The sequence below is a fragment of the Channa argus genome, chromosome 1 (assembly GCF_033026475.1).
Source record: "Channa argus isolate prfri chromosome 1, Channa argus male v1.0, whole genome shotgun sequence".
In the NCBI taxonomy this organism is placed as follows: domain Eukaryota; kingdom Metazoa; phylum Chordata; class Actinopteri; order Anabantiformes; family Channidae; genus Channa; species Channa argus.
Genome location: NC_090197.1, coordinates 27,144,460 through 27,216,548, shown reverse-complemented (window position 1 = coordinate 27,216,548; position 72,089 = coordinate 27,144,460). Strand labels below are relative to the sequence as shown.

The following is a 72,089-nucleotide window of genomic DNA, read 5'->3' as shown; positions in this document are numbered from 1 at the left end:
CCCTGCTCTCACTACAAATAACAATGTCATCTGCAAACATCATAGTCCAGGGAGATTCTTGTCTAACCTCATCTGTCAGTCTGTCCATCACCAGAGCAAACAAGAAGGGGCTCAAAGCCGATCCTTGATGCAGACCCACCTCCACCTTAAACTCCTCTGTCACACCTACAGCACACCTCACCACTGTCTTACAGCTCTCATACATGTCCTGCACCACTCTAACATACTTCTCTGCCACTCCAGACGTCCTCATACAATACCACAGCTCCTCTCTCGGCACCCTTTCATACGCTTTTTCTAAATCTACGAAGACACAATGCAACTCCCTATGACCCTCTCTGTACTTCTCCATCAGCGTCCTCAAAGCAAATACTGCATCTGTTGTACTCTTTCTAGGCATGAAACCATATTGCTGCTCACAAATGTGCACCTCTGCCCTTAGCCGAGCTTCCACTACTCTTTCCCACAACTTCATTGTGTGACTCATCATTTTTATTCCTCTGTAGTTGCCACAGCTCTGCACATCTCCCTTGTTCTTAAAAATTGGTACCAGTACACTTTTCCTCCAGTCCTCTGGCATCCTCTCACTCTCCAAGATCTTGTTAAACAAACTAGTCAAAAACTCTACTGCAACCTCTCCTAGACACTTCCATACCTCCACAGGTATGTCATCAGGACCAACTGCCTTTCCGCTCTTCATCCTCTTCAATGTCCTCCTCACTTCACTCTTACTAATCTTTGCTACTTCCTGCTCCACACCAGTCACCTCTTCTACTCTTCGTTCCCTTTCATTTTCCTCGTTCATCAACTCTTCAAAGTACTCCTTCCATCTTCCCATCACACTACTGGCACCTGTCAATACATTTCCATCCTTATCTTTAATCACCCTAACCTGCTGCACATCCTTTCCATCTCTATCTCTTTGTCTGGCCAACCTGTACAAATCCACCTCTCCCTCTTTAGTGTCCAACCTAGCATACAAGTCCTCATATGCTCTTTGTTTGGCCTTTGCCACCTCTATCTTCACCTTACGCTGTATCTCCCTGTACTCCTGTCTACTCTCTTCAGTCCTCTCAGTGTCCCACTTCTTCTTAGCTAACCTCTTTCTCTGTATACACTCCTGAACTTCCTCGTTCCACCACCAAGTCTCCTTGTCCGCTTTCCTCTTTCCAGATGACACACCGAGTACCCTCCTACCTGTCTCCCTGATCAAATTAGCTGTAGTAGTCCAGTCATCTGGAAGCACCTCCAAACCACCCAGAGTCTGTCTCAGCTCCTCCCTGAAAACTAAACGACATTCTTCCTTTTTCAACTTCCACCACTTCGTCCTCTGCTCTGCCTTAGTCCTCCTTATCTTCCTCACCACCAGCATCATTTTACACACCACCATCCTGTGTTGTCTGGCTACACTCTCCCCTACCAATGCTTTACAGTCACTGATCTCTTTCAGATTACAACGTCTACACAAGATGTAGTCTACCTGAGTGCTTCTCCCTCCGCTCTTGTACGTCACCCTATGTTCCTGCCTCTTCTGAAAGAAAGTGTTTACTACAGCCATTTCCATCCTCTTTGCAAAGTCAACCACCATCTGACCTTCTGCGTTCCTGTCCTGAACACCAAACCTGCCCATAACAGTCTCATCACCTCTGTTCCCTTCACCTACATGCCCATTGAAATCTGCACCAATGACAACTCTCTCACCTCTGGGGATGCTCTGCATCACTTCATCTAACTCACTCCAGAATTTCTCCTTCTCTTCTAACTCACATCGTACCTGTGGGGCATAACCACTCACAACATTGAACATCACCCCTTCAACTTCCAGCTTCAGACTCATCAACCTGTCTGATACTCTTTTCACCTCTAGAACATTCCTCACAAAATCCTCTTTCAATATAACTCCTACTCCATTTCTCTTCCTATCTGACCCATGGTAAAACAACTTAAACCCTGCTCCTAAGCTTCTAGCCTTGCTACCTTTCCACCTGGTCTCCTGGACACACAGTATGTCCACCTTCCTTCTCTGCATCATGTCGATCAACTCCCTAGCCTTCCCTGTCATAGTACCAACATTCAAAGTCCCTACTGTCAGTCCTACATTCTTAGCTTTCCTCTTCTCTCTCTGCCTACGAACACACCTTCCTCCTCTTCTTCTTCGTCTTCGACCAACAGTAGTCCAATTTCCACCGGTACCCTGTAGGTCAACAGCACCGGTGGCGGTCGTTGTTAACCCGGGCCCTGACCGATCCGGTATGGAAGTCTTTGTCACGATTCGCATGTTTGATTTGGCATGTGTTTTACGTCGGATGCCCTTCCTGCCACAACCCTCTGCATTTATCCAGACTTGGGACTGGCACAAGAAGACACTGGCTTGTGCCCCCTTGCGGTTGCATTCTGACTATCAGCACAGTAAGCGTTGAATATGCCTCCTGTGCCTTACCAGTCAAAACATATTGTAACATTACTACACGGTCAGCCTCTGGCCAACCTGTCACTTGGCAACTCGTTTAAAAAGGGAGAAAAAGTGATTCTTGCTCATTAAACTTTGGTACCAAACGTAAGTCACCAACAACATTAAACTTTTTCAAACCATGTGAGGCCAAGACCTCCTGATCCTTTGAACACTCTGTGTCAACATTACCCACAAATGTATGCTGCTCCAACTCTTAAGTTTTCCTTTTCAAAAGCTTGCTTTAGCCTTTCCTTTTCTATACCTAATTTATCTCTTTTCATTTCCAGCACCTTTGTTGCTATAAGTTACTACAGGAGAACCTACAGGCTCCATTGTACTTTCACCTGAATTCTGCAATTTAACAGGCAAAATACCCTTTTTTACTAAAGTAGCCTTCAACACACCCTTAATTTCAGCTTTCAATTCCTTTTCTCCAACATCAACATTATAATGCTCAACAAGCTTTAAAAGTTGCTATTTTTCACAACTATTCAACAGTTCCTCAAAAAGGGACTGAACAAAACTTGAAACATTTTACATCACAGTGTGGATTCCAAAAATAAATAAATAAATAAATAAATAATAAAAATAAATTAGAGGCTTCTCGCTAACTACCTACCCATGCAACTAATTGACTAATGATGTACTTTATGATAGAGATGGAGTATTAACACAAATGGATGGTATAGTAGTGACGAGCCCCCATTTTGTCACAGCCTGGCTCAAGAGTATGTGACAAAGAAGGGAGGCTACACAAGGTTCTCAAATAATTTAATGTTTTTAATTGAGTGATTAAAGATTAAAATTCTGTTTGTGAGCAAGTCAGTGTTATATGCAGTTATGCATGGGAAGTGTAAGAGTGTGTCTAAATGTAGACAAGACAAAAAGAGGACTCAGCGGAGAGGCTCAGGGGAAGCCTGTGAGCAGAACATTAAGGCCTCTGTTATAGGAATCTCAACCCAATTAACACATTTGTATTGCATGCCTAAAACTCTGCTCCACCCACTGACTTCCTGGAACACAAGGAAAACACAGCCAACCAAACATGGACAACAAACAAGACAGAACAGTCTTTAGACTCTATGCTGGCACCACTGACCTTAAAGTATTAAAGGTCACATTTTCTGAATTTCTCTGTCACATCTGCACATTGAAAATGGCTTGATAAAGTGATCTTTCTGTGACCAATAAGGATAAGTGTGCTTGCAGTAAGTAGAGAGATATTGTAATATAGGTATGTCAAAGGGATGTTTAATGGCATTTATGTACATGTACTACCCAAACTAGAACTAAAAGATGCAAGTTCAAAATCAGGGAAGGTGTCCTATAAGGTTTTATGAGGTTTAAAGTTTAAAAGAAAGTTTACAGATTAATTAACAGTTTATTTATAAATAGTTAAATTGTATATGCAGTTGCTTTTTAAGTTAACCACCTACCAAGAACTAGTCCTTACGTTTGTTATAAAATATTCCACCACCAGATGTCAGTAAAATACTACTAAAGGTGTGCACCATACTTGATCAGAATATAGCTCAAATGACGCACTCATATTAAGATTTATTTTATAACTTAACACATGCAACTAATTTTGCTTCAATTCTATTACTGAGAGGGTTGACAGCTTTTAAGAGGGTGCGACAATAATCTGTATCCTTTTTTCAAGAACTAAATTTATAGCTTGTGTAAAACTCACAATTCTCTAAGAGACAAAACGGTCCTTAGTGGAGAGAAGTGAGCCATTGCAAATTAATTTCTGTCATGAGAAATGGATACAGAAAACACATAAACTGTAAATATGCTAAGCTTAAGCAACTTATATTGGTGTGAAACTTTGATATTCTGCATTATTCGGTTATTTTACCACATTTTTAGCAACTATGGATGGATCAAGAAGCCATGGATTCTGTTATGACTATTAGGTCTAATTATTTCATCGGTTAAACTGTTGTCCTGTAGATGTTATATATTTGCCTTTATCATCAGAGCCCCTGGATATGATCGGATGTTGGCAAGTAAAACAGGCAACATGGTTTTTGTTTTTTCATTTGATCAGCACTTTATGTAATCTTGTCTCTGCCTTCCAACAAATGTCCAACTACTAAGAAAAAGTCTTACCAGTTGCTGCGCAAAGTTAAACAGGTGACTTGCAGCACCCTCGGAAACATTAAATCTGCCAAAACAATTTTTATCGAGGTTACTCAAACACCAAAGATAATCTACACACCATTGTATGTTTCTAAGGTGTATTGCTCCAAGACCATAACATAAATGATGTCTACTGTAAACTGCTAATGTTCTTCTAACAGAAAATCAATGCTTTAGTCAACTAAAGCTAATTTGGCTTTAAAAAAGCTTTCAGAAAGAGGTCTTCAAATACTAAAGTCTTTAATGGTAAATGCTCTTTACTTATATATGCTTCTCATTCATCCATTCGCACTCACAATCACACACACACTCATACACCTTTGGGGGAGTTGCTATGCAGCTGGCCTGCCCTCACTGGAAGCAAATAAGTTGGGGTTTAGTGTCTCACTCATTTGCTGGACTTGGGTCAGCAAATGAGCCAGCTGATTGCTAATGTATCTCAATTACGTTGATGATGTCCAAGGGCTATATATATGTAGCCCTTTTTTGTAAAAGCTGTAGTTTTGGGGGGGAAAAGCTTGCTATTGTTCACCAAGTTTTTGATTATTTAAAACAAGACACAAATATCAAAAACATCAAAAATAAACATCATAGTTTACAATGACCATAGTTTCATTTCTAAATTCTGGTGAATCCTACAGTTGAATACTGTTGAATACTGTTGCTACTTTCATTTCATGATTCTTTTTTACAACATATAAACATGGCATGTAAGTAAGGACAATGCAAGATAATTGTAGTCACCCTTATGAAAGCTGAACACACTCGAAACACAACTACTACCATCAAGGACATAAAGGACAGGAGGAACTGAAAATGGCATTTGACATAAATTTAAATTCTTGGAATAATGGACAGGTATTGCATTTCCAAATCTCAGGAGTAAACTTGGTGAATACGATGTTAACATAAGCAGAAGAGAGAATGACCAAAACCACAGTATTAGGACCCAAGTTTTAACACCCCTGATTTATTCTTTTACTTCATTTCCCATTTGCAAAAACTTGACTACATTTTACTGCAGATTCTCTAACATGGAATGTCTTTACCAGCATAAAGAAAGAAGGCATTCTACTTTAGCAAAGTTACTTCTCAAAGTTTTTATTGAAAAGTCTCTAATCTCTGGTTGTCCGTTACTTTATTGTCTGTATTCAACACCCTTCAATGAGCCAAATGGAAACTTGAGTTTCTATCTCAGCTACTTGAAGCTAAAGCCGGCAGTCATTCTAATTGTGATGAGGAAGCAATTGATGTGCAGCAGCTGCATCCTGTGACCAACACTCTGCTCAGCTATTTGTCTCTGTCAGCTCCGCCTCAGCCTGCCCACCCTCTACATCGCCCTGAAATGCATTGGCATTCTCGACCGTGACTGGAGACCAGTGAGCCCTTTGTTGCCACACATGGCATGAGGCAATACTATGGCCCTTTTGGTCAAGCCCAGTTTGACTCCTATTCCTTTCCTCGGATGTGAAGTGACACTTAAGATGGCAGCTGGTTGGGCAGCAGCCACTGCAAACCTGCTGCTACTGCATCACGGTCATGCCTGAGGGCCCACAGTAACATCTGCCTTCACAATCGTCTATGGAGCTCAGCCAGCCGAACATATTCATGCTACCGGACGCCAGCATCACTCAGCTGGGCAATCATCCTCTTCCTCTCTCTTGTCTTTATCTCTTGCCACTCCTCTCCGCAACTCGATGGTAAGCTATTAGGAAGAGGCTACCCTATAATTTTCTCTCCCAGCAATGAATGGGCACCAAAAGGTATGTTTGAAAAATTGGCAACTTGACCTCCTGATTATACTCTATCAATAAGAGATGATGTGGTGCTGAAAAGAGGAAGAAGAGCAGGTGTTTGGTTGAGAAGTAAGAAATGTTCTATTTCTCTCCTTTTTGTAATGGCCAGCAGGCCCCGGCTGTGTTCACCTAACACTTGTGAATGGTTATTATTCAGGGACAACTCAGCAGCTCATTTCTGTCTGCGTTTTACTGATGTTAAGTGAAATTTTTGTAACTTTGGAGAAACTTTTGAATCAAACAGATTAAAATAATAAACTCAAGAAACTCAATGACTTGCAGGGTTAGTGCAGACATGTAGCTTTGAGAACCACTGCCCCTCTGGTTTGTAAATGATTGAGCTACAACTTTTAATTTTTTCAAATGTGAATTTTCCACTTTTCCGCTTTTACGTTCTTTTTGGTCTTTATAAACTTGCTTATTATATTCATATTAGTGTGTGTTAGAAAGAGGTTGAGAAAGAAGTCATTTCTCTGGGCTTCCCTTTGACCATCCAGCCAATACTATCACCAAAGAAACAAGCTCATGCTAGTGTGATGCTAGTGCTAGTGCTAGTGCATGGATCATTGGCATGTTCCAGGCCCATGCAAGGCCCTTGTTCTGGTTATAGTTACACCACTTTTCACATTATATGATTACACTGAAAGTAGCATGTAGACTGTATCAATTTTCAACACTATTATTAAATTTCCTTAAAACAATAATGGAATTATGCTGAACATGCAAAAATACTTCACATACACAGACATTTTTAAAAGTCTTATGTATGGGGACACATGTAGTCACATACCACTTTGTAGGCTGGTGGGCTGTTGAGAATGAAAACCAACCCAATCTAGTAATTATATGGGTAAATGGATAAACTAGGTTTGGTTTCGTACAGCATTCCTGAAGTTTACAGAAAGACAGTGAGAGTGTGAGACTGTGTTCATAACTGTGACAATCTAACAAAACCTCTCATTTAAAGTTTGGCCTAGTGTCAACGAATGTAGGCAAATGTGACAAAGAGTAGAATAAGAACAGATGACTAAATGGTTCTGCACTTATCGAGCACTTTTGTACCTATTGGTACTCAAAGTGCTTATAGAAGCAGTGTTCTCAATCACCCATTCGCACTCACAATCAGAGGGAAGCCCAGCCAAAGTAGAAAATTCACATAGTGTAACTGTAATGTTTTGAAAAATGACGGTAAAAATTTGCCTGCTTTTTATTTTCACAGTAACCTTCTGTGTTCTGCTGCTGCAAACTGGCCCACAGCTCTGACTGTGGTGGACATTAACAAAGAGAGCATAGCTTACGTGAAAATGGACACATTGTGTTCATTTCTGGTGTGTGGTCATTGTGGTGGATGGTGCTCACTGTACCACTAGAAAGGTGCTAAAGTGGTAAACTGGGGCAGTTGTACCTCATCTGGTAGAGCAATCATTCACAACCACAGGGGCAGTGGTTCAGTTCCTGGTTTCCTGAGGCTACATGTCTGCACTAACCCAGCAAGTTATCGAACCCCACAATTTGCTCCACATTTTTCAAACAGATTAAAATAATAAATTATTATTATCTGTTTGATTCAAATGTTTCTCCAGAGTTACAAAGATTCCCTTAACAAAATAATAACATATTTATTAATATATATGTATATATAATATTCCCATGTACACATACTGTACGTAGGAATATTATTATAAAATTATAATAATCTGGTTCTAGACTCAAAAGACACTGTAAATGCATATCATAAACCTTGATAGAAAAAAGTAAGCAAGTTTACTAGATTTTTACAAAAAGGTGAAGTTAACTATCTGGGGTACAGCAAATGGTAAATGGTCTGCTCTTATATAACACTGTTCTACCTTGGGTTAGTGTTAGGTACCCAAAGCACTTTACACTACTTCTCATTCAACCATTCGCACTTACAATCACCCACACACTCACACGCCAATGGAGGAGCTGCTATGCAGCTGGCCTGCACTCACCTGGAGCAATTGACTTGGGATTCACTGTCTTGTTCAAGGACACTTCTACATGTGACAGGAGAAGCCAGGGATCAAACCAACAACCCTGGGATGACCGCTCTACCTCCTGCACCACAGTATACATTACTGAAGGGATCACTGGCTTTGCTAATATCTTTGACCTAAACTTAAATTTACTCTGACCAAAACCATTGAAACACATTGTCACATTTATTATTTTTCATGTTGTTGGTTTGCATCTCATTAAAGGCATCTTCCTCTCAGCACACTTTAAAATATCAGCTCAACTAATATTTTTATATATGTTATATTTTGAAGCTAAATTGATTTAGATTACTATGTTTTATTTTTAAAACTTATAAACACTTGTTTTTATGTTTTCAGTGGCTGATGAAATAAAGTTTTAAAGAAATAAAACAAGCAGTCTTCCTAGCATGCGTTCTTTGAGACGCACTTTTGCAGTTTAAAGAAGACATTCATGATGGAAATTGTTGACGATGATAAAGGGTGGTGCCTACCCTCAGCATTAATTTAATGCTGTTTGTGGGACAATGATAGAGTCTTTGTACTAACTTTTGTAATAAATTGCAAAGTAATACTACTTAGAAAAAATGATCATAAGAACTACAGGTTTAGATTTTAGAAATCTTACTTAGAATTTATTATTTTAGTTTACAAGTTATATTAACTTTCAATTGAGTAGCAACTTAAATTTGGCTTGGTTAAGTTTGTTTTGTAAAACTGAGGCGACCAATTTCCAAACTTTTTTCAAGTGAACATATTCAGATTTACAGTAAATATTAAGTGTGTCTTCAACTAGGTCAACAATAGCAAACAGGTCTGGTCTTTTCTTTGTTCTCCACTGACAGATGTTTCTGCCAGTTGGAGAAACAATTAGCTAATCTGAGTTTTGTTGAGGAAATAAAATCATTATTTGCGACATCCTTGAAGTCGACTGAGATCACTAGTACTAAAAAAGGAAAAATTTTAAAAACAGTGACGCTTACAGCCACAATAAAATCTTGGTACTGACTGAATCACTTATCATTTCAGATAATAAGACTAACAAAACATGCACAAGTGAATGCAGCTGAAGTCCATCCATCCATCCATTATCTGTCACCACTCATCCTATGTGGGTTGTAGGAGGCCTGGAGACTATCTCAGCTGTCATCAGGCGAGAGGCAGGGTCCACCCTGGACAGATCACCAGTCTATTGCAGGGCCACAGAGACATACAGAGACAGACAACCTATAACCTAACTATACATACAACCTAACTATATATATATATATATATATATATATATATATATATAGGGTGTGTGTGTTTGTGTTTGTGTGTGTGTGTGTGTGTGTGTGTGTGTGTGTGTATATGTATATATATGTGTATATATATGTATATATATGTATATATATACATATATATACATATACACACACACACACACACACACAAACACACCCACCCTATATATATATATATATATATGTGTGTGTGTGTGTGTGTGTGTGTGTGTGTTTATATGTATATATATATGGTTCCATGTTTCATTATTTCATCAGTGTTGTATAATTTGGAATGTGCAAAGTTGTAAAAATATTACTCAGTGACCTTTTTTCATTATGTTTTCTTGTTCATATGGTCTTGGCAATGTCTCACATTAAAGTATATGCCCAAAAAATGTGATACAATGGTACCCATTTGAGTGTTTAATTAACAAAAAACCCTATAATCTATATAAATTAGCAGATGCAGTGAAGGGCTGGTAGGTGGATAAACAAAATCAAAGTCAAAGTCTCAAAACTATTGTAATAGTTATGCTAGTTATGCTAAACAGTGATGCTAGATGATTTTGTGGCCCAAATCTTGGCCTAGAACACAGAGGATTCAAGTTTACATTTTTTTTTAAAGTTTGCAAAAAATGTATTATGCATTTTTGATCCATAAGGAGGGAGTGTTGAGTTAATAATGAATTGTAACCCCTCACTGTATACCAGATTTTGTTTCATTACAGACATAAAAGAAGTCAACCAGCCCCTCATGATTTATCTCTGCCCGCTTTGCCATTGCATGCCATGTTGGGCCTATGAAGGCTATCTCAGCCATTTGAAGCAAGATCCCATCAGCTCTGTTGTCTGAGTTATGGTGGCAATGCCATACCACTGCAATGTTGTAGCAATGAGACTGCTGGGGATTTATTAAAGCACAGCCCCGTGTATTTTCTTTTCTGCTCACCTCCCCACCCCTTCTGCTCTCTGACAAAAAGGATCCTATATATCTAACCCCAACCAAGAAACACATACTCAGCGTCCGAGCAGTCTTCAGTCACCTTGTCCTGCCTTTGCTGGCTTGGCAAGCAATCACACACACCACACACACGTTTGCTTTCATCTCATGTGCGGACTTTACACTTGTTTTAACCTTGACTATAACAGTACTTACCTATCCCTTACCTTAACCTTAACCTAAACCTTAACCTCAAACGAAGTCATCACAGCAAAATTCGGAATTTCACAGCAAAGTCACAGCAAAGTCTGCAGTATCTGTAAACAGACCAACAAGACATGTGTACTTCAAAAATACATACACAATTTTCTGTGGAATTTGGAATTTACAATTAGACAGCTCCACTGTGTGACAAAATAACTACACTGAAGAGCTTGAAGAAATGGAAATGGCTTAGATGTCATCAAAACAAATATTTTCTGGCAATTTCTTTGCAGTAATTAGATTGATTAAACTTTTATTTTTTGCATACTGTACTATTAAAAAGAGCAGAGCTTAAAGGTGGTCTTTTGAGGCAATCTTGAGACCCTGTTTTAGTGCCAAGCCTTGTGTCAGAATCGGTCCTTAATGTCTCTAATATGTAGTTGATATACTTAAATAGTACATATCCTTGATTTGCATTTAGTAGCTATCAGTGTGCAAGCAATGTGTGTTGTTCTTGAAATATTTTAGTTTAAATATTTTGGCACCTGTGCTTACTGGTGGTGAGGATCAGAACTTCATAACACAAATTACATGTAATGTGAGGATGCACCAAATCCAGTATAGGTCAATTCCTACGAATCCCTTGTGCCAATTCATACAATTTAAAACGGCAGGAATTGTAGACTCCAGAAAAGTAAGTAACAACAGTAAATAGCTTTGCCAGATAAATCAGGGGAAAATGCAATAAATAGTCGATTAAACGATGTGAAATGGAAAAAGGTCCTGCACGCTGTCTTGCCTGGATTTTAATGTTTATTAATTCACAGTCATTCAGTCTCTTCATCAGGTGTATGAAGAAGACATAATAAAAATAATGTATTTTAAATACCATAATTCCATCCTAATATATTGCAGTCCAGGCGATACAGTGTGCAGAGTTTTAAAATTGTATATTCAAATGGTTTCCTTCAAATCACCTTACTCAAGTCGTGAAAACAATAAACATTTGGGGAATTGTGTGGTGTTTGTTCAGGTTTGAAGCTCTTTGGTTTGGAGCTAGATAAATGAAGGGAGTGCGTGGAGTTGTTTGCAACGAAGTTCTGAATACCAACTCGCACATACCTATCAAACGCACATCCCGGCAACTAACGTGAAACCCATATCTTTAAAAGAAAAGCAAAGCAAAGAGAAAAGGTTTCTGCATCCTGGTTCGTCCCGGATCAATTTCCTCACGTTTATTAGTCTTTACCTGCCTTTTTTCTCCCTCGTAACCTCGTCCCTCCCCCACAGAGTGAGAGTCTCCCTGGTTGTGTTGTAGGCGCACGTTATAAAGCGGACAGCCCCGTTCCCTTCAGATCAGAGCGCTCCGACCGTTGCGCGCGCCAGTTGAAAGACAACCAGGATCTGAACCTGCTTACAGCTATGACCCTGACGCTCAATGCAATTGGATTAACTCTTAAGTAACTGTTGAGTTACCCTGACCTTTCTCGATCTCCCTCCCACCTGCAGCAGAATCAGTATAATAGGCTATTTCGTCCTCCCAGTTTTCAACTCCAAGCTCTGGTCTGCGGTCATGGGGTGCCTTGTGTCCTTTTCCCCTGGGCTGCTGAGGGGCTTGACCGTGCTGTGAGGCGGATACCAGCTGGATTTATGTTCGGCAAAGCCGCCACTACCAGCCGAGGGAAATTAGTGGACGTTTGAGCTCCGGGAGGATGCAGGTGACGTGTTGGTGCGCCGTGTTTCTCCTGATGCATGCACTTTGCCTGGTAAGTTCAGCTCGCTCTCTAAGCCCGCTAAGCTTTACTTGTAGCTGAACTTTCTCTCCAGCTCATTTTATTCTGACAGAAAGTTCGCTCATCATAAGTAAATAACAGTTATGGGCTTCATAAAATGTGAGGTACGTAACAGAGAAATTCAAACTTCATCTAGTCACCTTTTTGTAAAGAAGTTAAAAAAGGTGTCTTGCCCAGGTGGGCTTTTCTGTTAGTACAATGCTGACAGCATCATGCTTATAAGAAATCTTCAGAAAGGCGTTGTGTAATGAGTATATTTTATTTATTACAAATATATGTTTGTAAAATATATATTTGTATATATAAATTGTATGTATATAAAAAATATTTCTTGTTTAAATACTAAGCAGATGCCAGCAGCGATCTGTAGCCTGGAGAGGCAGTACAATTATCTCAAGGGGGCGCCAACCGACCAAAACTCAATAGGGACTGTCGGACAGTTACAGTACACACGCAGGTAGACAGTTGCGTGAAGGCGTGAGACGAGTCACAGCACAATGGGACATATTTTTATTGTTTAATTAATCAGGAACGACGAAATAAGTTTTAGTAAATGTACTTAGTAAATGTACTTTTCCGATGCAGTTACTTGTATGCAATGTCATCCATTAAAATAAAGTTTATCACCACGATTAACTTCTGCTTCATTATATATAACTTGATCATGTATTGGTTGTATTAAGTAACTATTTAATTCCAGCAGTTCTATACAAGTGTAGTTTTCAAGACAGAATAACTTTTCTGTGCCCTTACTCTCAGCTGTATTATACACACACACAACAAGACGAAGACGGATCTTTCCGTCTGACACAGATTAGTAAAAAAAGGAGAGATACAAAGAAAATTGATTATTTTAAACCTTTTAAATTATCCCTCTTTTTGTCAAAACCTGCCTGAAAACAGAGTAAGCCCAAATCCTGGTCTTTTGTAATTTTAGTTGTAGATGAACATTCATTAAATTCTATACTTTATTTGCCTTTTTAAAACGATAGATATTTTATTATTCTTTCCTATTTTCCAGAATCACCTTATAGATTTTCTAGCCCATTGCCAACAGGTGTAATCATTTTAAAGTTACTGTACACTTGAATATAAAAAAATGAATATAAGTGCTAATGCCATTGTATCAATTAGAGTTAATATATACACTGATATTTGATTTTTTATTTATTTAAGCTTTTATTAGATCTTTGTAGTTTATAGTTAGTGTGTATAAAAAAAACAAAGACAAAGTAAATCACAAACTTGGTGAATGTTGAGCTCTCCAGGGTACTGAAACCATACACACATACGAACACACACACACACAGAGACGCACATATTTTATATATATATATATATATATATATATATATATATATATAATATGTGTGTCATATATTCTTCTTGAAATATTTCCTCAGATATCCCTGTGCTCTTTTTGATTTTATTTATGAACCTAGATTGCATTAATAAATTTAGAATTCAACTGTGATATTATTGTATATAACCCGTTTTATTAACGGAAAGGTGTGTTTTTTTAAATACGGCACACTGGTGAGAAAAATCCAATCGCCTCTCACAACAAATCCTGTTCGTCGCATTGCTTGCACTGAATTGCGTAGCTGAAAAAAAGCACACACAAAGCCATCCTGCCAAGAGTAAACCGAGCTTATTGTGCAGCCCGTTAACAGTAAGCCTTATCTACAGCAGCGGGGATTAGAGCTGAACTTTGATGGTTTTATTTCGTGTTAAAGGCTCTTGTCTCTTCTTAAGCTTCTTGTCTGAGAGCCGTGCCTTGACCCGATAACAGCACGGTGCAGGTGGACTGCTATACAGCAGGCAGTATAAGACAGAGCCAGACCAATTTCTATGGGTTCAGTATTTAATTAAAATGCTTTTATTATTCCTGGACAGCAAATTTCCCTTCTGCATTATCATGATTTTTGTCAAAACATTACTTTAATATTGTACACGCTGTTTTGTTCATTTCGATTCTGTTTTAAACTCCAGACATCTTTGTAGCCCTGTAATCTCTAATACTAGGCTATAGTATTTTTTTCAGGTTCATTTTATTTTGCAGTAGCATGCTTTAAATGATTTTCCTCACCTAACTATCTCAGCAAATGTTCTACAAATTATACTTGTGATAATAACAATGTTTTGTCGTGGTTTTGACAATACTACATAGTAACAATAATTTATATAACAACAATGATGGTGTCAGGAATGTTAGACTAGACAAAGCCTTTTAAAGAGTGATTATCTATGGTTAAAAGTATTTGTTGTTGTACATATATATTCTCATTTTCTTATTTGCGCCTTATCCATAGTTGTATGAGGTTATACAGTACAACCAGTGAAATTGCATTTCTTTTAACTGTTTTTTCTGCTCCAACATTATTATTTTATTAAACAAATTTCCACCATCACCTGCAGCAGTGACTAATGTTATAATAACACAGATTTCATCTCATCAGTGTGGTCTATTTCAAAGCTACTGTCAGATATTTTGACTACAGCAGGAATTTAGGAATTTGAGCCTTGTTGACACTGCTAATATAATTTTTAGAAATAGGAGATTTGCTTCTCTCTTGGGTCTCAGTGTAGCATCATGACATAAAACCAGGCGGTGGTGGCTCAATGGCTGCTGCCTCCCACCAAAAAATACCATGCCCAAGCTCCCTCCTTCTTTCTATCTCCCCTGGGAGTAACAGATGCAGTGGTCCCACTGGCAGCAGTTGTAGCAGTCACATTAAAGTGCGATTATCAAACAGTGCAAATGGGGCCTGCAGTGTCAAGCAGTCTGCACTGTGGGAAGGAAAGAAAGCCCCACTGAGATACTACAGCACAGCTCACACAGTGTAAACCCCCTTACCCCTGATCTCCTCCTCAAGCCCCATCTCACTACACCCCTCCTAAGTCCACAGACCTGTAAATTAGCTCATGATATAAAAAAGCAATATGTTTTTACCGAGCTGTTTGAAGCTGAAATCAAGAGCAGGTCAGTATTAATTCAATTATATGACTGCATGCTGTGCAACTCAAAACACACACATACACACACACACGACTACATGCATTTGGACAAGCTCATTGTATGGGCATGAAATAGGAATCCTGGTGAGTATAAAGTTATGTTTTTTTAGCATAAATGTTGACTAAGTGAACATTTCTCTTAGCTGCTCTTTGTTGGTCAATCTTTGTGCTACTTATCTTTAAGCTGCGTGGAGGTGTCACATTAGAGCTATTCAAACCCTGCTCCTGGAGAGAGCCAAGTACAAAAGAGCTCAGACAATAGCAAAATTCCATAGCTACCATCTCACTAGTCTGAGCTCAGTCCAGTTACACAACTCTTGTTAACCATTAAGTCTTTGTGGTGATATAGATGATTTGTTTCCAGGAAAATGAAGATTAGATCAATGCAAACATATCTTATATAGACATAGTATTAACTTGAACTGACTTGCAAAATCAGTAAAAGTGTCCAATAATATCTTAAAGAGCTCACGGTAACACACAAGCCATAGGTTTGTCTGAAATACTTTTTCTCTTTTTTCCCATTGTTTCATTCTTGTTTGATCCTGAGTATGATATCTACAGATACAAGGAATTAAGAAAGTGAAAAAATGAGTCATCAAGTCAGGAGGCTACCTGCCTGTCCTTTGAATCACCTGTGTAGTATAAAAAATAGTGCTTTCCTAGTGTTATTTTATTAAATAGGTAATAGAATAAAATCCTCGTATATGAGAAGCTGGAACCTGATGTGTGGAATTGTTGCTAGGAAAACAACTAAGAGCATGACAATATTTCATTAATTGACTGACCAATTACGTAATTGTCTGGATGTCCGTGTAGAACTAACAAAGAAATTCAGTTTTTAGATTATGCATGGCCAAATTTCTTTATTTTCAAAAAAATCTGAAAATGTGTCTGAAATTGAATTTTAATTCAAAGTGAGCTTGCTGCTGCTGAGCTTTGACCTTTCTTGTCGCTGTGTGTCCAACTGCAGATTGAGATTACACACAGCCAAACTTTTAAGACAATGAAGAAACCAACTAAGAGAGAGCATTTAAAAAATGTAAAAGTGTGTCTGAAATTGAAATATAATTGAAAGTGAGGTTGCTTGTATGCAGCTGAGGTTTGACCTCCAGGGTTACTGTATGTCTAGCCCAGCAGATTGATGGTTTACAACTTTGAAATTGACATGTCAAGGTGACTCAGTCCTGTTGTGGCACCTTATACTAAATGAACTCTAACCTCTGTCTGTGAGTCTTGAGCTGTGTGATTGAAGCTTAGCCTCCCCAGACAGGTGCATGTTCCCATAAACAGCCCAAACATTTGACCTTGGTGTTTGGCATTAAAGTCAATAATAATATCACCTATTTTAATGTTTAAAATCTCCCCTTCTTTCTCTTCTGCATGCATCTTCACAGGGATGACTCTTTAAATCCAGAGGGGGGTAAATTAAGGAAATCTGCCTCAAAGTTGGCTCTTTAAAGGAGGTACTGTTAATTAAGAAGAATGTCCCTTAAATATAACTGCCAAGATTGACTTTAGAGTCTGAGTAAGTGTGTGTGTGTTTGTGTGCGTGTGTGTGTGTTTAGGGCAGTGGGCGTCTTGTGATTAATGACCACAGCCTCGTCTCTCTCCTTCATGCGCTGTTCCAGATTCTCAATTGCATTCACAGTTCATAGGTCAGAGCTGAAGCTGAATGTTGGAGGGCATTGTTGTCAGAAAATTCAGCCCTACTTGTGCCCCAGGTTTTATCCTGAGGGAAGCTTCAGTCCCCTCAAGTCCTTCTTTGCATAGAGTAATCCTTTTTTGTTGAAGCATGTAGCACTTTGCAGCACTATAAAGCCACCCTGGGAGAGAAAAGACAGGAAACAACTATATAACCTAATTCAACCTTCCTTATATCTACAGGTAGTTATGTCTGTAGTGTTTTCAGCTCGTCACATCTAAATTGATATAGCTGACCTCTCCACCTCTGGTATTTGCATTTGCATTAGCTACAGTAATTCAACAATCTTTAAGTGACTTATCTGGTATTATGACCATTCACGACAATATCGAATTTCCTGCACCTGTGTCTGCTCTGGTATAGTGTATTGTATATGACATATATTTTAAGTCATTTTTGTCATTTTTTGATTGTTATTTAACACCACAACGGCTTTTAAAAAAAATAATCATCTTTGCAAGCAAAGTACACATGTGAACTCAAAAACGTAATATTTAAGGCATTTTCAAATATGTTCATAGGAAGCTTTGTCAAACTTCAAGCACATAATTAATACATTGATTAAAAGACTGTAAAGGAAGTGAAATTATCTGTAATCAGAATATCTGTAACAACAATGGTCTTTCTATTGTTGGGTTTGTTTGTCTAAATATAAATTATCTGACCAAACAAATTATCTTCCTCTCCACTGTTGCCTAGGGCTTGCTCAGGGGGAATTTGTTGGGTTCTCTCTATACATCTTTTTAGTCTTGACTCTATTCTGTAAAGTGCCTTGAGATGACTTTGTTGTGAATTGGCGCTATAGACATAAAGTTGAATTGAATTAACTTGAAAATTCAGACTATATTAGTAGTACGATGCTGTATGTACCATTATACAATATGCAATATTAATTGTTAATATTAATGTGGTATGTTTTTTATGGTTGATAGATTAGTTTGCTTTTTAACCTTTCTAACCTTACCAGTGAAACAATGCAAGCTGCGGTGCTGCACCCCACAGGGAGGCAGTGGGAGAAGGTAATGGAAATAGTGGTAATGCAAAAGGAAAGGAGGTGGTGAGGAGTTCAGTGATGCTTCCCTCTGCTGCATTGGCAGTGATGGATCTGCCATTGAAGCCCACATCAGCTGCACAGGCCAATAGTCACAGCGCCTGCTGATGGGAATTACCAGCCATGTCCGTTATCTTCTCCTTTAGATCCTCCCATCCTGTTATGTTACAGTGACTAGCCATGTGGGCACTGTCACCACACTCCAGAGACATGTGAATGACTTAGAAAAAATCAATGAGCGATGAACAATCTCCAACCCAGAGTTTTAACTCACACAAAAGTTAACAATATTGGACAAAGAAATTAGTACATTGAAATATAAAAATTTACTCATGTAAAAGCTGCAGTCAAAAACCCAACATTGCCCCTGTATAGCTGCTTGTGACTCATTTTACTATTAACTCCTCTGAAGGCAGTTTGAGAAGGTTTTCTTAATTCAAAGTCAGTTTCCTGAGAAAAACATTATGCTTGCTGGGCTGACACTTATGTTAGGTTTAGTGATATTAGACACATTATCTCTCCAATAACCTGTCAAAATGTATTTGTAAATCTAAAAACAAAAGTAAACTAGAAATTAAATAGTCTTGTTCTCCAAATGTCACCTATTTGGAGAGCGACCATAAGAGCATTTTCAGATTTTTCTAATTATAGTCTTTGTCGTTAAGCTATCCACAAACTAGACATATGATCTTAATTGGAATGTTTTCTAATCACCCATCGCCATAATATACACTTCAAAATTTGGGTTAATTTAGTTTTTTCTTTGTTTTTTAACAAATTGACTGAAGCAGTTTGTAAACAGTTGTCCGAGTTAAACTCTCTGTCGACCACATTTCCTCCCTGATTTACTCCATAAGACGAGTGAAGCTCTGTATCATTACAGTGAACTTTTACTTCCATGAAAGAACAGATGAGCATTTTAATTTGCATGGCCACTAGAGGTCCTTGCAGAAACATAGAAAGTTTTAGGATTTTGAACAAATGTCTCATCTTTTCTAATTCACACTAACCAAAAAAAATGTTATCTGATATAAGATTAAAATATGGGAGCAGGGATGAGGAGCAAAGTGTGGCTGCTCTGCGCTGTGACAGGAGCAGCACTTGAAAGCAGTGGCACTTACACAGACACAGACACTGAGGTCGCCTCATTGATGAAACCGCAGCATACAGGAGAGAGATAGAAACTAAAGTATGGATACTGTTATCAATCAATATTATTACCAACATAGAATATAGAGCTGGTATATTTTGCCTTAATCTACCAAATATTTTTTTTTACAATGAACCATTATGTGATTTGATGATGCTGGGTTTAATGGGAACTCCAGGGGGTTAAGATGTGTTTTGTGGTATTCTTGCCTCATTCTTGTAGATGGTAGCAGAGATAGAGAGAGCAGTGAACATCAGAAGATGTCAGCATAAAGGATGCTTAAGAATTAAGAACATTTAATTCTTAATTAATAAAGAAATACATTTTATTAGTCTGTCTGACTGATAACTGAAGAAAGCTAATATTGGAATTCTAAGGTCACAAGGAATTGAGTTTTCATTCTACAGTACAGGTCAGACTAGGGCCACAGGTGGGACTTCTGATGCAAATATGTGTGAAAGAACAACAGAAGGATTCCAATATTCCAAGATTTATTAGCAGCATTTTAATCCAGCAAAACTAATGACAAAAAGCAGAAATGAGTGAGGCTGAAGAAGTTGCTACTACATGTTAACAGATTGGTAATTATGTGTGATTTTTAATAAACTAAGGGCACCACAGAAAGTCACTGGTTCAAAGCTCAGAGAGAAGTTTGCAGGTTCTTCATGTGTTTGCATGGCTTTCCTCCTGTCTAAAGGCATGCATGTTAAGTTAATTGGTCACTTTCTGTTGTCCATAGTTGTAAATGGTTGTCTGTCTTTGGAAACCTTTGGCAACTTGTAGTGAATGTGGTATAAATACAAATTCCTCCATTAATTTAGGTTCAGTTATAATAACTCCTTGCCTTACTGGTAAAGGGCTCAGCAGTGTGAGTGACTCTAAGTATGAATGCAAACTGAGTCTTAGCATTTCATTTACACTTTACAGATTCTGAGCTGAATGCCACTGTTTCTAACAGAGGGTAGTGTTCAGCATCTACACATATGGAGCTGCAACCTGCAGCACGCAGTCTCTCATACACCTTCAGTGTAGTTTGTAGCTAGAGTGAGTTTGTCTATTCATTAATTGCTATGGACAATAGGTGTATGTTAAACCTGCCTGTTTTTTATTTTATGTAGATTTGATTTTTAATTAAAGGAACATATGTGACTTTGATGTAGTTGAAATTAATTATTAATTTTCACTTATTAGTTTATTAGGTACACTGGGTCAGCACCATCAGTATGTGTCTTCTCCTATGCTGACAAGAGTATTTAAACTTGGAAAATGTCCCAGACCTTACTGTCCCTTTTTTCTATCTGGCACAAGGGCTGCTATAATTATGCAATAGAATGATCAGAGTCCTTATCAATTCCCCAGTACCGCAAATGACAGGGCATCATTATTTAGAACAGCCATAGAGATTGTGGCCATATTGATTTTCACCATTTTTTTGGTTTGGATCGTTTGCAGGCACAGGGGAGGGCAGAAAAAAACTGACACAAGGGGTTTGTGTCTGCATCTGACAGCTGTCAGTCAATTGTCAGCAAAATGAGAGTAATCCCTCAGAGAGTGAAGGAAGAGAAGAGGAAGGATGGTGCATTCTATGCTTCCTTTATCTCTCTTTCTCATTTACTGGCTCATTCTGTCTGCTTGTCTGGTTATCACACTCTCTCTGGCTCTCTATTCTCCACACTCTCTCCACAGATTAACTTGAACTCTTCTTATCTGGCTGACCCTCGACTTCAAACACTCACATCCTTTCAGGGAATCAGATGTACTCTTCCTTATTGTTTGCTATTTTCTGCATTATTTTCCTTTTCTTATCATTCCAGTGTCATCAATTCATGTTTTTCTACCTTAGGCAGAAAAAAATTAATCCCATGCAGGGTGTTGTTAAAATTTTCAGTGTAAACATGCTCACTTGCATATTCCAGTTTACTGCCAGCCTACTTTGTTAAAACAGACTGAATTTAGATCGGTGCTGCATTGACTAAAGCTGTATGAATGTTGCAGGTGATAGAGACACCACAGCAGACAAGGGGACATTAGCTACAGGGGGGACATTACTTTTACTAAGTCAGCTAATGCTCAATCACCATAACCTTTAAAGCAGGACACCGCTCTCTATTTGCCTGCTTACACAAAGCCTGTTTGGTTTATTTATCACTCTTTTCTCATTATAACAGTGTGTCCTGCAGTACAGGACAGAAATTCAACTGATATGTATGTAAAATTCCATTAGGCACAATAATTCAACTCAACAATGTGTAATAAATAATTTTTATTAATTTGCAACTGGTTAGAGGTTAGTGATCAAAGCTCTATTAAAAGATAAAATAAGGATCTTGAGTTTAGATGTTATTGTAGCTATTATTTCTAAGACATTAATAAATGTTCTCACCCACTTACTGGTTAGATGTTCTGTTATTACATCCAACAAATACCAAAATGACCAAAATTAGATTAGATTCACAAAAAAACCCAAAACAACCGAATATATGTTTATAATCGAAAGCTATTAAAAATGTAATTCTCAAAGCCTAACAAAAAGGCTTGTGAGTTACAATAGAAAAACATACTGACACAAACTCCAAGCTGTGAAAAAAAAAAATTCTCAGATCTGTGTTTTGAAGCAATGAGGCCTTTTATTGATTGTTGATTCCACTTCAGAAGTAAATTTGTGATGAAGAGAGTGATGTTGACAAAATGTGATCAAATCTCCCCTGTTTTAAGGTACCGTAGGTTACAGAACATAAAACCAACGGCTTTTGGTTTGTCGGTTCAGGGGTCAACATGGCGGAACACGTTACCCACGTTGATTTGACATGTGTTTTTACGCCAGATACCCTCCCTGTCGCAACCTTCCAATTTATGTCTGGGGTCGGGACCGGCACCAGGGTTTGTCCTAGGTGGCTGGGCGGGGCCACACCTGTTGAGGTGGGATTCAAGCTCACAGCCTTCTGCATCCCAACACAATGCTCTACCACTGAACCACCAGGCCCCCTTAGGTTACAGAATAGTCTGTAAGGTTAACTTTTAAAAATCTTTTCTGTGGCTCAGGTATGTTTACCTCACCTCACATTCTGTGTATGCACAAACATTTATCAAATCAGTTTCTACTGATGGGAGGCGATCTGTGCAGTTAGTGAGTTGTCTTAGTACTAATTCATCATATTGTTTGATGGATGTGCTTGGTTATCTGAATGTTGGGCTCACGGTGTAGGGAAAGTATGGCACATCTGTCAGGTCTCAAACCCAATGACTTGAAATATTACTGCTTAGAACACAGAGAACACAGAACCCAGCCCTCACCATGAAGATGAACATTATATGTCTATATGACACATGTGCCTAGAAGAAGTGCAGACCATTTACCAAAAGTTACAAAATCTCACAAAATCTTACAATATCTCATGAAATGTGAACACTTTTCTGATAGGACTATGATGTTTTCTCCTTGACTTGGATTTTTGCTTGCCTAGTACCTCACTTTGTAAGTCACCTTGGATAAAAGCGCCTGCTAAATGACTAAATGTAAATGTAAATATACAAAAATGTTTGTTAGTGTCATTCTATTCTTTTTATTAATTCTCAAATGAGATATAAAGTGCAGTAATATTAACATTCCATAACTGAATGACAATATCAAGACCAGTTTGATATTTTAGCTGCTGATTTTTGACATAAATATGGATGAATAAATTCTAAGGGACAGCAAGAACAGTGGTTGTAGACACTGTTCAAAGATGTTTTTCTAATTGTAATAATTACAACATACACTTAGAGGTGTAAAAGTGTAATGATGAGTAATGAATAACTGCTGCCAGATATTCCCATACAGTAAAATTACTTTTTGAGTAATGAGCCCCAGATTTAATGAAGTTGGGTGCATCATAGGAGCTGTAGAATCTCTCCTGTAGTTGCACATTCCTCAATACAAGCCTAGTTTGACTCAGCTAAAATTCAAAATCTATTTGGCTCTAAGTCTCAATTTAATGGTTCACCCAGTAAAGCCATTCTAAAAAATGCTGTGGAGTTAATTCAATATGTTTAGTCTTGCAAATTTCTAGCAGTCAGCGTAAACAGAACGTTTAGTCTCTAGTAAGAGCAGAGGAGAGGATGGGACAAGAAACACTGTACTGCAGGGTGAGCAGCCACATACAAAGCTTTTCTTGTCATCATGCTATGACTGACAGACCATGAGCATTAAGAGGAAAGCAGGAAGTCCTGACCATGTTCAACCCCTTGACAACATTTTAACAAGCCCTGCCTGCTGTTGTCATTCAGTAATTATTTCCTATTAAGTCAGCGGAAATACTTTTACTAATATAGAATAGTCCCCACCACCACAATTAGCTTCCTAATATGGGTGGGGAAAGTGATTCTAAAAATATTAATACCACCAATAGAAAGTTATGTTTTAAGTATCAAATAACAGCATCACTAGGTTGATACCTCAGTAAGTATTTGTAGAGGTTCTTTACCTAGTAATGCACAAAAACAGACTTCCTGCCCTTGTTCATGCTACAAAGTCTGGGAACACTTGATTCTTGAACATCTTGAAACACTTCAGAACTGTTATATACTATTACCACAAATATCAATCCACCAACCCCTTGTGCTATGCTATGACAAATACAATCTTCAAGCTGATGTCAACATGCTGCAGGAGTCACTGTCATTAGGCACTGAAGTAATCAGAAATCAAATATGACATCTTCAGCTAAGAATGTCTTAATTATGACCCTCACATTGTTATTTATTTTGCATCATATTTTTTTTAACCCATCTATGTATCACTTTTGTTGCTTTATAGTTTAAGGTAGCTTGAAAACAACTCCAATCTAGCTCCTGACTTAATGTGTATTCACGTTATATTAAGTTGTTAATTTAATTAACTCTGAGTGCTGGGCAGTGTGTGATGTTGGATTTTTAAATAAGAGAACTTAAAAATTTCAGACAGTGAAAGAGGCATGTGTGCAAGAGAACTGAAAGAGAGCTGCAATATGCTTTTTACTGCAGTATGTTTCAGAATATATATGGGAAGAAAAGGGAGAGAAAAGGATAAACGAATTAAGGACAAGCACAAGATTTACATGAGAGAGAGACATAAACCCTAAAAGATATTGTTCAAGTCTTCTTGACATTTTAATCTAAATCAACTAAACAGCTAGTTTAGACTATTAAAAGGCAACTTGCTCTCTATGGCTTTAGTGTAGTGTAAATGTACGTTGATGCTTTTAAAATCCTCTCTGACTTCCCTATATTACAATATTTCTCTGCTCTAGCTGAAAACATCCTCCAGATGACATCACCTGGAGGAGTTTTTCATCATTAGCAGTTCAGATCATGTCACCTGGAGGAGCTCTTGAAAAGCAGATTGACTATAACATAGCATAAACTGAACTTAAGTTTCCTCCAAGTGATGTCATCTGTGGGCATTTTTCAAGCAGAAGTAGAGAGATATTTTAATAGATCAAAGTCAATGGGAAGTTTCATGGCATTTATGGAATACCCAAACTCAAACCAAAACAAGCAAGTTAAAAATCAGTGAAGGCGTCCTTTATTGCCATTGTTCCTACAGTAGGCTAGTCTATCTGTAAAATGGCTAGATAGTTTCAGTACAGATCAGATGAAAAACACAATTCTGTTTATTCTAGTATGGAGTAGCTGAGGTAAGATAGGTTTTAGTTTTTCAATAACAGCCCCAGAATAGGAAAAAATATGCCTTATGTTCTTTATGTTGTAAGTGTTCCGAATGTATAATGAAATGAAGTCATAAATAATGAAACGTTATTTGCTTGTACATGATAGCACATTAGTTGCATTCACTAGCCAAAAAGTCTCTGTGATCCTGCCCAGGTGTTTCTCTGCATCTGATAAAAAACACCCCTATTTTCTAATTGTCCATTTCTGACAATATTGGACTCCAGTAAACTCTCCATGGGTATGAGCAGTTCTCAAATACTAGTAAAGCATACACTGTAAGGCTAATGCAGCTGTTCAAGTCACATCAAACAATTTTCTCAAATGCAGATTCAAATGCAGGAGACTCACTCTGACTGTATATTGTACCTCATCCAAGCAGGATGGACTGTGCATGAGGCAGGAAATATGATGTGATGTGATTTAGTTCAACACTAGAAAATTACATAAGTTCCCAAATAAGGACAGCAGTTTCCAGCAATGTCTTACTTGGAATCAAACAGAGTACAGCTTTATACTGGCATAACAAGCATGTATTATGCATAATATGTGAACTTTTTTTTTTTCTAGGAGGGAGAGGATTCATTTTAGAGCAGACTCAAGTACAGTAAATTGTCAGTGGTAGGTAAATTATGTCACAGCAGCCTAATAGCAGCTACCAGAGCAGATTTAGTCATTTTTGTCCTCACCTGCCTAGTAGTAACTTTTTACCTTGTTGCAGTGATAGATCACTGTTTTGTGTTTTTACTTTTAAAATGAAGCAATTCCTATCTAGTAAAAAGTGAAATATATAGCCATTAATGTGAACTCATCAAGTGACTCTTATGGGTTGTTCTACTTATATTATTTTAGAATTGTATTATGGGATCCCCTTCTGAGGAGACAGATAACTGCCACTATTTGCCTACACCAGACAAATTTTAGACCTGAGAAGAAAAGCATAGACTATACTAGTTATAAACTACTAAAAGCTTAGATTCAGTTTGACAAAGATACTATTCAGGGACTGATGAAGTTATTGTGGGCATCAGCTGAACTTTGAAGTGCATTTTGCACAGATGGATAGTTGTGTTTTTTGTCCCAGACCTTTTACAATTCTACAATTTTCCTAAACAACTATAAAGAATACTTTATACTGATACCCTCCATTGTCAATGAAAAATTCTGATTTAATTTCATAGTCAATTTGCTAGATGTAGCACTGTGTTAAATTTGGTTCTCTTTCATATGTGCACTGAATTTTTATTTAGCATATTGGGTTTTCAAGCTCAAACTCAGATGACAGAGCTTTCAGAGAAACCTGTTTTCCAGTTATAAATAACTTTAAAAATAACATAATATTGATGTAAAATTTACAGTAACTACAATGTGGCCTATATGCAATAATGCAAGACATCTTGCAGGTGGGGACACAAAAAGTAAAATAGAAAATTGAGTGTTATATTAGAGAAAAAATTATCAGCTATATGTACCATCTATCATGAAACTGAATCACTTCTGTAGATTTGTTTTTCAGCAGGTACCAGAGCAGTTTTGCTACTGGACTGTAGGGAACCTGTGAGTCATTCGTTCAAATATCAATGATTGCTTTTCGAAGCAGGACCCAAGAATAGGTGGTTGAGAAACGTAAATATTTTTCTAAGGAGTTTTATTCTGATCCTCAAGTTGACAACACGTGTAAATGTAGTGTTATATATACTATTGAGAACACTCAAGTACACTGCAGCAGGGATATGGTGCTAATACAAATAATTAGGATCCACTTCAGCTTTTTGCTTGTTTAGCACTCAAGCATAAAAATAATTATTTTTGTGATTATTTCTGCTATTTTGTAAAGTATGTCAGTAGAATGTATTAAAAATTTATGTTGTTAGAAGTACATGTGAGTTACAATTAAATCATTAAATCAATGTCTATTTTGGGCCAGGTCAGTGACAAAGTTGTTGTTCAATATGTGAAATACTTTTCATGTGGAGAAAAGCAGAGGGTCAACAAAAAAGCCCTGAGGTACTTCACATAAAAAATATGTAATGCAGTGCTGTCAAGAAAATAACAATGCGCTAATGCAAATTATTGCAGCAAATCTTTTTGACACTGTTAATACAAGCTCTGTCATGATGACTCCTTGCATCAGTGGGTCAGGGCCTAACAGTTTGAGCATCTGAGGGTAGGAATGGATGACAGAGAAAGAGAAATACTACTACTAAAACACACAAAGTTAATGTCATACAGTGGCGACAATTGTGGGGTGAGAGCAGAGGAGACAGGGTCAAGAATAGGAAAGGAGCTCAGTGCATCGGGGGTGTGTGTCCCACAGCAGTTTAAGCCTATTAGCAGCATAACTATAAGTAATATATAGCTATCAAAAAGGAAGATTATACGCCTAGACTTAAAAGTAGAGAGGGTGTCTGCTTCCCGAATCTGAACTGAGTTGGTTCAACAAGAGAGGAGCTTGAAAGCTAAAGGCTCTGCCTCCCATTTTACCTTTGGAAATTCTGGGAACCACAAGTAGGCCTGCATTCTGAGATCTACTGGGACCAATCCTGTTTCTGTACTATGATGAACTCTAAATCCTGACTGAAAGTCTTTATGCAAATTATTCCTGTAGAGGTGGTCACATAATTGTTTTGCAACTACTTTTCAAGAATTTTAGAAATTAACGGGAGATTGGATATTGGTCTGTAATTGGCTAAAACACCTGGGTCAAGACAGGGTTTTTTAATTAGTGGTTTAATTACAGCTACCTTATAGGCCTGTGGTACATAGCCTGTTTATAAAGATAGATTAATGATATCTAATACAAACATATCTATTAAGGGTTAAGCTTCCTTGAGCAGTCTAGTTGGAATAGGGTCTAGCAGACAGGTTGTTAGGTTAGATGAGGTAATAACTGAGGTTAGCTCAGTGAGGTCTATGGGTAAAAAGCAGTCTAGGTGGGATTGGGGCCTTATCGATGATTCTAGCACTGCTGTACGTGAAGATATATCTGTAATATTTGGGGGTAATATATGGTAAATTCTTTCTCTAATAGCTAAAATTTTATTCATAAAGAAAGTCATGAAGTCATTGCTGCTCAGAGTTATGGGAAAACTAGGCTCAACAGAACTATGGCTCTTAGTCAGCCTAAACTGTTTTTCCAGGCTAGTTGAGATTCTTCAAAATTTCTGTAATGCCACTTCCTTTATAACTTTCTTGTTGCCTGTTTTAAGTTGCATGTTTGTGAACCATTTGTGAACTACTTTTTTCTAACTGCTGTATAGTTCATTATTGTAAATTCAAATGTTATTCCAAAATGGTCAAACAGAAGAAAGTTAAGAGGAAATATTGTTAAATTATTCGTTTTAGAGTCAGATGTAAGTCCTTTGCATATCTGCAGTCTTTACACAGTGAATTGTACAAAGGCATCTGTGCTGTTGCCCTCAACATGATAAAGTACTATAGACTTTATGCCAAATGTGTATGACCACTGAATACTAAGGTCCCAAGTTTAGCAAGGTCTAAAGTGTGAGTAAGTCGAAGAGTTCACTGACTGACTTATGAAATTACAGATGTGGTGTGGTGTTCTAAAGGTTCTCCAATGCTTACAGTGTCTAATGGAGAGAAGAACAACTCTACCTAATATGCTCACACCCACATAGTGCAGTTTGAGCCTGCTGCCAGAGGCAAGAGGAGAAGACTAGGAGAAGGCTGAGAAATCTGTTCCTGTAATCTTCCACTTAAAAGACCTCTGCAAATAAAAATCATAATAAAAGTAATTTATTAAAACACAATTCAAACAAGCAGAACAATGCAGAATGACAGTAATGTCAGCTCTGCCCATCCACCATATATGCATTAAAAGGGCAACTTTACCAATTTCCAACTTGGTTTCTATGGCGGTTCCTTTAACCATAGTGAGTTTGGCTAATTCCTATGAATATGCTAAATCAACAATTGTCTGTTTTGTCAAAGTAGAGAGACTTGAATTTCTACAGTGTATTCTCCATTCTTAGACTTGCACTTTGCTGAAATCTGAGTAGATTGGTGATTAATTTGTTTGATTACAAATTTTAATTCATTCACATCTCTAATGTAATATTGTTAAATAAACACATTGTGTTTGTTCAGATACATAATTCTTTTACCACTCGAGAAAAAGTCAGAAATGCCACATCATCCATTCAGTCTAGGACAATAGAATTATCTCCGACCTTGTTTAGACTTAGATTTAAAATGTGTTTTGAGTGATTGGATCACAAGTAGACAGCAGAGCTACATCCATGTTAAAACCTGTCCATAAGTGTCCATAAGGTGTCCAGCAGCCGACTGTCCAGATTTAGTTTCTGCTGTGTCACTTGAACTAATGTATAACATACTGTACAGTCAGATTGTGAACATGTAAAAGGTTGGTCCTAGCTGACTGCACATACTTCATTTGTGCCGCAGGAAGGTAGAGCGGTTGTCCACCAATCTCACAGTTGTTGGTTCAATCCCTGGCTCCTCCTCTCACATGCCAAAGTGTCCATGAGCACTGAATCCCCACCTTAGTTGCTCCTGGTGAGCATTGGCCAGCTATGACTCCCCCACTAATGTATGTGTGTGTGAGTGTGAATGGGTGAATGGGAAGCAGTGTAAAGCGCTTTAAGTGCCATTATGTAGAAAAGCGCTATATAACTGCAATCCGTTTACATAGACTGTTGTTGGAGAAAGAGTGGAGGGTTGCCTGGGAGTTGGACTGGGATGCCATGGGTCATTGGGACTGAGAGGGAGTCATGCTGTTGAACAGTCATGTCTTACATTTATGTTACTGTATATGGTCAAAGCTATGTGGTCAGATGCCAGCCAGACCAGCTCGGCAATGTGTGAAGTGATCCATACAGGATTATAGGTATCAGATATTATAGACTACTTAAGTTATGAAACTCATCTTTCTGACCCTGACGTGACAAAGGTTACATCGCTTTGTACTTTTTGTTACATGCTGACGCAGTACAATGGCTAAAGCAATGATGTAATATATAAAGTGAGACAGTCTCATAGGACGGTGCACACGGTCGCAGGTGGTACAACAAGACACAGGACTTTTCCACTTTGTAGCTAACCCTAACGTCTCTTAACGTACCTTACACTGAAGTTGTTTTCCCTGCCCTAAAAATGTTTTTGTGTGTATATAAAGTCATTCCCATAGTGTCAAATGGTGGCGGTGCTCCTGGAGTGTCTGCAAAACTGCCAAAGTGTATCTGTAGCATCAATGTCAGATGCTATTGTTGCCTTGGTGTCAAATAGTGGCGCTTCTGGAGCATCAAATAATAACGCCAAAGGGTACCTGTGGAGTCAACATGACGAAAGGACTGAAAAAACGGTGCATTTTAAGGCCTTCATGGCATTATCTGACGGTGTGAGATGTGAACATGTTGGACATCTTCAGCTGATAGTGAGAGCATGTCTATGATAATATGACCAGTTCATACCCCACTGCCTTTACACTCATCTCCCTGGAGCCCAGAATCCATCTAAAAAAGATGGATGACAATTTAACAGGTCAACTATAGGCCTTCCCTTAACAGAATACTTTGATACGATGATGCTGCATGACCACTCATTTGGATCAGAGACAATGAATTGAGTACTGGTCTGATATGGAACTAAAAGGCCAATTAGACCCCAGGTAATGAATTACAACTAATTTCTCTGCTGGTCTGTTTTGATGAGGTGGAGAGAGAGAAAGAGACATGGCATGAAATCCGGAGCATTGCATTCACTTAGCAGCTTTCACCCTCTGGCTTCAGATGTGACACAGGCCTTTGATTTTCCCATTAGCAGCCAAAATAGAGGGAGAACAGACTAAATCTACCTTGCTTATGATGTTCAAAAGTGAGCACTGGCGATAGTGTTAGTCTAACCCTGCATCCCCTCCTCCTATCCCCAAAGACTAAACTCAGGTGAAGTGCTGTTCATTCACAGCTGAGCTTACATAGGTTCTGTAGTGTTGTGGGGCAGGCTGGCCTTGCTAGTTACACTACATCATTTTAAATTTTTAATCAAGACATTTTGCAGTTTGCTCTGGAGGCCATATCATTTTTTTAACATGTGCATATTTGTTGAGTATGTAGCATCCTATTTTTTAGCATTTTAGCTTTTTTCTATTTTTAAGCTGCATCTTAAGCAGAGAAAACCTCTTCTATTTACTGATTGTGAGTAATTTCAAACTTTATGTGTCTTGCATCCAAAACAGTTTGCTGCACTCTAAAATTTATACTGAGATGTTTTGATGGTTGTAACTACAATGCAGCTTTAAGTGCTTGTATAACGTACACCATTAATATGGACTGTTGTATTTTAGTACCATTTACTGTACAGTGTTATTATCATGCTTGCAGCCTACATATCTTATGTTTTATATTACCAATATTATATTATTATATTACTATAAATTCTAAAATATTGTATGTCTTTTTCAAACTACATATATTTTAAACTTAAAACACAAGTAGAAATTGCTTAAAGATTTTGTTAGATTGCACTGTGCATACTTGTAACTAATGTTAAAATCTAATTACAGCAAGTACAGCAAGCTACTAACTACAGCGACTAAGAATCATCAGGGGAGTGTTAGAGAAAAAGAGTTTTTGTCTTTCGGTACCCCTTAAGTGGTTAATCCAGTAATGCTCCAATGATCATGAAAATAGAATACTTCACCGTGAGAATTTACTCATTTACTCATTTGAGTTTACTTTTTCTTTCTCTATTGACATTTCATATTTAAATGTGCATTATTGAACAACCTCCTCCACTGTTACCCCTTCCTATTCTTTGTTATTGTCACCTCATGACCTGAAAATCAATGTAGTAAACTAAAAATACTAAAAAGCATTTCTAGGATGTAATTACACACAGCCAATACAAAAAGGGGAGTGACCCCATAACTATATTTTGTTGTATTGGCGTAATTGAGCATTATTATATTATTGATTATAGCTTGAAATGGGTTTCAGATGAGGTCCTTTGGGATTAGAGAAAGCAAAAGTAATGGTTTATTGGATTATGGGTTTAGTTTGATTTCAGGCTAAAACAACTATGACCTTTTTATTTGCACCTGGCCTTTTCTTACTGTTCTCTACTGCTCCTCATCCTCATGCACACCCCAGGTCAGTTCTAGCTCACTCAATTTAGCTGTCTATATCGCTTCTCTTGAGAAAAGAACGAAGCGCAAATTAAATAAAACATTAGATTAGTTTTCATCATATTACTTAATATACAGACGGGGTTTGTCACACAGGATATGGAAGAACATCATTCTATGTAAACTACCTTTATCAATTAGTGCTGATATCAGTGCTTCTGTATACCAATATTTGAATAATGATGATTAGATTATTGTTGACATCAATATATTCAAAAAAGTTGAAAGTGTTTAGTTATGGTTGTAGCTATTTACATTTACTGACTGAAAGGTGAGGTAATAACATGCAGTTACGCTTAATTGTTTTTAAATCAAAGTTTGCCCAAAGTCAGAAAAAAAAGTAGCCTGTAGATGTCTCAGTAAGTTGCTTTCTACCACCCTTTTTATCTGATAGTTTGCGTTGTGCAACTCCACTTTCTAAATACTCAGCGCCAAAAAAAGTCAGAAAGCAGTGTTTTTCTCACAATGCTGTTAAAATCTGTGAGCCTCGCTTCTATAATAAATCTGAGGTTGAGGAGAAATCAAATTACTCTGCTGCATGAATAAGCAGATTTCCAGTAAGCAGGTTATTACAGTGTATGTAAACTTCATGGTGATTGGCAGTTAAGATTAAGAGCTATATAAGTGACCATTTACCATTTAAACTTGTTCCCAGGTTACTAGATTTCTCTACTGAGTTAACCTCAAACACAATATTTTAACCACTGCATAAGCTACAACAAAGCTGGTGAAAGCTGTTGTTTTAACATGCCTTGATGATATTATTATACAAATATAGATAGAAATATTAAAAATACAGTAATAAATGAGACTAAAATTGGTCAGTTAATTAAACTGTCTTTAAAAAAAATCACTAAACCCAGAGCAGATAAGCAAATCTCCATATTATTTGATCACCTTTGATGTTTCAGAGTAAATTTGACAATAGACGTACATCCCTGTTTATTTTTCTAAAATGACCCACAGGTACGAAGCATAAATACTGTAAATATTAAAAAAAAAACTTAATAAAACCTTATACATTATATTTTACAAATCACATGGTGCTGCCACAGTTTACTCATGGCTGGTTATTATCCATAAGACAGATTTGGACCATATTGTACAAGTCACTGATTCAGGAATAATAGTTAGATATAAGCTAACAGGGTTAGCTCTCTTTTCTTGGCACTGAAACATTCTGCAGGTCACAGAAAATTTGACACACACTAACTTTACACATCTGACTGCTTACAGACTCACAGGGGACACAGACTCTGATACAGTAATAAATCTATGTTTAAGACTTGGCACTTTGGTAGTAAAGCTGCTTTGATAACCAAACATTTCCTGTTGATGCTCCATCACATGAAAAGCAGTCATTATTCAAAACATTATGTGGCACTTTTTGTGAAGCCATGGGAAATGCTATATGTTTTCAGTTATATTGACATTGCTTTTGATTTGAGAAAAGCTTTACAGGACACGATATTTTGGGCAGATTTTGATGGTGTATTGGTGGAGGCTGTGGTATAACTACTCTTGGTCTGTGCTGCAGGAGATCAGATCATTTAAACCAGCCTTATAAAAAAAACTGTAAAATACTGTTTTGTTCTGTTAAAATCTTGTCTGGGGCTGATTTTTCCCCCTAAGTATTAGTAACATCCTGCGCTAAAGGCTTATGAATGTGATTTACAAAACTTAAAAGAGCAACTTTAAGTCAACACAACATGTTCTCATCCCACATTGTCAGATATTACCACTTCCTAAGGTGTCAAATTGTGCCCCATTGTACAGCGTATCATATTGAAGCCACAGTTACCCTTTGTTAATACTATTGGACCCTCCAGGAGCACCACTATTCGATGCTCTTGGAACAACTGCATCTTACAAAACTGACACTTGATGCGAAAAGCACTTTGGTGCACTATTAGACGCTCCAGGAGTGTCAACTTAGGATGCCACAGGAAGTGCTTTATATATTATACATTAGGGTTAGTGGAAAATAACTTAAGCGCAACGTTCCGATAAGAAACAACATTGGTTTGGGTTAGGCACACAAACTTTAGGTTTTATTAAGTTAGAAGAAAAACTGCCTTAAAACAAAATGCTACAAACAGAAAAAAAGGAACACACTTGCTTCCTTAATATAACCACATGCCCCAAGTGAAACAATCATCAATAAAGCACACAATGTCTTGCACTAGAGTCGAACCCCGGTCTCCCATCTAAATTGTGTCTTATTGTACCGTCCACCACCCAATAAGACCTTATCTCTTTGTATTTTATGTCATGGATTTAGGCATCAAGAACTGAAGTGCCAAAGTTGCCAGTTAAATAAAATGAAAGCTCAGATGATCAATCACAGATGCAAAGGGTAAAGGAAGCGTCAGCATGGGACTGTACAACACCTCAGGAATGAGAACGGGTTGGTCAACAACCTAAAAAAAAATAAATCTTTAATTTTAGAGGTTAATACTAATTAATGTTCATATTAACCAAAGATGTAATTTGTAAAAACAAGTCTAAATGGTATATGGTCTGCACTTATATAGCGCTTTTCTAGCTATTGGCACTAACAGTGCTTTACACTGTTTCTTATTCACCCATTTGCACTCACAGTCACAGACACACTCAAACACCAATGGGAGAGTGGCTATGCAGCTGGCCAATGCTCTTGGGGAACAACTAATTTGGGGTTCAGTGTCTTGCTCAAGGACACTTTCACATGTGAGCGAAGGAGCCAGGGATTGAACCAACAACTGCGAGATTGGTGGACAACCACTCTAACTTCCTGCACCACAGTCAGGAAGGTAGACTGCTGACCTAGTCTTTCACTTTTTAAATATTATCCAGTTCTTTATCAAAAATGCTATACACTACAATTAAGCTCAGCCTTTGATAATCAGAAGAAATAAAACCTAAACAATTATGATTTCTAAATATTTACATTTTTGTCTATTTCTAAGAGTTGCCAATAAAAATGACCTAGAGAGAGTCTGCTGTCAGTGCTGGAAGGGCTTGGTCTTCTCTCCCCTACTGTAGGTGTGGGACCTGATTCTGGAATAACACAAACACATCAGTGAATGGATAAAGATGAGATTGAACTTCGGTTAAAAACGTGTGACCAGTAAAATATGAAATAACTGTCTCCTCAATCTGCCAAATTTCATACAGTATCATAAAACAAAATATGCATTTTATTGACAAATATTCTTCTGTCGCATAAAGACACCAAAACAAAAGTGTGCTAGGGTCACTGAAAAACTATTTACCAAATACTTTGTATAATTTATAACACTGGTCTAACATACTATCAAGATGGTAAGTTACTGTGAAATGCACTGACTCTTGTCAGTGTTAACATTTTGTAAATTTTTCATCTTTAAAGTAATGACACTGTTAGATACAAAAGGTGAAGCAAATTGTTTGGGATGGTGTTTGACCAGGGCTTGTAAGATATGGTAATGACTGAAAACCTGACGGGAACAAGATAGTACATTATTAGTTAGATTTAGAATTTAAAATCTTCAATTGAAAAAAATAACTAGTACCTTAAGCTGTACATAAACTAAATGTAGAGAAGTAAAAGTACAATATTTTACTTTGAATTGTAGCAGAGTAAAAGTAAAGTAAACATACTTCAATTCAACTTCATTTATTGCACAAATTCACAACAATGTCCTGTCAAGGCACTTTACATGTTAAAGTCAAGAGACGGGGGAGAGGAAAAAAAATTTAATGGATGAAACCTCCACCACAGTCAGGCTAAGGTTGGACAGCCATCTGCCTTGACCATATAGGATGATTGAAAAGTGAAGAGAAGAGCAACAGTGTTACTGGAGGCCACAGCTATGCCATCTAAAGTGACTATATGGTTAGGCAGCATAGTTTTCAGATTTTTAGACCCATGTACAAAAAGTCACTACACAATGAACAACTAAATACAAAATGCTATCAATATACCAATCTGTTTTATTTTAGAGATAACCAGCCCTGCTGCACAATGCACCTGTACATTAAATGGTAAATGGTCTGCACTTATGAAACGCCTTTCTACCTATTGGCACTCAAAGCACTTGCGCGTGGTACCCTACTGGTGGTATTCTGTCAGGCTATGGTTCAGGAGGTACCAATCCTTGGGTTTTCCTCTCCATATGATAAAATGTTGTTAAATAAATATTGTGTTCATTTTTGCTGTGTTACAACTTCTGCTTTATTAAAAAAACTTTTTTTTGTTTTTTTAACCGTCCATTGTCTAAAACGACCAAAATTTTTACTACAGAGTAGCACGTTTTCCAATTGAGGTGTTTTATTACTGTAACTGAAGGATGTTTATGCTATGTAGGGAGTCACCATTGTTAGCAGAACTGCTTTGAGTTTCTCTAGCTTTTTCTTGTGATTAATTGGATAGCAAGCCATTGGGTTCTACAAAAAAAGGTTCAGTGGGCTTTAATGACCGGGACACTCTAACAGTCCCCAACATAAAAACTAGTAATCTTAGCTGGTAGCTGTCAATCATAACAATAGAAAAGATATTTCTCAGTTTTGAAAGATAATTAATTTGAAAAATATTAAAAACACTAAATTTCTCCCAAGTTTTAAGGTGAGCTCAGAGAACTGTTAAACTGTCCACATAAATCATTTTATCCTGAAACCAGGTTCCTTTTTACTTCAAAATACAACTCATGGTTAGGAAAATATAAAAAAAAGACTGAAGATGAAAATTAGTGCACAAAGAACTAGTAAGAACTAACACAGCACTAATGTTTTGAGCTATTAGCAAATATTACATCTGTGACTTACTTCCCAGTATACCTTAATACAGCAAAAAGTAACATTACTTGATTGGTCTATGTGGACAATATGCTGGGTTGCCTCACTGTGTTTTTCATTCACTTCACAGTGTTTAGTATGCTGGAGTGTCTCATTTTTATTTTATTAACTTATTTTTGTTGTATTCTGGAGAGGCTGCAAAAACTGCTCATAAATAATACCACACATTACATGCATACTGTATTTTCAGCTGAAAGTTTGCTTTGTGAATAATTTTAAGTGATTTGTTTAAGTAATAATCGTTCATAATGCATCATTTACTGGAGGAGAAACAGACAGAAGGTGCAGAAGTGGTGCTTAAAAGCATTTGAAGAGATGGGGGGAATGGTGATAGTGGCGTGTGCTGGGGGAGTTACTGCTCCACTTACTTTACAAACTGAAAATCTCATTAAGTGTGACACTGAAGATTAGTTGAGAGGGACCAAAGTGGGAAGAAAATGAACCCACAAAGGGGCTGTGAGGAGGCTTTGGCTTTGTTTGCCATCATTAATTCACCACTGAAGCAGTTCAGGGGGAAGCTTCGAGGTACTGATCAGAAGAGCTGTGGATATGACAGGTGAACAGGTGCCCTTTTCCTCTCTAAACATTTTTCCCCTTTAGCTCTAGTCCTCGGGTCTTAATTTAGGTGATTTTTGTATATGGGCCATCTGCATGCTGACAAACTAAAGCCTCCTTTGATTTATGGCACCTCAGGATATATTAGCTTTGGAATTTCACTAGCAAGAATCCCAGTTGTGCTTCTAAACTCCAAGTATAAGTGAGTGGGAATGTTTTTATGTCTTTTTAGAACGTGTACATCAGATGTGAGAGACTGTTTTGTAATTGTATGAAATACTGTACATAGCATGCCCATTGTCACTGAAGAATACTGAGAGTACTTACCCACGGCGGGTTAGTACACCGTGCGAAATAAGGAATGTATATAATATATAATAAGAATCTCATTAAAACAAGTTTTTTTCATGGTATGCTGTCAGTGAAATATAAAAAACAAATTTGAATTATGAACATTGCCTGCTGGCTCAGTGGTAGAGCATTGGGTTGTGATGTAGAATGCCACAGCTTTGAATTCCACCCCACCCAGCCACCAAGAGCCACCTGGGTGCCAGTCCCGAGCCCGGATAAAATGGGAGAGTTGTAGCAGGAAAAGTATCTGGCTTAAAAAAAAAAACTCATGCAAAATGAAAGTGAGGAACACAATTCACTGAGGCGACCCCTGAACTGCACTGCACTGCCAAAACACACCAGATTCAGATTGGTTTATTTGTCATATGCAGGTTAACACGCAGTCAATGAAATGCTTATAGACAAGAAGGAACCAACCAACTCATTAATAAAATAAAAAAGTAAATACAAACCCTAAAAAAGAAGCGTGTATAATATATATGTATATATGTATGTATGCTATGTACATGTGCAAGGTAAATATGAAGTGTGTATGTGACTGAGGAGCTGTATATACATGAGCAATAGTGCACAGATGATGAGTAGCATATTGCAAACACACACACACACACACACACACACATATATATATATATATATTGCACAGATAGTAACATAACAGATGATTTATGATTTATGTTGAGTTAAGGAGCCTGGCAGCCTGGTGGTAAAAACTGTCTTTCAGTCCTTTAGTGCATGCAGGCTCCTGTAGCATCTGCCAGATGGCAGCAGGCTCTCAACAGTGCACCTGTAGAAGTTGGATGCTGGTTTTCATGCCAAACTCCCTCAGTCTTCTCAGGAAATACAGCAGCTGGTGAGCTTTCCTAACCATGGTGTCTGTATGTAATGACCAGGACAAGTCCTCTGTTATGTGGATGCCAAGGAACTTGGCTGCTGTACTTCACCATTGCGGATGTGGATGGGGGTGTGTCTAACTGTAATCTCTTAAGTATTGCTGACCTTAAGATGGTCTGCACTTGGTAAATGGTCTGCACTTATATAGTCCTTTTCTGCATTGACCTGTTATTGTTATTGTCCTGAAACCATCTGGCCAGAGGTTTCACCTCATCTCCGTAGGCAGTCTCGTCATTATCAATGAGAAGGCCCGTTAGTTATGTCATCAGCAAATTTAATAAAGGAGTTTGAGGTGTGCCTGGCGGTATAGTCATGGGTGAAGGAGTATGAGAGTGGGCTGAGGACAAAGCCCCACCGTGTCCTGGTGTTGAGAATCAACGTGGAGGAGATGCGGTTGCCGAATTTCACTACCTGTGCCCTGTTGATCAAGAAGTTTTCCAGTCCCAGATTATTGAGCTTCAAGACGAGCTTAGAGGGAATAATGGTATTGAATGCTGAGCTGGAATCAGTGAAGAGCATTCTCACCAATATATTTCCCTTGTCCAGGTGGTTGAGAGCTGTGTGTGCTGCCAGAGTAATGGGATCTTCTGTGGCCATATTTGCTCTATAGGCAAATTGTAGGGGAGGAGTGTAGAAGATGTCGGTTTTGACTATGCGACTGAAGCACTTCATAATGAATAGTGTAGGTGCAACAGGGTCGAAGTCATTAAAGCTGGAGACTGCCGTTGCCTTTAGCACTGGAATAATGATGGAGGCTTTAAAGCTGGCAGGGACTATAGATCTGCAGAGAGACAGGTTGAAGATGTTGGTAAACACCCTAGCAAATTGGTCAGCGTGTGCTTTCAGAGCCCAGCCTGGGCCAGGTCCAGGTGTTTTATGTGGGTTTACTCTCTGAAAGTTTGTCTTACTACAACCATGTATACTGTAAGTATGGGGTCATCTTTGTCCACATACCGTCTGGTGAGAGGCACAGTGTTGTTTGCATCAAATCGGGCATAGAAGGTGTTGAGCTAGTCCGGAAGCAATGCAGTGGACAGTTCCACTTGGCTGTTTTTCCCATTTTAGTCTGATACAGCGTAATCCGATCCACAATCGGGTTGTGACTGTTGTAGATAGACTCCACCTTTCCCTCTAGTTACTCTTGGCGAACCCGATAGATTTACAGAGGTCATATTTGGCTGTTTTGTAAGCCTTGATGTCTCCTGAGTTGAAGGCAGTGGATCATGTTTGGCATGAATCTCTGGTCCAATCCATGGTTTCTGATTAGGGTAAATGCAGATGGCGATTTTGGTACTACATCATCAATGCACTTACTGATGACAGAGTGTGTGTACACATTGATGTCACTTTCAGCTGTGTTCTCAAACATCTGTCAGTCAGTTGTTGCAAAGCAGTCCTGTAAGGCCTTATCAGCCATTGTTTTCAACTTGTGAATGAACCTATGAACTGGTTTTTCCTGTTTGAACATTTGTTTGTGTGCAGCTAACAGCAGGAGGGCACAGTGATACCAAAAGCAGGGTGGGGGGAGGGGTTTGTAGCAGTCCTTGAATGGAGTGTAACAGTGATCTAAAATCTGCCCTCCCCTTTTCGAAATAGAAATGTGCTGGCTGGTATTTTGACAGAATATTCTTATATTCGCTCTGTTTTTCATGTCCGTTAATAATCCTGTATAGCTCATCCAGGGCTTGTAATTTATCCGCCTGGGGAGGAATGTAAACAGCTGTGATGATGACTGTACTAAAATTTAGGGCAGGTAGAAGGGTCTGTCTTTAATGGTGAGCAACTCCAGGCTGATGTGCAGTAAGTTGTTAACACACGGACGTCTGTGGCCTATGCAGAGTTAACCATAAGGCAAACTCCCCTCCCTTTGACTTGCCTGAGTCCTTAGTTCTGTCATGCTGATAGATGAAGTAGTTTTTTTAGAGTGAAGACATAGTTTATATGCATGGCTACAGCCACGTCTCTTTAAAAGGAAAAACATAGCGGCCTTTAATGTCCCACTGTTAATTAATCCATGCGCGCAGGTCATCCATTTATTATTTAGGGACTGAATGTTTGCAAGCAGAAGGGATGGTAGGGATGGACTGTGTCTCTGACAAGTGCTACACAGGACTCTGGCACATTTTCCTCTCATTTTTTTTGATTGTGCCAGCCAACTAAAGAAAGAACCCAGGGAGGGATCTCTGCTGCAGAGTCATCGAAGGTTGGCATGAAGTCCAAACTTACCCACAATCCTAACTCCAAAAGTCTGTGTCAGTCATACCAGATGTTCGAGAGTGCAAAGTGAAAAAATAACAAATTCATATTCAACATGGGCTATATTTTCCATGAAATTGTAGTATATCAGATGTTGAAGGTGTTCTATTGTGATTAAACTATGGGCTGATGAGATTTAAAAATCATTGAATTCTGTTATTATTTATGTTTACACATCCTCCAAATTTATTGGGAAATGGGGTTTTAAGTGCAGACCATTTTTCCAGTTGTCATTTGTGTTCAGTAAATTACCTTAGCTTGCATGCTATATAATTGAGTGATTTTGGCTGTGGACTGAAAACAGGTACAAAACATTTTGCATTTTTCAGCGTAGAGAGAAAAAAGAGAGAAATAACAACAACTAAACAATAAAAAAACAAACACACAAAAAATAATTCCTTCCAGAGCAGAAAATAATGGATTTTTTTGGTAGAATTAATGCCAACATCAGCAACAGTAGGCAGTAAAAGTAAGCATTATATCACTTGAGCCTTGAGTGTGGAGTTCATAAAAAGTAAGAAAGAAAGTGTTGCCAGTAGTGTAGGCAATTCATATTTCAGTAGTACAGCTCAGTATTTGTGGGGTAAACTTTTAGAAATAACAATATGGAGGGTTAACCCTAATATCTAGCTAATGGCACAGTAATTAGTCAATTCAATTCAATTAAACTTTATTTATATAGCACCAATTCACATCAAAGTAATCTGAAGGCACTTTACATAACAAAGTCAAGACTATTAAGATATGTAGAAAAAACCCAACAAATCCCTCTTGAGCAAACCCTTGGCAACAGTGTAGAGAAAAAACTCCCTATAACAGAAGAAACCTCCAGTAGAACCAGAGTAGAAAATGCACTGACTCAGAGTGCTGCATGCCCTGAGACCTATCACTAAACTGAGGTGGAGATCCTGGTCTTATATCATTGTTATAATTTAACTTTCTCTCTACCCAGTATACCTCAGACTTCAAGTACAACTCAGAGTCCTGCCACCTTAAGAAGTTTTCTCATGACTCTGCAGTTGTTGGATGTATCCAGGGTGGAGATATCAAAGAGTATCGATCAGTGGTGGACAGTTTTGTTAACTGGTGTGAGCACAATCATCTCTACCTTAACATCAGTAAAACAAAGGATCTGGTGGTGGACTTCAGGAAGTCAGGTGGAAGTAGTCTCAGAGTACAAATACATGAGTGTCCTGGAGAATAAACTGGACTGGTCAGTTATTGCAGGATCAATATACAGGAAAACAAAGAGAAAGCCGTATTAAGGAGACTAAGGTCCTTCAACATCTGCAGCACCATGCTGAGGATGTTTTATAAGCCGTGGTAGAAAGTTCCATCTTCTATGCTGTGGTTTGCAGAGGCAGCATATAAAGGTGGCAGACAGTAACAGATTGAATAATAAGGTGGACGGGTTCTATTCTGGTGGAGGAGCTGAATCCTCTGCATGTTGTGGCTGAGAGGAGAATGTTGTCCAAACTCCTCTCAATCCTAGACTATCCCTACCACCCACTCCACTGTGTGCTGGCTGCACAGAGGAGCACTTTATGCCAGAGACTGATCACAGTCAAGTGCTCCACAGATCGCCACAGGAGATACTTTCTCCCAGTGGCCATTAAACTGTTCAATTCATCCCCCTTCTATAAAAGGGAGGGGGACAAAATGGTCAATTAATATTGTTTTAATTTCATTTTTAATTTTATTTATTTTTACTCCTAGCTTTTTTTTTTTGCTTAGTTATTGATGGTAAATGGTCTGCGTATAGCACTTTTCTACCTATTGGCACTCATAGCGCATTACATTGGTTCTCATTCACAAACAGATGGGGGAGCTGCTATGCAGCTGGCCAACACTCACCAGGAACTTAGTTGGTTCAGTGTCTTGCTGAAGGAAACTTCAACATCAAACCAGCAACTGGGCAATCGGTGGACGACCGGTCTACCTTCCTGCACCACAGTCGCCCCTTGATCAGTAGTTTGTACTAGTAATTGTACTTTTTTTCCTACGTTTTACATGGAAGGCAGCTGTTCCAAGGCAATACAATTTCCCTATGGGATCAATAAAGATTGAATCTTGAATCTTAACCACAATAAGTGCTATGAGTTCATTTAGTGGCAGTGTAACTATTTTATATACTGTATTTTCCAACGAACTAGGTGGGAGCTACTATCAAGTAACATTGTTTTAAAAAGCCAGCCTTGTCTCCTAAAAATGTTTTTCTTAGCAAGTATGTGTTGTGGAATATTTTTGATGTTTGATTTATATTTTGAATTGTCGTATTTCCAAATGAATTAATGAAGTACTGCATTTATTAAAGTGTGTAAACATATGTTAAATCAGATGGTGAATGTGTAGCATGAAGGACTTCCATATAGTAGACCTGAGTTGGTTTTACTGTGTGAAGGAAAAAAATCTGTGGTGTAACTGAAATAATAAGTTGCTTTCCCCCACAGAAGTTTTTCAATAATTTTTTGCTGTAGATTAGGTGTCTCCTTCCCTTTTTCCTCTCTCTACTGTGCTGTGGTAGCCCCTGAAGGAACAAGCTTAAAGCTGTTGATCTTTGATACTGTAAAAACCGTTGATCCATGCTTATGCTTCCCCAATAAGTCTGAGGTGGTGGAGAAATCAGATCACTCATCTGTTACATGTACACACAGAATTCCAGTAACCAGGTTACATAAATGGATGTAAACACAGCCAGAAGAAAGAACCATTTTATTACCAAATAACAGCCCAAACATCTGAAAAAGCTTCATGTCTGGGAAATAAGTTCACATTTCAGAAAAAAGGCTATTTTTCAATTTGATAAATCCTTCAATATAGTTGTGCATCTAAATAAAACTGCACACATGGAGGTAGGAAGAGAAATGCTCTCACAGCTCTCAGTAAAAACCAGTCAAAGCAACAGGAAACTTGTCTTACTTCAAATGCAGATTCACTGATGGAAGAATGGTAAATGGTAAATGGCCACTTATATAGTGCTTTTATCCAAAGCTCTTTACAATGTTGATTCCCATTCACCCATTCACAAACACACACACACACACTCAAAGACTAATGGCGGGTGCTGCCATGCAAGGTTCTCACCTGACCCACCAGGAGCAACCTCGGGTTCAGTGTCTTCCCCAAAGACACTTCGTCATGTAGCCAGGACCAGGGATCAAACCACTGGCCCTGTGGTACGTGGACAACTTCCTTATGGAGGCCTGTGGCGCAGGAAGGTAGCGCGGCCATCCAAAACCACCAGTTGTTGGTTCAATCCTCGGCTCTTCCGATCACAAGTGTCCTTGAGCAAGACACCAAACCCCAACCTAGTTGGTTCCAGTGAGTGTTGGCCCCCATCGGTGTGTGAATGGGTGAATGAGAAGCAGTGCAGAGCACTTTGAGTGCCAAGACAATTCACTAAAATTATTGACAATACTCTAGTTCCACTTTGAATTCTAACTTCACATCCTTCAAAAGATCCTTACTCTTCCCTTGGAAAAGCAGTTAGTATTACATGTACACAACTCATCGTGTAAAATAACGATTTTTACATGGCCTTCAATAATATTCATTTATCAGTGTTCAATCCATGATAGCTCAGTTTTTTCAGACACGTCTTTTTGTTCATTCTTCCTCTTCCATATTGTAGATAACTTTTATTTTCCTTGTTTTTATTTTCTTTTTTTTCCTTTTTTTAACTTTTTTTTACAGCTTCTTCCGGACAACACTGTGCTTTTCTGAAAGCCTCTGTTTCTTTATACTGTACACACTACAGTAACACAATGTGATCCCTAAGGTCATTCACATCAACAATACCAATGTGCTTAACAAAAAGCGACAAGATAATCACAAGAACGGATGAAAAAATTAATTATTCACAACAAATCACTTCGGGTTATTTTTATTTTCATAGGTTTTGATCCAAAAGACTTGTCCTGGCAAAACACATGAACCTAATATTTACTACTGATGTATTCTTGACACACTCCCTCCAGAAAATATCCTCAGCCAGCTGTATAAACTATAGTGTTCAAAACTAATGTGAGTGCAGTGCAGCTCAATGAGTCAGTCTTCACATGGTGGCTTTCAATACTGTAAATAATGTATATGTGCTAGCTCCTTCGATCTTTTTTTGGTTGTAGTATATGGAGTGTAGAAAACTGTAGAGGTGCACAGTGAACAGTAAGAAATTCTTTCTAACTAGCCAAACATTCTCAGAATAACACACATTTGGCCATACATATAGGAGTAGGAGTACAAGCAATTTATCAACAGTCTTAGCAACAGGAACAGGTTAAAGCTGTATCATGAAAAGAAGAAGCCATGTGTGAACACAATCCAGAAACACCGCAGTGTTCTCTGGGCCCAAACTCATTTAAAATATGCTAAGGCAAAATGGAAAACTGTTCTGTGGTCAGATGAATCAAAATTTGAAATTCTTTTTGGAAACCATGGTTTGGAAACCAAACCAAAAGTAGACAAGGAGACTTGGTGGTGGAACAAGGAAGTTTAGGGTACAGGGAAAGAGGTTAGCTAAGAAGAAGTGGGATACTGAGAGGATTGAAGAGAATAGACAGGAGCACAGGGAGATGCAGTGTAAGGTGGAGGTAGACGTGTCAAAGGCCAAACAAAGACCATATTAGGACTTGTATCCTAGGTTGGAAACTAAGGAGGGAGAGGTGGATTTGAGGCAGAGAGATAGAAGTGGGAAAGATGTGCAGATTAGGGTGATTAAAGTTTAGGATGGGGTTGTATTGACAGGTGCCAGGAGTGCGATGGAAAGATGGAAGGAGTACTGTATGAGCCAACCAGCGTTTCCTCTTTTTTTTGTTTATTTATATGCTTAGGTGTTCTGATGATGTCATTAGTGATAACATTGGCAGATGATTGATTTTATAATTTGCCTTTGTACTTTACCTTTTAAGTTTTTTTGTCCGTTGTCAAGGAAACAATGCATAGCTATGGTTTTGTTACAAGAGAATACAATTCAGCTCAGCTATTGAAAGGAACAGATGTGGACGACAAGAGAGAGGGTAGCTGGAGCAAAGGAACTGATTACATGGTAGTGGGGACCGCAACAAGGTAGAAGTGAAAGGTTCAAAGGTTTCTTACCGAGTTCTTTGGGTTTAGCTATACTTTGAGAAACTGATGATGAAGCTGTTTGTGAATGTTTTTATGAGATTACTTGTTGTAAATGTGTATGTACAAATAGTCTGTTATCAGCTAATTTGAGAAACAAATACAATAAATGTGAAATGTTCTTCATACAACGATTTGCGGAGTGAAGTACTTGACCATCAGATACGAGTAAATTCGCCTCTACATTAGTAAGAAACATTCTCTACATGGGCTAAACACTACTCAGCTAGTGTGGAAAAGCCAAGTCTTAAGGCCATGGAAAATGCTTTGGGTTCAACCAACTGTTTGGTGAATTTTGTGATATAAAACCCAAAAAATTTTGTGATATATCCTCCGAAGAGGATATGAATAGCGATCAGCACGCCTGTTTTGTGCCGAATCATTCAGATCATTTGGTGATGAAGTTGTCCGTTGGATTAAAGAGGCACATTAGCTCATTGAAGGAGCAAATAAGGCAAATGACAGTGTAAGTCCTGAAGACACTGTCTGCGGCATCCTCAAGGAGATCCAGGATGTCCAAAACAAGATCTGTTCGCTCTGTAGCGTTTTCCGCTTCAAAGGCGATTAAGGTTGTAGTAGAAAGAGCAACCTTATCAACACAGGCGGAAGCATTAAGGCAAATACGCGCTCTAGAGGAGCAAGAAGTTGGGCGTTAGGCAGAAAGGAATCAGCAAAAAGCAAAGCTTAGGGTACAAAAAGCAACAATTAGAGCAAAGAAAGAACAATTGGAAAAGAACGCTAACACTTACATTTAGATCTTAAGGAAACATGGAGGCTCCGTTCCGTCATGTGGTTCAAATGTCAGCAACGGTGTGAGGAAATTAAGAGATGAACCCTTTCAGGGGTGTTTCCATGCTGGTTAGAGTGGGAGTGTACTGGTACTGTACTGGTGGAGACTTTGCACTTTGATTTTCAAGAAAGTGCTGTTAGCCAGTTGCCAGTATCTTAAAGTCAACATGGTTCGTTTAGGGATAATCGGTGTCAGAACGATTTTACTGAAATTCCAGATCAACACCACAGGTTTTATACCTTCTCAAATGGTTCCTAACTTTAGTGGAGATCCTCTAGATTATAGACTCTTCATCAAAGCATTTGAACACGGGGTGGAGAGTCATCCGCTCTACCTTTTAGAGCAGTAGACAAGTGGAAAACCTAGGGGGATGGTGCGAAGTTGCTTTCATATGAAACCAAGCCAAGAATATCAAAGGCCAGGAAGCTTTTAAAGGAGCGTTTTGGCAATGAATATAAGATATCAGTAGCCTACATGGGATAAGGCCTTTGGTTTGCAAACAATTAAGTCTGAAGATGGTGAAGCGCTCAATTTATTTGCTATTTTCCTAATCAATTGCGTAAACGCAAGGGCAGTTTTGGAATATATGGAAGAGCTTAATGCTGCAGCCAACATATGGGCAATTCATTCTAAGCCTCCATACGAGTTGAGAAAGAAGTGGAGGAAAGTAGCTTATTCCATTTATAAGAAACACGAGCATAAGGCTACGTTTATAGATGTAGTGGAGTTTGAGAACGAATCCCAGATCTCACTGCACCTTTACTATGGGGACATAATAGACAAACCTAAACAACACATAAAGTGTCCTTCAAATATCAAGCCAGGAAGGGCAGGTGGTGGTAAAAAGAGCATCACCACTACTGCAAAGCAATTGAATACTCAAAAGGATGTAAGCGTAGAGCCTAGCTCTAACAAGAAAGGCCATTCTATTACCATTGAAGCCTCACCTAAGTCTTGTCTTTTGCAATGAGGAGCATATTTTTGAACACTGTAAAAACTCTATAATTTTTTTTACAAGCATAAGATAAGACTTTCTCAAAAGCAAAGGCTTATACTTCAGGTGTCTTAAACCAGGACATATGTGTAAGCACTGTCAGGAGGAAGTAAACTGCCAGACCTGCTCAGGGACGTACCCTACTTTGCTGCATGTGAAGATCAAGAAGGAGAGGCAGTTCATGGATGGTGATTTGTGAACAGAAGATGTAATCAAAACTTCGGTGACCGACCTGAGTGCACCAAGGGCATTTTGCCATAGTTCCTGTTCGAGTGAAAGCAAAAAAGGGCAACAAAGTTACTTTGAATGCATTCTTGGACTTGGATGAACTAAATCTACATGGGAAAAGGGTTAACCTTCTCCCTACAACTATGGGGGAAAACAAGGTTGTGAGCAGTAACATGGTGTGGCCAACTCCGAAACCTACAGCTAGAGACCTTTTACTCTAACCCACACACATTAACCCACAGTATTGATTATTTCTTTGTCTCTACACAGTGGGTTGAATTAATTAACTCCTGTAGTGCTGGCTAAATACACATTAGTTACCATGCTCCAGTTTACAGAGATAAGTAGATAAGTATACAGGTTTTAGAATGTAGCCCTACAGAAAGAAACTAGAAATGGCCATTTCCAAGGAAACTATGTGGGAAAGCTGATATGCTGCACGAGAGATGTTGATTGCTAAGAAGTTTCAGAATGCTGACAAGCGTGTGCATTAAAATATTAAACATGGAGCCAAACACTGGACATTGAATGGGAAATAAGGAGAATTAGAAAAAATCATTGATGCTTGATTTTTATAAATTTTGTATAAATAAGGAGAGAATAAAAAAGTTAAATTAAATTTAACTGTTGAAAAAAGACAATAACAAACTTACTTACACGTACTTACACACTTACTTGTGTAAGTAAAGCTTTGTCTTTCCTGTGAGGTGGTATCTCAGAGGACCTTTATTTTGAAAAGATTCCTATTGGCTTAGGAGCACATGAGGTGGGGTCAGGCCTTTTAAGTGCCTCTGTGTGTGTGCGAGTTTTATGTTTTTATCCAAAACAACAAAAAGAGGAAGGTATGAAGAAAATGCTGAGTAATCACACAGATACTCCAAACAAATACTAATACAGTCTTATTGTAGTAGTAACACATAAAAAGGTGTTCTAACACAGAAACACTGCATTAGTAAAGACAAAGAGAAGTAAAGAGAGACAGTTTTCACCTTTTACGTGACAATACTCATTGAAAAGAAGGTGAGATGATTATTGGAAAATAGCTTTGTGATTTGGAGCAGCATATATGGGCCTTTGGCCACATACCTAAAAAAAAGTCCTGGCACTATGAGAATTATATTCCCTGAACATGCATAAACATACCTGCAAACCAATAAAAGCAATCTTATGCAAGGCCAAATTATTAGTAACCAAACTGGTGTTCCAAAGGGACATGACTAAAGTACTTGTGCAAGTGAATTTACTAAATATGTACCCAAGTAAGCCACGAATTTGAGATGCTTGTGTGTTACTTTATTATTTGGTAGCACTTTACAACTGGGTAATAGGAGGAGGGTAATGATGGAGTAATACTTCAGAAATAAAACAATAATATATTGGTAATAAAAAGGTTATAGGGGTGCAATATTTTCATAATAACGAGGTAAAGAGAATGTATTATGAGCTGATCTTCACCTGTCACAAATATTAACAAACACAATATTTCCAAGCTAATAAAACACATCTCATGATATTTCATGCCTTCATTGAACAGACCTATTAAACCTGTACTGGTAAAAATGATATGTGAAAAAGTGTTTTAATAACTGTTTGAACCACTTTTGGCTGCAATAACCTCAAGCAAGTACTTCCTTTATCTGAGAGGTCCTGTAGACCTGCACAATCATTTTGCAGATTCTTTTATCCAAAGCGACTTAAAAGCATGATGACAAAGCAGGCAAAAAGTCTAAGTCGAGGAGAAAACATTAAAGCACAGTGCTAGGGGAGAAATTGTTTCCATTTCGTGAGAGGCAAGTGCAAGATAGGACAGGTAAGACCGGGATGTGACAGTCAAGGTAGGAATGTGCTGTTGAGTTCACCAGTCTGTAAGGCCAGAGTCAAAGCTGTGAACCTGATGTGGTTGGCTACAGTAAGCCCGTGCAGAGAGCCTGCATAAAGAGCTCGGTTATATAATATAATGCATAATTGGAAAAGTAGGGTCTGATCTTTCTGATGCTGTGCGGGCAGATCTTTGTGCCTGAGAGATGGAGGAGATGGAGATGGATAAAAACAACTACTTTGGTGCTATGAAGGAATTGTACAATATAAACAAAATGTCTCATTTAATTATTAGCATGTTTGTTTTTTTTTTTGTCTTGGCTGGAACGAAGCATCGCCTTACTACAAAATTCTTTTGTTCAACACTGTGGGTCTGTGATTGTTAACCAGCAAGACAGGCAGAATCCACTAAAGCTGTCACAAATAGCAAGAGTGCTTTACTAATGGACTGCTTAGAGTTGAGTTTCATTTATATCCATGGGTGTATTATCTTTACCCTCAGAAATCATCTGACAAATATCTTCTGTGCGGTGGCACTGTGTTAAAAAATTGCCTGGTATTCATGATACCTGTGTTTCATTACTTTATAGTACCAGCTTAGTTAGTTTCACTTGAATGAATTGACAAGCTTGCTGACATCCTATCCATTCCAAATCGGTGATGATTTGATTGTTGGTAAAGGGTGGAGCTGAGTTTACCCACTTCATGTGCTGACAAGTATTTATTAGTCCATAATATTTTTATAAAAAACCATTAGGTGATGTAATGTTGTGGCATATTGGTGTATCTAGGCCTAATTACCATGGAAATATAGTTCCAGAGGAACCTCTAGTATTAATTCAACAATACAGATCATAGTCATAGTGTTCCCTTGCAATTGTAAACTGTTTGACATGCACTTTTGTAACTCAAATACAAAATGATACAAACTCAAACAAAACGATTAAATAAAGACAGTTTTTTTTCTAATAACTAACCTTAAATCTCTAATAGCTGTATCTTATAGCTCTGTGTCTGTTCTTTCCAAAGGCTGAGCTGAACAACTTCTCTTGTAACAAACTTTTTATAAACATTGTTTCTACAACAACTGGTTAAACAAACTTAAAAGGCAAACTTCAAAGGCAGTTATATGATTCATTGATGACATAATCAGTACACTTACCCATACGCTTCTTAATCTAACTAACCTTACAATACAAAATATAAAGAAAAATAAAGGAAACCCTGGTTGGCTCATACAGTACGTGTCGTTACGTTTTAGTGATACTTATTGATACCTTTGTTTATATCAAAGTAAAAAAGAAGAACTTAAAAACAAAACTGACATTGCTTCACTTTCTAATGTGTACTAATATAAATGCACTTCTTGACTTGCAACGAGCAACAGCTGAGGGCGAAGTGAGTTGGTTCATTGTAGCATCAAAAAAGTTGTAAAGGAGTTTGTTTATAAATCTGATCATCTAAGATCAGAGGCTGAGTCTTGTCTTGTGGACCTGGCATATTGGTGCAGAATCTGCATCTGAAAGACGGTTCATTACTCATTACTTTGAAGACAGCAATTTCCACATTCTGGACAGACCCATTTTGAACAAAGTGTTAAGAAACCGGTTATTGTCAGATTCAAGTGACCTTCAACGAAGGAGATGGTTTATGACACTGCTTATCAAACTCTTTCAATGCAGTTTTTTCATCACTCCTGAGCAATTCCATGGTTGTGCAAAATCTTAACACACGTGACTCCATCAGCACACATAAAAACTATTTTGGACAACAACACCCAAGTATTAAGTATCCACAGTCCACAGAGTTTTTATTGCCTCTCACTCTGTGGACCTCTGTATCCAAGCCTTTAAGTCAGTATTGAGCCTCTGTGGATTGAGCCTGTGTGGTTTGCCACCAATTTCAATCGGTGGCAAACATCTGTGCACTGCAATTTTCACCATACCTCTTTGTTAAGCTGTCTTCGTCTTCTTCTTCTTCTGTCAGGTTGCACAGGGACTAGGAAAAAACAGTCCCTTTCAATATCCATCTATCACTTTATTATCTTTATCATTTATCCAGAGTCATGTTGTGGTGGTAGCAGGTTTAATAAGGTTTTTCCAGGTATTCCTATCCCCAGCAAAAATTTCCAGCTCAACAATTCCAATGCATTCCCAGGCCAGATGAGATAAATAATCTCTCCAGTGTATTGGGTCGCCTGTTAGCTGGTGTGCCCAGAAATACTCCAATGGGAGCCACTCAGAAGGCATTCTTACAAGACACCCCAACTGCTTAAACATACTCTTATTATGTGAAGGAGCAGTAGCTCTACACCAAGCTCCCGCCGGACGTCCAAGCTTCATACCCTTTTTCTAAGGCTGAGCCCAGCCACCACGTTCTTATTTTCTTCAGTCATTACCCAAAGCTCATGACCTTGGGTGAGAGCTGGAACATAGGCTGACTGTTAAATTGAGAACTTTGCATCATGGCTTAACTCCCTCTTCACTACACCATTTTAGTATAACATCTCTCTTTTAACTCCACTCACAAATTCTAAGATAGATTAAGGTCTTGACTGACTACTGATAGAAGTATTTTATAAAGGGGGTTGAACACATTCATGAGGAACCTATATTTTGCAAGTAACTTTTATCACAACAAGGTTTTGGGTGACTAAATATCACATGTGTTAACTCCTTTGTGAATGTAAAAAATGTGTAAAAAATGTGTAAAACCAATTAGTGTAAACACATTTGCTTATGCTGCGCTAAGAAGGCAATGATAAAGATCAAGTGGAACCTAATTTAACAAATGCATCTTAGCAAATGTGAAAAACTGTAAATTACAGCAAAATGTATGTCATGTATTGCATACCTAAGGAATTTTGAGCCCTAAAGCAGTTGCTTAGTCATATCAAGGCATATAAAGATTGGAATATTAGAAAAATACAGCTCAACTTTATTACATTTAATTTTCTTATACAGCCATTTGTTCTGTAACTTCACAAATACATATTTGTACCATTCAATCAGGAATCACATCATCGAATGGCAACAGTTACATAATTGCATTAGGTAAGGGGGTTATTAGCACTCATTATGGTTTAAGCAGCCTTAAAAATTTGTCACCAACTGCCGATACTGCTTCTGTCATTTTTTACTACATTCACTAGATGTTAAGTCTTCTGGAAGGTAGAAGGTCATCCAACATAATAGTTATAGGCTAAAAACAACTGATAATGCCCCATTAAATGGGGTGGTCAGACAGAAAGCTGCATCTTAAATTCAACAACATCATTTTATCAGGCATTCACGCAGACATTTGTCCTACATAAAAAAAAAATATATATATATAGATCGGGTTCAATTTTTCTTCTCTGGAAAGGTGCTTATCAAATGCATGCAAGCACCCATTCCTGGTGGATTGTTGAGACTGTCACAACAAAAGTTTTTTCACAATTTTATCTGTTGGTATCACAAACCACTCAGCTTTTATTGACTTACCAGGATATAACCCATTGATTTGTATTTGTTATTACATTCAAATTGTAGACTAGCATCCCACAGAAAACATTTATTATTGTCCTCCCAAGAATTACATGAGACAGGCAAAGTCAGCAAAGTGGATTTTATGACAAGGTGTTTTCCCATTCCTTAACCAAAAAGAAGGAAAGAGAAAATCAATTAAGTAATCAGTTACATCTGACATCCATATTTGTGGGTGAACAAATTTAGGTGTATAAAATGATTTGCTGTGTACGGCAAAGGTTTATGAGTTTGAAGTTTGGTTTATTTCTATGACAGAGATAAACCAAGAGTCATGTAAAAACAATGATTGCATGATATGAACAAACTAGTAAATGTTTTGCACTTATATAGCACTTTTCTACCTATTGGCACTCAAAGCGCTTTACACTGCTTCTTATTCACCCATTTGCACTCACAATTACACACACAGATGGGGGAGCTGCTATGCAGCTGGCCAATGCTCAGCCAGGAACAACTAAGTTGGGGTTCACTGTCTTGCTCAAGGACACTTTGACATGTGACCAGAGGAGCTGGGGATTGAACCAACAACTGCGAGATTGGTGGACAACCGCTGTACCTTCCTGCGCCACAGTTGCTCAATTGTATACCATTGTATACCAAACTTCCGAGACCAGTCAAGAAAAATAAGAATCCTATAGCTTCACAGTTTGTGAAGAGACTTTAGTAAAAACAAACAAACAAAAAAAGTACTGACAGAGACTGTGCTGCTTGCCTTGTACAACAGTTTTGCATGCCTGAGGGCAACCAAATGCTGTCTGGCCAGTAGTCAGGTATCTGTAAGGCCTGTGCTGGCAGTGGTGCTTACTATGTTTACCAGATTGCACCATTCCCTTAGGTGAGCACACTACAGCTGGCAGCTTTAGGGTCCAGGAAGCCCACTGGCCATAAACCCAAAATATGCTGGATGATGCCTGGGCCTGAAAACTGCACAGATAAATATTTTTATTTGCACACCATATAGCCCACTTATTGGACAAAACAATGATTACAGATAGACAGCCATTTATATTAAAAGCCAGATATTATTTCCTCTAATGATTAGACAAGTAATCGTTTAACCAGAGGTCAGCTAACAAATGTCTGACTGAATTAAAGCAATGAAGTACAACAAAGTACAATTTATTTTAATCAACGAAAAATAACTCAGCTACGATACTAGAGCACCAGTTAAATATTAATATATAGCTTATACTGTTTGCTTCTGAGTAACTTTTGCTAAAATCTACAGTAATGTAGCTATTAAAGAAATTGGGGAGTTGCCAAGACAATCATGGGTCTCAGTGGCCCCAAAGGCCTCAGTTGTTGTGTGGCAATTCGTATGTGGTAATTTCATTAATTGTATTTATCAGTTTAGTAATACAGTGTGCAATGTAAAAGCTTAACTGAAAACCAAAATAGTATAAAGTACAAGATTTATCCAGCAACTTTCCTTTTAACCCAGGCCTTTTACCAATCTGGCTAAATTTAAATTTTATGATAAACATCTCCTGCACTATTCTAGAGGTAAAATGTACTTTTTTTTTTCTACAGGGTCTGACAGTAGTTGTTATTCTGCTCTGAAAAAGCAGATTGCCCATGATTACAAACTTCATAGTAAGAGCAAGGAGATAACATTATCTCGGTTCATTTCAAGTGATGTCATCTGGAGGCATTTATTTGCTAAAGGTGGAGAGATATTTAGATATATGGAAATCAAAGGGAAGTTTAATGACTTTTATGTAGATGCACTACCCAAACTAGAACCAAAAGAAGCAAGTTCTAAATCAGTGAAGGCATCCTTTAACATTATGTAATTTCTCACATGAGATATACCATATGACATGTTGAAACAACATCTGCAGTAGTTTCAGTCTAGTCTCAAATCCCGGTTATCTCACTGAAAGTCTTGCGAAACTCCTGCGTTCTATGATCTACTATCTCAATATCCTCCAGGCAAATGATTCTGCGTCTAAATACTATGTAACAGTCACACAGACAGTCATTGATATCTGTTGGCTATTTTTGGCAGCCGGTACAAACACCTTACTATTTTAATATTATGTAATATTATTCCTATGTTAACTGAACATAAGCTAAAATTACAGCTATCAAATGCAAAAATCTACTACTATGATTGGGTGGCATCACTGGCAGAGAAGTATTTTTCCAAATTCAAAATTTTAAGATCCCCAAAATCTCAACTTAATTTTATTTTACTGCCCATTCTTAGGCACACAATACTTTAGACTGCAGGTTTATTATTGTATTATTGCATTGTAACAGTATTTGGACAGCTGGCTTTAAGTCTCTATACTCCCGAGAGACATGCTGTACGGCAGTTCAATTTAAGAGCTAACTGATTGGTAGCAAAACTTTATTTTCTATGTATTGATCCTGGGGGCAACCCACAAAATGCAAAACCTTAGCAAGACAAATCTGCTGTCATGTCTTTGAGTAAAAAATCAGGCGATCAATGTCACATACCTACAGCAGAGCCTGTATAAATCTAATTCAATTCACTTGTGCAAAGTAGTGTAAACCCTTGGGTTCATCAATCATCAGTTCAAGGAGGTTTTTTTTGTTAATAGTCTGATCTTAATGTGCTGAACAGTTACTGCATTTATCTGTGTGGGCCAGCAGATACCACCTCTATTTGAGGAGATGGAAGGATATTTCACTTTGATTTCTGTATTCGTTTTTCTGCTCAGCTTGTTGCATTGTAAAAAAATTGAAGCTGTGAGCTATCACAATATGAAATTGGAGCGCTCAGCAAAAGTCTGTGATCTTTAACCCCCATGGAATACTTTCAAGTGGTCAGTTCGGTCGAAAACATCGGTAGAAAATCAACATTTTCTGAATTTTTAAATAAAAGAGATACATATCTTATAAATGCAACTTCGCTGATAACAGAAAAATGTTCTTGTAGTTGAGAAAAAGGCAAATTTCAATCTAAACCCCCTTTCCACTCCCCCTTGAATAAAAGAGATATATGAACCAAAGCATTTTAACCGTTAAATACTTAACAGTAACAAAGGCAGCAAGCATGGAAAAGCTAATCTATGTTTTCTGCGTGTCTTCAGATGGATACATATAAGCACTACAGATAAGCATGTGGTCCTATTCATACCTCAGTTAACAAACAAACTCCTCACATGCACACAACAAATTGACAAATTTTTTGATGACTAGACACCCACACAAGGATGCACAAAAATATAATTCTATTCTAAAAAGAGATCTTTTGCTAGTTGCATTTGTTATTCACATTGTGATTTGGCATCTATGTACCCCTCTAGTGTGCGTGTATTGGTGTGACAATCGCTCTCTTGCCAAAGGGCATCAAATTGCATGCCTACTTGCAGTGACCAACTTCTAGGTCCCATTCAAAGTGCACTAGCTAGCATTAGTCTAGTTATGTTCAGGGCTTTCCCTCCACTGTGTAAAAGGTAGACGTGGATGATTCAGAAATGCTAATTAAACAACTTTGTGCTTTTTTTTAACAGAGGTGGGCAAATTGGATGTACAGTACTATTGTACTAAACAAACTTGTTTCAGGAGAGACCTTATTATTTGTTATGATAGACAACCACGTGAAATGTAATATGTACCAGCTGACAGATATTTTTGTCTTTTCTTCCCAGGTTACAAGTGCCCATGCTTCAAAGTCAGACATTCTCAAGTCGGGAAACCCCAAATCGACTCTAAAACATATATGGACAGAGAGTAGTAAAGATATGTCTATCAGTAGGCTGCTGTCACAAACTATGCCTGGCAAAGAAAACAGCACAGCCTTGGACCTTCACTATGATACCCCAGAACCCTACTCAGAGCAAGACTTGTGGGACTGGCTAAGAAACACCACAGATCTCCAGGACTCACGGCCTCGAGCTAAACGGCGGCCTATGGTCAAGACAGGGAAATTCAAGAAAATGTTTGGCTGGGGAGACTTCCACTCCAATATTAAGACAGTCAAACTCAATCTGCTGATCACTGGTAAGATTGTGGATCATGGCAATGGCACTTTCAGTGTCTACTTCCGCCACAACTCCACAGGGCAGGGCAATGTCTCAGTCAGCTTGGTCCCTCCCACCAAGATAGTAGAGTTTGACGTGGCAGCGCAGCAGTCAGTTATAGACGCCAAGGACTCAAAGTCTTTCAATTGCCGTATAGAGTATGAGAAAGTAGAGAAGGGTGCCAAAAACACCCTCTGCAACTACGATCCATCCAAGACCTGCTACCAAGAGCAAACACAGAGCCATGTGTCCTGGCTGTGCTCCAAACCTTTCAAAGTCATCTGCATTTTCATTTCCTTCTACAGCACCGATTACAAACTGGTACAGAAAGTGTGCCCAGACTACAACTACCACAGTGATACTCCCTACTTCCCCTCTGGCTGACATACACTGACTTACAACATAGCGGACAAATGGAGCACAGACTGGGCTTTTTACCTGTCCCAGAGAAATGTATATGTCAGCTATTGTGGCCTAGAATGACCATACCAGAGTGTCCACTATCCCAAAAAGTTTCTTTATTTATTGTTTTTAATTTAACAAAGGGAGTAGTTATTTTTAGCAGTTTAAGAAGATGGTATGTTGGACTGTAATATGCTTAAAATTACCTGAAGAACTCTGTGATTACTATTACGTACTAAGTTTTTTTTTTATTCTGTTCCTGAATTGTTTTAATCCTTGTTACACCATGTATAGATTGCAGTGTCTTGCTGGTCCTTTTGGGGTTGTTTGTTGTCACTATTAAACTCTGCACATTGTTGTTTAGTTTACACTTATTGTAAAAATAGATGTTAATAACTAATTTCTCAGCATATTTCATGTACAATAGATTAACTTTATGGACAATGAAGTATTGACTGATTACCCCTGCTGTGTTTATTTATGCTCTGCAGTTTATCCTGCATAACTGGAAAACAAAATAAACTCCTACAAATAGCTAGCTCCAACATTTTTACAAAACCTAAAAAGCAGCTGAAGACAACAAAGGTTCAAATTTGACTTTGATGCTTTTAGAAATGTAAGATGGTCTTAACTTTATAGAGGTGCACATGAACTGAGTAAGACTTTCTTAGGTGAGCCTCAGTCAAGAGAGAAAATGTAATAATATACTCAGACACTGTGACAGTGATTAGTTTATGGGAGAATTGGCTTGCTCATTGTCACTTAATATATCAAATGTAATGCATTGAATTCTATATCTTACAGCCTAATTTGAATGAATTGTTTGTATTGTACATAGTTTAACTTAATTGCACTGCTTCTGTACATGCCCACATGAGCTGTGTGTTTACCTCCCCTCTCTGCTAAGTCCTCTTGTTCACTCCATTTATGCTTGTTCTTGGTTCTTCTAACAGACAAAATGATGTTGCTGCCCTAGATGTGAATTTTATGAAAAAAATAACTGTCCTGTACAGAAGATGTAAAACCTACTAAATATATTAAAAGTATTCATTGAAATTATCTTTATGAAGTAGGGAGAGAGGGGACATGTACATATCAATTAAAGAATACAGTAAATTTTATCAACAGTTGCATTTGAGTTCTTTCTGTGACTTTTGCTGTAATTATGAGGCAGTAATGATTTAATGAATGAAGTATGGTTAGGTACTACACGCCCATGATGCAGACCCAATGAACAGCACTGGTGCAGAGATAATCATTTTTAAATGCATTGGAGTAAGACTTGTCCTTTTGACAATCAGAGAAAAGCAATAATTTCTGATGGATTAATGCTGTATGTTCACTAAAATTCCTTTTTATTGTTATTTAATATAATACTAATAGTGATGCAAGCTGTGAAGTGAAGAAAAACTGTCTCCCAGAAGGGAGGGGGAGCTTTGGACAGAGCAGAGAAGACAGAGTCTCACGTTAGGGCCAGCTTGCACTTCACAACGCCGCTTTCAGACACTTTTGGAAAAAGTCACTATTAAATACCACTCAATAAAACTAAGAGCTGCAAACAAATGATATAACCCTCTCCAGATTTGCAATAATGTCACTGCCAAGGCCACTATTAATATGCCAGGCCCAGATCAGACACAATGTGGTCAGAAATGCAGAAAGTGGCTGAGAATTTTTTATTGTTAGATAGTAAATCTGCCCTAAAATTTACATTTAAAGAAGATGCACAAATAATCTTTGAATACGATTAATTACATGGATTGTATGCTTTTTAAATGTGTTTCAGTTGTGCATTTAACTGGTTGAAACTAGATGTCTTCACGTGCATCATTTATTTCACAACTACATAACACTCATACTGTATATTTTCTATATAAGTGTAAGTGTTTGTAAAAAGTCTATGAGAAACATCAAATTGCCTCCATGATAAAGGGACCCAGAACACGTAAGCTCTTTACCTGAATATGATTACATCTTGGAGCCGCTTCTGCTTCTCATCTTGCACCATGTGTGATAGGGCAGAGTTCCTAATAATCAAGCATGCCAGAAAGTTGGACACATAGAGGCAAACTTGTATTTCAGGCTCTGGGAGATGTGAAGATTGGGATGTGAGAGTGATAGCGTCTGTTTTGGGACTTCACAATGGCACCTGCCACTGAATCCTAAGATTCTGCAGTTAGGATCAGCAGTCAGCTTTAAACAGATTAGAGTCACTGGGGGAGGGAAATCTGCTGCCTTTGGCTGGCTCACAACTTATCAGTAATTAAACTGGATGGCAGGTTTGTGTTTTCAGCGGCAGTCCACAGGGTGCTTTTATAGTTGTCTTCATTAAGGAGCTGCATCCAAAAGTTTGCCCTCAATGCTCACTTTTAACAATTCAGCAGAGATTTCTTGAATAGATAACAGTATTTAGATACATACCACCATTGTAGAAATAAATGTATAACAGAAACTGTAAATACTTGGGTGTATGTAAATTCTGTACATGGCACCTCTACTAATGTTAAGAACTTTGGGGTAGGTACTATCTCTTTTGACAGCTGATAGCATATGCCATAGGTGGAATGTTTGATTTGACATGATTATAAGAGGTCCCATAGGGGAAAGTTACATTGCAGTTACATTGCATGATTAAACAAATTGTGTAGCATAATTATTCAACTACAAAACTGGAACACGTTTCCATGAGTTGAGCTTGGGATAAATTTGGGATAAATTTCCTAAAAAATAAACAAGAAAGAAAGATTCTCTAGACCACATCTACAATTAAAGCCATAAAGCTAGCTACACTATAGAAACTATGTTATTTTTTATTACATTTTGGGAATGACCAAGAGTCTAAATTCCTATGGTAACAAACACTGCACTCAAGTTCTGTGATAACACATCTTGGCTAAATAACTATAATGTCTCAAAGAAAATATGTTCATGTATAAGTTTTTTATAATAGCAAATATCTTTTTAATGAAACATATTGCCAACGAATTCCCTGTTATATTCTAGGTACTGTAAATGTTGTCAATTAACATATTTGCAGTTACTGTTGATACAGAGCATATCATTAAAATGTTCACTGTTTACAAATTATCCACTGGAACTGACTAAAGCTTCACTGTAATTGACTAAAGCAATATTAAACATTATTGTAGTTAATAAGATATTGAGAAATATTAATAGATTGGCAGAACTTCATGATTGTAGATTGTAAAACAAAATTTGAGACAAAACACATATATCGACACTGCAATCTGACCTAATTAAGGTTTAGGCAGGGTAAAGTGACATTTATACTATCAGAAAAACAAAGTCATATAATTTTGTATTTACTGCTGGAGGAAACATACATAGTTAATGTCATACAGTTGTGACAAATGTTGATGAGAGGAGGAAAGGAGCTCGGTGCTTCGGGGGGGATGGATCCCCCAGCAGTCTAAGCCTATTGCAGAATGACTATAACTAACTAGTTTTATAAAAGAGGCAGCTTTTAAGCCTAGACTTAAAAGTAGAGAGGGTGTCTGTTTCCTGACTCTGAACTGGGAGCTGGTTCCACAGGAGAGGGGCTTGATAGCTAAAGGCTCTGCCTCCCATTCTACCCTTGGAAATTCTGGTAACCACAAGTAGGCCTGCATTCTAAGATTGAACCTAGAAGTAAGACATGCATGGACTAGCTTTTTCCCATCACTTCGAAACAGGATGCTCCTAATTTTGGCAATGTTCTGTAGGTGGAAGAAGGCTGTTTTAGATATTTGTTTTATATGTGAGGTAAAGGACAAATCCTGGTCAAAAATAACACCAAGGTTTCTTCTAATAGTACTGGACGACAAACTTATGCCATCTAGAGTAACAATATGGTTGGAGAGTATATTTCTGAGATTTTTAGGCACAAAAACTATGACTTCAGTTTTGTCTGAGATTAAGAAATTATGGGACATCCAGGCCTTTATGTCTTGTAGGCGTGCTTGAAACTTAGTGCACTAATTCATTTATCTGGTTACATAGATAGATATAGCAATAGCAGCATATCAATGAAAAATGTATAGTGTTTTTTAATAATGTTGTCTAAAGGAGACATATACAGAAGACATATATATATATATAGTATAAGTATTAGTCCTAACACAGAGCCTTGTGGAACTTCATAACTAACCTTTGTGTGCATTGAGGATTCATCATTAAAATAAACAATTCAGAATCTATCAGACTGATAAGATTTAAACCAACATAGCCCAGTTCCTTTAATCCCAATTTAAAGCTCCAATCTCTGTAATAAAATGTTGTGATCAATGGTGTTAAATGCATCACTGAGATATAATAAGTATAGAGTCTAGCCCATTATCTGAAGCCAAGAGAACCGTCTTTGCCTTGGTGAGACAGTGGAGGTTGTTAATGTCTTCCAGGGATGGCAGGGGGTAACCAATGACTTTCTGTGCCGTTCTTCTCACCTCCAGCAGCGCTTTCTGTCTGCCGTTTTACAGCCAGCGTACCACACTGTAATGTAATACACCTTCTATTGTGAAGTGATAAAAAGTCAGCCATAGTTTGAACTCCAGATGTTTTTCCCCCAGCAATCTGAGTAAATGAAGTCTCTGTTTTACCTTCTTCACTGCTGATGTATTGATGGTTCATATTTAAAGAAGGATGAGACAGAAGAGGAGACCCTCTCCACACAGTCACCGTTTATCTGTAGTGGGACAGTCTCCTCTCTGTCTCCTAAAGTCTCCTAAAGAGGAGCTTGTGCTAAGTGTCATGGTGGGGATCTGTGGGCCCCCATCATCCACCCCCAGCTGAGCCCCAGCACTCATCGAATTATTACACAGCATCTACACCCACCTAGGCAAGCCTGGGGGCTCTGTAAGGATTATGTTTTTTGACTTTTCTAGGGTTTTTATTACAATCCAACCTGTCCTGCTGGAGGATAAAGTAAAGAGCATGCTCCTTGACACACCCCCATGGTTACCTGGATATCTGACTACCTCACTGACCAACCCAAGTATGTCCGTCTGCAGAACTGTGTGTCTGACACTGTGACCTGCAGCACATGTGCTTGTGGTGGTTGTTGGATGTATCCAGGTTGGAGATATCAAAGATTATCGATCAGTGGTGATCAGTTTTGTTAATTGCTGTGAGCATAATCATCTCCAGGTCAACATCAGTAAAACAAAGGAACTGTTGGTGGACTTCAGGAAGTCCAGGAGTGTCCACCTGTACAATAAAGTGGACTGGTCAGTTAACACAGCATCAATCTAAAGAAAATCACAGAGCAGGCTACATTTTCTAAGGAGACTAAGGTCTTTCAACATCTGGAGCACCATGCTGTGGAAGTTTTATGACTATGTGGTAGCCAGCCCCATCTTCTATGCTGTGGTTTGCTGGGGAAGCAATGTGAAGGTGACGGACAGTAACAGACTGGATAAACTAATAAGGAGGGCTGGTTCTGTTAAAGGGGAGAAGCTGGACACTGCATGTTGGAGAACGTTGTGCAATCCCTACCACACACTACACTGTGTGTTGGTTGCACAGAGGAGCACTTTCAACTAGAGACTAATCACAGTCAAGTGCTCCACAGGTGATCCTTTCTCCCAGTGCTTAATAAACTGTTCAACTCGTCCCCCTTCTGTAAAAAGGAGAGTGACTAAATTGTCAAAATGGACAAATAGTATAATTTTTATTCTCAAAGTCTCACAAAGCACTTCATGACTACAGAGGTTAGTGCCACTGGTCTGTAGTAATGTAGAGAGCTTATGGTTTTTATGGACAGGGATGATTGGGGCTGCTTCAGGCAAGGTGGTCTCAGGGAGGTGTTAGAAATTCTTGTCAGGACCCCTGATAGTTGGTCAGCACAGGCCTTTAAGACTTTACCCAGTACTCTGTCTGGTCCTGCAGCTTTTTTTAGGGTTTACAGGCTTCAACACCCTTCATATTTGATGCTCCTGTCAGTGTCAGATGAGTGGGTGTCAGAGGACGGTGAGATCAGCGGAGCCGAGTAGAATCTTTCTGTCTTAAAGCAGATGAAGAAGTGTTTTAGTTCCTCTATCAGTGATCATTTGCTTATTGCCTTGTTGCCCTTATAGATTATAAGATGCTGTAAGCCCTGCCACACCTGCCTCAGATTGTTATCAGACAGATGGCTTTCTATCCTCTTCTCATACTCCAGCTTGGGAGCTTTGACCCTCTGCTAAGGTTTGCTCTGGCCACACTGTACTGGTCTTGGTCTCCTGCTTTGGAGGAAGACTTGCGGGCTCTCAGGAGTGACCATACCAACATGATCATCCAGGGTTTCATATTGTAAAACCTTATTTGCTTTTCCATCGTGTTATTATCCATGCAAGTCTTGATGTAGAAGAGCACAGCTTCTGTGTATTCATGCAGCTCCAGGTTTTCAAAAATAGACCACTCCTCTTTTTTTTTTTTTTTTGATCCAGTAGCTGACACAATGCTTCCCCAGGCCAGGTCTTCACAGTCCTCACAGCTGGCTTAGTTCTCCTTATGAGGGTTTTATAAGCTGGGACCATGATCAGTGAGGTGTGGTCAGACATACCAATGTGGGAGAGAGTTATAGTTCTGTATGCCTGCTTCAAGTTTGAGTAAACCTTGTCTATTGTCTTCTTCCCTCTGGTATGACACATTACATGTTGCTCAAACTCAGGTAAAACAGTCTTTAAACAGGCTGTTTGAAATCCCCAGCTATAATGTGGTCACTGAGCCAAAAGAGAGCCATGCTAACGTTAGCATCTGGTGGTATATAAACAGCAACAACATTCACTTCTGAAATCTCTCTCTGTAGATAATAGGGCCATTTGTTCCAGATCAGGGGAGCAATAGGTGTAAATAATTCTACTATTTGTACACCAGTCCTGGTGAATGTATATACAGAATCCCTCTTTGGACTTACAGGAGCTGCCTGTCCTCCTGGATCATTGCATGGAGCAGCTGTTAGCTGAAGTACCGCATCTGGGACAAGCGGGTGGAGCCATATATCTGTAATTACTGTCACACGGCACTCTTTCCCCACTATCTGTAGTTTAAATCCTCTATTTTGTGGATTGCATTGGTCAGAAAAATACTTGATAGTGCAGGTCTGTGCAGGTCTCTTTAGCCTAACTAGTATGCCTGCTCTACATCCCCCGCCTTGAAACATGTCAACTGGCACACAAGTTATAGTGGGTTTTATTATACTCTTTTTTACTACTATTGCATTCATAAGACATATTTTAACCTATTTAAAATTAGCTTTGGCATAATACTGGAACATTAAGAAGGAGTTTGTATTAGTTTAGGTAAAAAAACATAATACACAGCATTAGCAATGCAGAATGACAACCTGAGGCCATCTGAGCACAAGACGGTCAAGTACAAGTGGTATTACAGAAAATTACAGTAATATAGGATTTTCCATTTTCTTTTCTCTTCACATTGGTATATCATGTATTAACTTTCTCATCCTGCCCCCCATCCACAAATGGATGTGCACACATGGCGTATACCAGGAACATAAGTAGACAGAAGTTATTTATATAAATTCCAACATAAAATGTGAACATTTTCTATTATTGAAGTATTAGGAAGTATTTACAGCTTGCAAGATAGGTGGTTTATTGTTTAGACATGTTGTTCTGTGAATATTAATTGTAACATTTTATATCAGCCATAGATTGTACTACTTTTTAATTAGACATTATTGGTAATTATCCTAGATTTTGTAAATGTGTTTACTTGCGGTTTACTTTGAGTTTTGATCAGTTTAATCATCAGCTTAACATCACCGAATTTGGCTTAAATATTTTCTGCTCAAAATCTCAGTGATTCTCTTGACAACTTTTTGCAGCCTGAACTGTTTCATTTTTATGTCCGTGACAGTACAACACTGCTCATTGAAATATATACTTTTAAAATCTTTGAAAGGTTTGGATGATTTCACTGAGATTAGCTGACTGGTAAATTAGTAGTGTTGTTATTTGATGATTACTGACAGCAGACTAGAAGCTGTGATGTTTGAAATACACTGTCAGAATTGTATGGGAATTTGGGGGTGTTGAGAATGATAATTATGTTTATGATCAGATCTTATTGCGATGCAACTTCTGTTGAACAGGTGTCAGTATGTTGCCAACTATGGCGCAGGAAGGTAGAGGGGTCATCAACCAATCCTGCAGTTCAATGGTTCCATCTCTGGTCACATGTCCTTGAGGAAGAAACTGAACCCCAATTTAGTTGCTCCCGGTGAGTGTGTGGTGTGTGGGTGTGGGTGTAATTGAGAGTGTGAATGGGTGAATAAGAAGCAATGTAAAGTGCTTTGAATGCCAATAGGTAGAAGAGTGTTATATAAGTGCAGACCATTTAGTATAAGTCTGAAACCTTTTACATGTTTTGGTAAATCTAACATGGAACATTAGAACAAAGACTGACTGAGAAGACAATAATTCCAAAATGTTAATGCTTTCTCTGCCGGTTTAAGGCTTTTAAATCAAGAAAAACAAGTATTTAGTATTGGTTATGCCACTTGTCCATTGTGACCCACTCCTCCCTAATAAAATGTTTAATATTAAATTTATTTTTTTGTAGACTCACCCACTCCGTTGTATGATGATCTGACATGTAGCCTGTTGCCATCTTGTTATTGTTTGTCCTAGTGTTCTACTTCTCCCACGAAAAGAGATGTCTATGAAATCAGAACAATGAGTTTGGGGTTATGCCCACATTAAGCCATCTTTGCCAATCTCATTCTGACCTAAGCTGTGCCTTTTCCCTGAACAGAATTTCTGCTTTAATCAAAATTGGAATGAAAAAAGGACCCTATGTGCCTCTGGGATAATTTTCCATTAACCATTTTGACACATGACTGACTGTGGGGGATTATTGGTTTTTGAAGAACTATTAACAGCTGTACATTTGCATTTTAATACAGTTCTCCTCAACTTACTAATGCAATTTGCTTTTTAGCTTTGTTTCCATTTCATTCCTACAGCAACTCCGGCAACAGCAGAAAGCCCTCAAACTTTAATTATTTTAATTGCCATTAAATATTAGTTTTCATTAATAACTTCTGAATCTTCCTTGTTAGAATCCAGCCATTGGAAATTCCTTTACATACTGTTGCATGTTGCATCCAATAAGGTTATAGACAATGTTAGCTGAGATAGTTCTAAGGTTTCCAGGAACTGTTACACACAGTTTGAGTGTGATAGCGTCTTTACAAAATCTTCCACAAAATACAAAACAGCCTAAAACTTCCAAATTATTCCAAATTATTATTTCAAATGATCCAAATTATTATTTTTGAGACTGTGAATGGTTTTCTGTGTATGTTTATCTGTGTTGGCCCAGAGATAGACTGGAGGTCTGTCCATATACCCTACCTCTCACCCAATGGCAACTGGGACAGGATCCAGGCCCCTGCAACAATGAACAGGATAAGTGGTTAAAGATAATGGATAAAAATAATTCTTTCAGCTCTTAGGGCTCCCCTACAGGGAGACAGTCTTTGTTGCCCTCTGCATATGCTATATTTATTCTCAGCAGGAGCCTGTCCACTTCCTTTCTTTAGCAGAACACATTAGTCACTGAATATTACCTGACTGTGACTGAGCAAGATAATGACACATGAGTATTTGCATGACATTTTCAAAGGGCAAATGTAAACTGAAGATGCACTTTTTATTTCTACTTTCTGGTATTTTATGAATTGTAGGAAAGGGATGTTTGTACATACAAAATGTTTATTATAAAAAGTCTTCAGGAAACTTTTCATGGACATTTCTTTAAATAGCAGAGACAGATAATTTGTCAGGATGAGTGAGATACTTTCAGCTAGCATCCCATCGATTTCAGTAGCTATACAACTTATCCTGTTTAGGGCCGTGGGGGTGCTGAAGCCTATTGCAGCTGTCAGTGGGTGAGAGGTGGGGCATTTCCTGAATAGGTCGCTAGTCCTGGCTTAGAGTGAAACTGTTAAGGCTTACATAAATTGTCTAATGAATAAACACAATACTTTCAAACATTAGTGACCAAGGTAATAAATGAATTAATCGTTCTCATTGGATGTCATTTAAATTTGTTGTTATTATTTAGATATGTTTTTTAATATATTTTAGTTTGCTACAATTTAAATCATCCATGCACCATCCACAGCTACAAACATTACAAGACATTACAATAATGTCTAGACATTACTAATCTGGCCTATAGTTTATCGTGGGTTTTTCTTTATCTCAGACCTGTTGTTTTCAGACCAGGTTGTGTGTGCACAGTTTAGAAGAATCTATTAATTAAAATTAAATTTAAAACAGAAATGGAAAATAGTGTTCATAATTATGTTTTCAGGTTGTAATCAGTGCCAAGGTTATCGAACTTTGATACCTTTATGGCACTGACTAAATTTCTGTGCATATAAAATAATGTCATACAATACCTAAATTAAATACAAAATTGAATACGCAGGACTGAACAGTATCAACCTTTTCATACACCGTTGCTCATAAAGTTGGAACAATTTTCAGACACATTCCTCTTTTTGGCAAAGGTTGATTGCGATTTGAAGGGGATTGATCAATTACGTTTTGAACAATATATACATTTTATCCATCAAAAATAAATGAAATTGATAAGATGTGAAAATATAGTTGTGGTATTCATCATGATGTCTGTTGTCACTCTGCTCTCTGTGTCTTTGTCCATGGGTTGTGCGGGTTTTAACCTTAAAACAAAGAGTACGAACACAGCGATGTTCACATTAAGTAGTTAATCCGCCATGAATGAGCACTTGTATATTATTTTTGCATGCTATAGAGCTGTACATTCTTATTACAAACTTTTTGGGTGATAAGGTGGTTTTGTAAAAAGCAATCTTTGCAATTTAAAATTTCTATACTAAAGATGACATGTTACAAAAATCTGTCAGCTTGCCTCTCTTTCACAAGCCCACATTGTGTGATCAGTGTAAAGGTTATCTCTAAACATGCTGGGTTCCTGCTTGGTGCTGGGCAAGTAGTGCAAAGTTGAGGGGTCTATCAAACGCCACCAAAGTTGTGATGGATGGCTTGCATGGATTTCCTACCACAGTCAAAAAACATGCATGTTACAGTAGGTTAATTGGTGACTGGTGTGAATGTCATTGTGAATGGTTATTTGTCTGTATATGTCCCTCTGCGTAGGCCCAGAGATAGACTAGAGATGTGTCTAGGGTGTACCCCGCCACTCGCCCTATGACAGGTGGGATAGGATCCAGCACACCTGTGAGCTTATAAAGGATAAGTTACAGATAATGGATGGATGGAAAGTTATTTTTTTTACTGAGTGGGGGACAGAATAGTGCAATTAAAGACAACACAGTGAGTATAACAAAAATAAAAGCTATTTTTAATAAGCTTAGAGGGAGAGTAAAACAGTGACTAAATACAAACAAACTTCACACTGATTTAAAGCCCATAAAGTCCAAGACGCAACAGTAATGACATAGCAATGAATAGCAACTTTTTGAGATCTCCTTCCGAAAGCAGCAACCTACTGGCTTTATGTTTGGAATGTGCACCAGCATATAGGGGGCCTCCAAGGTTAGCTCTCATCAAACAAATACAAGAGGTTAGTGACTACAGTACATCAGTAAGTTTGAAATAACACAGAGGTAAAGGTTGCCTGCATATTGATTGATATACATTTCCCAAGGGAGTCGAGAGCTTTCAAGACAGCTATCAGATCCTCCCAATGGGTGTTTGTCATCCTTATTAAAAGTTCAATAATACTATGGAAAACAATTTAATTAATTCTGATTGGGTCTAAAAGAGCACTGCCTTAGGGCTTTGGAAAATGTCTGATGAAATATTTTAAACTAAGAGAATTAATTACCTGTTATAGTACACAACCATACTTACCACAGTCCTTGCAGGCCTTAATTGTTTGACCTTTTTCTTGCTCCTCCTTCTCTCCTTTATTTAGGAAAACTTATTGCCATATCTACTGTAAATTAGTACTCTTTTATAAACTTTCTGACCAATGAACTCAACGCTAGCAGTAGTCTTGCATTCTTTTGGTTGTGAGATAATGGTGTTAATTCCAGGGCATACCACTTTCTCCATACATCAAATATGACCCTAGGGTCAGCAATAAGTGTTTAGTGGCAGGGGTAATATACGCATGTGCCACAGAGAAATGTAAGGAGGATATTAAAGAAACATATTTCCTCACACTTGTAATAGAATACTATTAAGTTAAAATTAAGTTCATTATCTGCTAAGCCCATAAAAATTTAAATATGCTGCACTCTGTGCTCACACTCACTATAAAATGCTCCAGTCATAATTTAGGTTGGAATGGAAGTGGTTGTATAGCCTCCATTTATATATTCTTTATGAGTTCGTTTTCTCCCCTATATTTGTGCACAAGGCCGAAAAAAGCCTGCCCAAAACAAAATTGTTGTAATTCCTTAATAGTAAGGCCCACACTAATGACCTTGATGACATTGAAAAGGAGACATTTTCCTATTTTTATATTAAAAAGAAAGAATCTTGTTATGTGATACTGAAGCAAACTTACAGAGGCACAAAATTGGTAAAAATGTTTTTTTGGCTGAAAATAGTCATATGAAGGTGTGCCAGGTGAACCAAACAACGCCAGGACTCACAGGCACATTTGTGGAACAGAAATCTTCCAAATTATGTGAAAGAATAACAGAAAATAAGCTTTTGGATTGTTTTTTATAAGGGTATGGCCAGGTGGACACCAAAGTGGCTATTTGGACTTTCAAAATTGCACCAGGTAACCAAATGGCTTCATTGTGACTGTGGCGCAGGAAGGTAGATTGGTTATCCACCAATCCCGCAGTTGTTTGTTCGATCCCGGGCTACTCCGGTCACGACTCTAAGTCTCCTTGAGCAAAATACTGAACCCCAACTTAGTTGCTCCCGGTGAGTGTCGGCCAGATGCATAACAACTCCCCCATTGGTGTGTGAGTATGAATGGGTAAATAATAAGCTGTGTAAAGCACTTTGAGTGCAAATAGGTAGAAAAGCGTTATATAAGTGCAGACCATTTACAATTTATCATTGATGTTTAGAACTGCAAAACATCATATTTTTTAATATAAATCAACAAAACTAGATAAACTAATCTTATTAGCTTATCAGATAGCTTATCTATCTGTTCCTGTGTGCGAAACTAAATGTTGTGCATCCTGCATGTGCACTGCAATTGTGTGTGCCTGTTATTTTCAATGAAATAGGCACATTTCACTGAAAATAAGTGGCCTCTGTATTTACAGAGTGCCGATGAACTATACATCACTGAAACCATTTTTTTATTGGCTATGAACGTTGTTACATCTTCAAATGGAACACACACATATGCAGCCAAAACAAAGAAATTATCCTAACTATTTATTACCTGTATCACCCAATTTATCCTATATATTGGATCAATAAATACTTTATAGATATATATATAGATAGATATGGATTTATTTAGATATTTTGGGTATGTAGGTAATTGTTTTTAAACAGATATGTAAATGCATATCTGCTACATACATATAACAAAAGAATTTTTTTTTTTTCATTGTTCACTTAACTGTTTATTTATTTATTTATTTATTTATTTATTTGGTGGTTCAATATTATGTTTATCTTTCCCCCAATTAGTAAAGTGAAATCTGGATTGCATGTCTCCAATATTGACACAGATTATTCTTATTGCACTAACCCAATGAGCCATTTGTGTTCACCATGTTACTAAGTGGCTAAAGACTCAAGGACGAGACTACACACAGAATCTATCTATCCATCTATTCATCCATTAACTGTAACCAATTATCTTTGTTCGGGCCGCGGGGAGCTGGAGCCTATCCCAGCTGTCTTAGGGTGAGAGGCAGGCATCATTCTATCTAAGGGCCAACACAGAGAGACATACACAGACAGACAACCATTCACACTCATTCACACCTACAGGCAGCTTATAGCCATCAATTAACCTAACATGCATGTCTTTGGACTG

At 38.0% G+C, this 72,089-nt stretch overlaps 1 protein-coding gene across 1 annotated transcript; it reads left to right on the top strand.

The window, feature by feature from the left end:
* Positions 1-12,115: 12,115 nt before the first annotated feature.
* nxph1 (neurexophilin 1) lies at positions 12,116-59,239 on the top strand. The gene is made up of 2 exons (XM_067510680.1): positions 12,116-12,565; positions 57,336-59,239. The coding sequence occupies exons 1-2, from the start codon at positions 12,512-12,514 to the stop codon at positions 58,089-58,091; spliced, it is 810 nt and encodes a 269-aa protein (XP_067366781.1). The 5' UTR covers positions 12,116-12,511; the 3' UTR covers positions 58,092-59,239.
* The last annotated feature ends 12,850 nt before the right edge of the window (positions 59,240-72,089 follow it).

Bases quoted from the DNA above. Each gene is read 5' to 3' on its own strand.
- nxph1 (XM_067510680.1), top strand. From the start codon at position 12,512: ATGCAGGTGACGTGTTGGTGCGCCGTGTTTCTCCTGATGCATGCACTT. The intron at 12,566-57,335 runs GTAAGTTCAGCT...TTTTCTTCCCAG, and splicing joins TGATGCATGCACTTTGCCTG to GTTACAAGTGCCCATGCTTC.